A 72,089-nucleotide genomic window follows, 5' to 3' on the forward strand; every position below is an offset into this window, starting at 1 on the left:
TTTTATAATATTGCCCAGGCTGTTGCTGAGGTTACCAATGTCGGCAGGGCGCCCACGCGGCAGTAGTACAATGAAGTGATGTGAAGGATCTCGCTTCTCGGCCTGGAAAGCCGCCGTCCGCGGCTTTCCACCAGCCAGCTCAGCTACCATCAGGCCATCCCCACTGCCGAAGATGACGGCAGTTAAACCTAATTTACAGGTCCTCAAACCGCCTGCTCAGCGCTCGTCCCCACTTGCCTCCTGGTCGGATAGTGAGCCGTGCCATACCGTTAGCGGTAGCTCTCTCACGAAAGAGTCAACAACCCCTTGCACAGTCTCCTCGGAGACTGAACCCTCTGCGGGCTCTGTCTCTGTGGAGGTCGCTTCTGGAGCGGCCTCCTCCGAGACTGAGCCGCACGAGGATTCGAACCTTAATCAGACTAGTGTCGAACAGGTGCAACGACATAACAATGACTCACTTAGCCAATCAGTGTTCATGAATGATTCAAGACCAATAGTGGCTAGTGGGCGCTATGCCATAACCGAAGAAGGGATGGATAAACCCTCCACGTGCTTGGAAGGTCATTCGGGAATTCCTGACACAAAGGAATCATTGAAAACACCTCCTGATGATCGAAGTAAAATGAATAAGCCGAGGCACAGATCTCGTTCACATGGAAGAAACAAGGAAGGAGGGCATAGCCCGGATAGGAATAGCCCATTGTCTATTGACCATGACGCCTCCACCCAAATACGACGGCCTAAGGATGAGAACAGTAGTGATAGCGACGCAGTTCGCTGCATGAAATCCAAAAAGGCCCGTGAACACTCGCCTAAACTGCATGAGAGATCATCACTGAGTGATGGCGACATGCAGGAATAATACTTCTACAGAACTCCTCGCCCCTCATAATTTGCTTATACGTCTAATAACTAATAGTCATGTTTCTCGTTGCACTTTGCACTACTTGTACTGAGTGTGTGCCCTCTCGCTCCAGTTATACTTATATTAACAAGACCAGGCTCTCATGAGTGTCTTCAGATTCGCATCCTTTAATGATAGAGGATTCAGGGACAGGCACAAACAAAGTTGTCCTCAAATTGGCAAGAGAACTTGGTGTTGATGTCCTCTTCTTACAGGAGACAAACTTTCGAACCCCGCTTGAGGTGGCCTTATTTCAGCGGGAGCATAATGTCTCTGCCTACTTCTCACTAACTAACGCGAAATCATGTGGAGTGGGCACCATCTTCCTCACCAGAAAATTCCGGGAAAAAGCGCATTGCATATTTGGGGCGAGTGGACGCACACTCATTACTGATATGTACATAGACGGAAGGAAAATTAGATTTCTGAACATTTACGCGCCGGTTACTAGATCCTTAACCAACCAATTTTACAAAAACCTTTACCCGTTGCTTCTTGAACCAATCCCTCATGTCTTACTTGGAGACTTCAACTGTGTCGTTGATTGAACTAGAGACATCAGAGGCCCAGGGCAGGGTGGTTCGACTTATAATGCCAGGGAGCTCGTTAACATACTTCGACATCTCCTACTATCAGATGCGTGGATCTCTCTCCACCATGACCGCTTTGAAGCCACGAGATTCGGTTACCGCACTAAAAGTAGAATCGACCGGGTGTATTTACCTGATTCGTTACTACCCACGCTACTCGGGTGCGAGATAACATCCCTCCCTGTCACTCTTCAGCGCAAAACGGATCATTGCCCTGTAGCAGTGACGTTACGAGGTAGTGCCGGTCGCAACCAGTCACATGATAGATGGCGTTTAGATCCCGCAGTCCTCCAAGATGACGAATGTATCGAAAACATCACACCGCAGTAACAGCAAGCGTTCACAACCTCTCAACGATGTCCCCATCAAGTTGGGACCACTTGAAAGAAGTTTGGAAAAAAATCCTACAGGATGAGGGGAAGGCGAGACATAGAATAATTACTAAACAACTAAAGGAAATAACGCGCCGAATGCAAATAATTAAATGGGCAAATACATTAACGAGCTGTACAAAGGAGTACCTAGAAGTTTTGGAGACAAAACATGACCGACTTGTAAGGAAAAGATTCATTCTCGAGGGTGAAGAACAGGAATATGTGAGCACTAAGGGCACTGGCATCTCCGTTATAGGTAATGCAAGGGTGCGCATCTCTGAAATTGCACTGCCAGACGGATCTCTCACGACTGACCCATCCAAAATCGAGTCACGCATTCGTGTACATTTAGTAGATCCTTTTGGAATCGACGATTTCAGTGAACCTTCAGATATCACAACAAGAGTCCGTGATCTGTGTCGCCACATATCACCCCTTGAAGAAGAAGACCTCGCGTGTGTTACAGAAAACATGAACCTAGACACTATGAAACATGCCCTGGACGCCATGAGTACAGGAACAGCGCCCGGGTGTGATGAATTAACAACAAAATTTTATAAGACTTTCTTTGAAGCAATTGGTCATACGTTACTCCAAATGATTAAAATGGTGATCTAGGAGGGGAAGAAGCCCGCCTCCTTCAGTAGAGGACGCATTTCACTCATGCTGAAGGAAGGAGCTCCCCTGACTGACATTAAATCATGGCGTCCGATAACATTGCTAAACACTGATTATAAACTAGTTGCTACATTACTGCAAATGCGACTTGCAAAACTTCTGCCTTCGATAATCTCCCCATATCAATCTTGCGAGGTACCAGGACGATCCATTTACACGAATCTGATGATCACCCGCGACGTGTTCGAATTTGCCCAGGCTAAGGAAGTGCGTGGAGTGTTCATATCAGTGGACCAAGAAAAAGCTTTTGACCGAGTCAGACATAACTATATCTTTTTAATCCTAGAATTACTAAAACTACCCCCAAACTTCATACGCAGCATTAGGCTCTTGTACGAAAATATCACAAGTGAAATTTTAGTGAACGGAACAATTACATCTAGTTTTCCTCTTTATAGAGGGGTCCGGCAAGGTTGCCCACTTAGCCCTTCCCTTTTTATTCTTTCGCTGGATCCGTTACTCAGAAACATAATTACAACAAAACTAATTCGAGGCTTTCCTATGACTGGGCAAGAGGAAATTAGAGTCAGTGCGTATGCTGATGACATTTCTTTGTTTTTTAGAGATGAGCGGAGCCTTCGAGCATTCAAAGACATCTTTGCTGAGTATTCTGCATTATTTGGTGCCCGTATAAACGAAGAGAAAAGTAAAGCGTTGCTATTTGGTTCCTTCCCGCCCACTTCCCTACCTAACATTCCTATAATTGACTCAGTGAAAGCACTAGGAATTATTTTTTCTAACAAGGGAGTGGCAGACGCCTCATGGCAACTAGCGGTCCAAAGATCCAATCCCGCAATTAGCTCCCTAAACCATAGATGCCTGTCGTTCCGACTACAATCTCTAGCAATCAAAACGACTGTGTGTGCTTGTGCGAACTATGTAGCTAGAATTGGCGTTATGCCTAGGAAAATTGGCACGCAACTTAACAAACGAATATCAGCCTTTCTCTGGAATAACAAACCTCCGTCAGTTAAAAGGCATCTGCTGCAACTCCCGCTAAAATGAGGAGGGCTTGGATTACCACACATAATGAGTACTGGCAGGATTCTAGCATTAAAAACAGTCATGTCCCTATGCATGATCCCCGAATACATGGACAAAAATCTAATGGCGTATCTGGCCAGCACATGTCATATGGCATTTACAGGTAAACGAGGATCCGGCCCGCTGGCCGAAAACCCGTCCCCATATTATAGAGCCGCTCACAACACGCAAAAGATGATCCTAGCAGAATGCTCAAACACAAACATTGTCCAGGATAAGGTCACAAACATTATTCAAAAGATCACATACAGTTAAGCCCAGAAGAATTTCAGAAGACATCGGATAAAATATGGCATGATTGGCCCCGCTCTTGGTTACCTAACGACATTCTAGAGTATGACTGGAAACGCAGATGGCAAGTTCTGCCGACACGTGAGCGGCTCCATAAAATGGGGATTGTTCCCAATGCAGTTTGCCCGAATTGTAGCGCAAATGAATCGGTTCAGCATGCTTTATTTCAATGCCCACCAGCTAAAATTATCTGGAAACTGGTTAAGCGCACTTTTAGAATAGATGGCCTTAAAATACCAAGAAAGAAATACGGACCTTTCGAACACCTAAGAGTGATTTGCACAATGTTTGTAATTTGGAAGAGACGAAGTCTAGCAGAAGCCCGTAGGCGCCCAGTTAGAGCAGCCTACCCTGCGATGCAAAGAATAAGGCTTATAGTGTGGAAAACACTCGCAGAGGAATTGGAACTCAACGGAGAGGAAGCCTTCCTCCGAAGATGGCACACTCGATTCTTTCATGTAAAAAATGGCACGCTTCACTACCCGATTGTCCCCTATTAGGGGTGGATACTCCTAATTGCTATAGACTGTTGGTTAAATATGCTGGATGTGCTTGTAAATTCTCATATAAAAGTTTGTATCAAAAATTTGTATAGAGGATCTGTATAGAAATTGTATAAAGTTGTATAGAACTGTATAGGAATTGTATAGAGTTGTATAGAAATAGTTGTATAGAAATTGTATAAAGTAGTATAAAACTGTATCGGAATTGTATATAGTGGCGTACCTAAAACAACACGCTTGTTCTCGTAACCACCCCACACTTGTGCCTACACTTGTGTGAACTATAAAATGTATAAGGTACATGTACACTCAGTGGTTCATTACTCCTGTTCCTCAGTCCGATTTTGTTCAATAAATTCCCTTTGTGTAGTATCTGTTCTCATCAGCTTAATATCTGATACGGGTTCTATATGGACCCACGATATTAAACCTATTTTTGGAAGTTGGCGGAGTGCTTGAAGCCTGCTTCACCTCCGCCGCAGGTCGGGCCGGTATTGCACTACCTCCGGGATCGGTCCCCGCTCACTTAGGTGAGACTTCATTCAATCAAAATGAAGAGCACAAGCTCGAAGCGAGCACTGACTTGACACGCACCATTCCTATACTGTACGCAACGATGCCGGTTCGCGGACCACGAGAGTAATTAAACTGCCACTCCATCTGTGTGTAGCGTCGCACTTGTTGCGTCGCAAATGGGACAGCCGCTCCAGCAAATTTCTAGTTACGGGCTTCGAGAAAAATTAATGAAAGCAAAAGAAAGAACCAGAATTCCTATTTATCCGATGTCTCTGAACGATTGTCTCCTGTAAAGAGCCACTTGGGGGGATGGGGGTAAGATTAGCCGTGGGGTTTGCGATCAATATGAATCCCACTCAAAGCCAACACTGCATTTTGGAGTTCACTGTCGCTTGGATCCGTAAACCACCGCGCCCACGCAAGCTCGCCCTGCCGAAATCCGCTGCCCAAGTGGAAGAAAGATTCCCTATGAAAGAAAAATAGAGTGCCCGATTTCTGGCAACTACTGTGCAGCCTTTGTGTGCACGTTTTCGCAGCAGTGGGACCGAGCGCCTCGAAAACAAACTTGTCGTATGCCCAAGGGTGGCGAAATATATTCAAGGGTTCAAAGGTGCCTCATCTTTCTAACCTGTATGTTACGAAGACCTGTTGCTTCCTTTTCATCATCAACATCATCATCATCATCATCATCCTGGCCACGCCCACTGCAGGGCAAAGGCATCTCCCATTATCCTCCAAGAACCCCGGTCACGTGCTGATTGTCGCCATGTAGTCCCTAATCTAATCTGCCCTCCTAACTTTCTGCCACCCCCTGCTACGCTTCCCTCCTCTTGCAATTCAGTCTGTAACCAATAATGACCATCGGTTATCTTCCCCCCACATTGCATGCCCTGCGCATGCCCATTTGTTTTTCTTGGTTTAAACTTTGGTGTCATTAACTAGCGTTTGTTCTCACACCCCCCAATCTGCTCTATTCCGATCCCCCCGTGACGCTACACCCATCATCCTTCTCTCTAGAGCCCGTTGCGTCACCCTCAATTACCCTTCGGTAATCCTTAAAGCTTTTTGTTGGGGCACTCGTGGGATCTTTCTCGTTTAAGCAAGTCACATTTTTTTCAGTTTTGGGGGAAAACTCAATGAGCTAGGCGCGATTGTGTCCCCGGCGCCGCTCTCAAGAAGATGGCGGCGCCCAGGCTTTTTGCCTGGAGGTTCGGCCTCACGCAGAACACTCCTGCAGGGCAGCGAAGCCGCATTGAGGGGGCAAAGAGTAGTGCAGTGAAGCGCTTGCTCGGGCGAAAAACGCATATATTAGCCCAACATACAACCAAATCGCCAAATAGGAATTTCCATTATTGGAAATTCCAGTTCAGTTTGCGCATTGCGTTCGCCTAAGGTAAAGAACATAAATGCGAGTGCCACAGCAGTCAAGTCAAAGCTTAGGATTGCGTACCATATTTTTTTTTCTTGTCTTTTACTCCTGGCCTGCGTGGCCCTAGCGCGCATGCACACGAAAGTAATGAAATAGTGAAAACACGAAATAATGCGGTGCGGCTGTATGATATCTATTTTGTGCGCTTTGTTCTTTGTAGACTACAGCGGTGTGCGTCATGAGAAAGTTTCGGTGCCCTCCTACTGTGACCAGTGAAGCTATATTTAAAACCACATTGATTTGTACGGTTATTGCTACAAACTGCGTGTGGGTGTTTCTTTTTCGCCGCCAACGATGGGTTATCGCAACCGCGATCGGTTCTGCTGCTACGCTAGACGCGTGCTTGCCAACGGTTGGCTCTATACGCGACCCGCGACGCGTGGTCGGTACATTCAAGCAGTCAATTGCAATCCGTTCCAAGAAGAAGGATGTATGTATTCCACTTGCCACCGGGAGCGCTAGTTCGACGATTGTACTTTTTGACCCTCGAGGTCAAAATCAGTCAATCCTTCCAGTCCCGTCAGTCAATCCTTGCAAACCTGTACAGTCATCCTGACCACAACTAGCTTTTTGGAATGCTGTCATCAATAGTACGGCGCCGTGAGCATGTTCCTGGCGCCCAGTCTGCTTTAGATTTTTATCCACTCTGTTGTTGGGAAGGGAAGCAGTTTAAAGTCTTAGGGTCAATATAGCAGTGAATGTGCTCCGTTGAAAGCTTGCTTGATCGCTGCAGCGATGCATGACGCAATGATGGTGCATATTTAGCGCGTAGCTGGCATCAAGACAATGCGCTGCCGCCGAGGGAAGGAATATAACCAAAGTGAACACCTTCGTAGTTGCTCACGGAGCCATACCGGTGCTGACTGTGCCATCCTGCCGAAATCTAGGGCGGCGATATTGACGGCTGAGGCGTTCTTTTCTCTTCTGTTCTTTTTGTTTTGTTACAGCGAAGCGGTTAAGAGGAAACTTTAGCTCGGGCCCAACTCCAACGTGGCCTATTCGAATAGTTGCAAAACGCAGGAACACTTTTCTGAGATAACTGCTGGACCGCTTTTAATGAAATTTGTTGCATTTAAGAAACAAAAGTAAATTTTACTGACTGTTGAAAGCTGAATTTTGATTTAGGGCTTGAAGTTTGTTAAAAAAATTCCGAAAATTCGGAAAATGAGAACAAGAAATAGCACGAAGTTTACAAATTATTACTTCTGCATCACAAACAGATATCGCGGTTCTGTAAACGGCATCCATTGGATCATTCAAAGCGGACGAATTCGACATGCCAATTTATAGCTTAGGTGAATTTGTAACATTGTGTACAAGGGTTCGGCAAAAGCTGTATTTCCTGTTCAGTAATTTTTTTAAAATTGATGTGTAATATATAAATTTTCTCCAATTAGATGTACTGTTAGATGCAAGGCACATAACTGTGATATTATTTTTTATTGCTGAAAAACAGAGTTGTAAACTTGATAGTTTGGTTTTCTGAAAATTTGCGATTTCTTGCCAATTTCAACAAAAAGAAAGATTACGTAAATCAAGAATTTGTAACCAGCAGTCACTGAATTTAAAATTTTTATTTTATATGCAACAAACCTCTTCAAATTTGGTGCAGTAGTTTCCGAGAAAAACTAATGTTCCTTTTACATGTATTTAGTTAGGCCCATCCGTGCTAAAGCTTCCTCTTAAGGGCTACTTTCCCTACTATCGTGTCCGCCTGTAGAACAAAATCCCGAAGATAGTGCAATGCTGGGCCGACCCGCAGCGGAAGTGACGCAGGAGTCAAGAACTCCCCATACCTCGGCGGATCCCGAGGATAGTGATATGCCGGGCCGACCGGCGGTGGAGGTGCAGTTCACCATTAAGGGGCCCACATAGACAGCTTTGCTCATCATACTTCTTCACAGAGTGGAAGCGAACTGAGTTCTCTTTTGTTTTTTGCGTTGATCGCACTTTCAGAAAGAGATAATGCTATAAATGCAATGCAATTCGCTCTTGTCTCATCATCCTTTGCTGGTGAAGCAGCGCACTGACACGGACACAGAGAAGACGCACAAGACGACACTCACAGCACTCGCAACTAGTTTATTTCAAAACTCATACTTCATATTTATATACCTTCGCACCCTCAAACGTCAAAGAAAATCAAGGCAAGATTAAAGGCATTTTTTAAATATGATTTGCCCTCGCATACTCGGGCGTCAAACATATGGCACTTTTCTATCATGGTGTGCAATCCTATCGTATTTTTTGCACCCCTAACAAACACTTTTTAACGCAATCTTTTCCTTTAGTGTACTTCGAAAATGGCAACCTCACCATGGCTTAGATGTACAGATGGCTGACTGATACAACCCTCTCCTCTCTTGTGAATGTGAAAAGCTTCGATTATTTCCCTAGACAGCTGATCCTTATGGTGCGATAAAACTGTAGTGTCATTGTAAAGCGGCCATCACCCATGTTGTGAGCAGTGCCCTTTAATGTGGAAATGAGTGTTCCCCCCCCCCCCCCCGCCCCCCAGTGACTTTTTGTGTTCCAAAAGTCTGGTGTTTACACACCGACCCGTCCGTGTCAGTGCGCTTCTCCACCAGCAAGGTATGATGATGAATCACCAACTAGCCGAACTTACCACATTACTGAGCTCTAGTCTCTTATATTTAAATGTGGGTTTAAATAAACTCTGTATCCCATCCCCCCCCACAGGTGTAAGCGAGGAAATGCTCGCAAGCTCGCTCGCTCAAACGCACACACACACGCGCACGCACTTTCACGCACACTCACAGAAACGCACACACATAGAGATACGACACATGTTCGCCCACATTCACATTTACATGTGCCCGTGCTTGCACACAAGCACGCACACGGAACTGCACGCAAACACAAACATGCGTATGCTCGAACACGCTTACACGCACCCGTGTGCAAGCATATTCAAATACTAAGACACAACCAGTGCGCTCACGCGAATACAGGTAAACACGCATGCACGCTCAACGTGTGCACAGCCATGTACACTCCCTCTCCTGCCCTGTTGCCTGAAAAACCATGCGAGTGGAAACAGACCCCGGTTACGGTTCAAAACACCAGCTGGAATAAATCGCTTTACGATTGAAATTTCGCGCTTCTTAAACGCAGTGTGCCTTCTGCTGAGAGGGTGCAAAACCATCTACTCCTGTCGTGTGACATGACCGGCCATCCCCGACCAAAACACTGCTTTAACGCACCACCAATGTTCCAACTAAGTGCCATAAATGCATATGATGTTACAAGGGGCTAGTCTATTGCCGCAGACAGTTGAAACTTTTTGATACTCGGCTATTATACAGAAATAAAATTGTATAAAGTTTTGCGTCTTCAGTTACGCAGTTGGATTGCCGTGAAGTTCCACGGGATGGTGAAGGTGCAATGTCCCGAATTCCTCAGTACGTCCATGCTACAAGGCCCGACAGTGTATTTTTTTTACGTAACACAAAGGCATGCCCAAGCTTGTTATTTTTTCGAAGGACTACTATTTGATAATAAAAGCGATGACTTAATAAATAAGCAACAAATTGCTACGTTTTAGGAAGCGAAAATAAAAGAAATATAATATTTGAGGAGCTCCTCCTGAAAGAACAAATCTGGAACCAAATCTTAAGTATTATGTTCCGGCCATCTGGTGAAAGACTGTCGAGCTCAGTCCTGCGTGGCGTTAAAAAAAAAAAGGGAGGAAAGGCGTCACGCAGCACGGCGTCGAACCGCTGCCAGCAAGACACGGAAGGACGGGTCCGGGCGATTAAACCATTCGGCCACGGCTTGCAACAGTTCCGCGAGTGCTACGCTCGGGTTCTTGTAGATACCACCTACTCTAGGCGAGGATTGGCTTCGTTCTCGACTTAAAACGGCCAACTCTTAGAGGAACTCACCAGTGCGCGCCAACTAACTTTTTGTTGTTCCTTTAGCGCTGCGACCACTCAGAAGTACTGGACGTCCTACATGACGATCCAATTGCTAGACTTCTCGGATTCTTCCGAACACTATGTAGGATACAGGAAAATATTACTGGCCGGGCCTGACGGCTGACGTCGCTCATTACGCAAAGAGTTGCCGAGAGTGTCGGCGACGGAAGAAGCCACCGACAAGGCCAGCAGGATTCTACAGCCGATCGAGCCTCCTTGCCAACCATTTCAGCAGATCGCGATGCATTTGTTGTGACCATTTCCGACGTCAACATCTGAAAATTAATTGACCTTCGTGGCGACGGACTACCTCACACGCTTCACTGAAACGAAAACTCTGCCAAAAGGTAGCGCAGCCAAAGTGGCGAAATTCTTTATCGAGAACATCTGGCTGCGACATCAGCGACAGAGGAACGGCCTTTACAGCGCAACTCACCCGAGCAATTCTGCAATATAGTCAGACAAGCCACAGGAGGACAGCTGGCTACTACCCGCAGATGAATTGTCTTATGAAGCGCCTGAATAAGACCATCCCCGATATCCTAGCAATGTACGGCCATGTAGAACACAACACCTGGGTTGCCGTCCTACCTTACGTAACATTCGCTTACAATATGGCGGTGCAAGAAACAACACAGATACACAACACCGTTTTTTGATAAGTGTCCTTTTGTGCATCGCTCTCCTATTTTGTTTGTAACATAGGAACGATGCTTTTTGAGACGCGGGCATTGACACGTGGACTTGTTTATGTTTTTCAGGTGAGTGCTTTTCACCGTCTGGCAAATGTTATCGCATAGCGTGGGACGCGCCTTAATGTATCGGACATTTCTGGAATGTTATCGATAGTTCTATCCGTTGTCTGTTGTCACCGAACCTTGTGTAATGTGAAGGTTTGTATGCGCGGCGAGAGTGGTGTAGAACCATAGAGAGAGAAATTTCAACAAGAGTGGACATTCCCATAGAGCCCAGCGGCCGAATTGACTGTAACGCACCAAGCGAATTATATTAACATCTTCCGGTTTCGGTTTTAGCGCGCGTTTTGAACGCCAGTTGGTACATGCCACGCCGGCTCCCCTGAACGGTGGGGCATATATTTATTTTTTTATTTTCGCTTCCACTGCTAAACCACGCAAGGCCTTGGCGCGGAATCGTTTTATTATTTAGTAAAAATGATTGCGAACGATCCTTACAAGCCTCCACCGAATATGCGTTACGTGCAATTTCATAAAGAAAATGCAAGACGTCTTATTAAATGATGAAATATTTATTTTCCTCTATATAGATGGTCGTTCCGGGCTTCTTGTGCATTCATCCAAAGTTGTGACACCAGGTAAGCAGCAATCGTTGCCGTACGAAGCTCCACCGGATGCCATCAGCTGCAAAAGAGTAAATTCCCCATTGAAAATTTGCCCGTTGCTGGGCATGGTGGAATCCATCACCCATCATTATGGTGGATTATGGTGATGGATGGCATGCTGGGTGCCGGGCGGCACGGTGGGTGCTGGGCGGCACGGTGGGTGCTGGGCAGCACGGTGGGCACTGGGCGGCATGTTGGATATGATCATGGGCACAGCAGGTCAAAGGCAAGTTGTGCAACGAATTGAAGGAGCAGCCACTGCACTTGGGAAGCTCATGACGGGCTATCTTCATGTGATCTTGAGTCTTGCAAAGTGTATAGTGTGTACTTAATGTAGCCAAGTATATGCGGCCATTTTCATGCCATAAAGAATCAATGTAAAGCACCATACTGTGTGGCATATAATCACATTTTATTGAAAAAAGATTTCAGGTATTCACTTTCGCACTCGTTTTCCTTGGCGCCCTGCCTCTGTGAAGAAGCTGCGTAAGTGCTTCCGCACTGACGCTATGCGGTGCGCCGGAGGTGGTGCTGGTGGCCCCATTGGATGCTGGCTGATGTACTTCTCCAGGCAGTCTAAAGGACGAGTGTTATAAATATAGAAGTAAATTGTTTTTGCAATGACTTGTAGCAATAAGGGAATGAAGTAAATCTACTACAATCACTTCAAGCAAAAATCGATTCAACAATGTTTCCGATAATAAAATGCAGAAAATATTACAAACAAACATATGCTACACAGTGTTCAAGCCAGAGCAGCTTTATTTGTAGTGAGAATGCATACACTTGCATCACATTGTTTTGCAGATTTACATGGTTTTTTGCCAAAGCTACGCCTGTTCTCATCGGGAGGTCGGCATTACTGCAAGATTTAGTCGCATGGCAGCTGCACTCAAAGCCTGCACAAAGCATAATTTGTCTGCTCTACCACCACCCAAATTCCTGTCAGATTGAGAGGCCACAATTTGGCTACACTGTCTCCACGCATGCAGGAGAGCTGCAAGGTGCAAGCTGCCTGGTTTGTCCACTCCATCACCTGTTACCTTTACCTGTTGCTCGTGCAGTTGGGGGCAAGCGGGTAGTAACTTTAGCATTTGCCCTATATATAGACAAACAATTTTATGTAAAAGCTGTAGTCATGGCTGGTTTGCAAGCTTTATTTAGCTGCAAATGATGGCAATTATAATCAATGTTTGAAAGTGAAGCTTTCTCTGCCTCTTCTCCCAAATTTACGGGCGCTCCTGCTGCTGTGTTTCTTGCAACACCAACAGATGGCGCTCACCTCCGCACATCCTGGCCAGCGCTGCTGTGCTAGCATTTCAGTTAGCGCGTACTGCACGTGGTGTGCCTGTCTTTAATTCCTATGCGACAAACATGCAGCTGCTGGGCTAGTGATAGTGTAAACATTACAATCGTCCTTAGCCTGAAGAGAGCGCTTTGAGCTGGAGTCTCAACAGTGTGCTGGTCATGTATGTAGAAGAAGGCCGTAAACATGTGCCAGCAGGATGGCTCGAAGGCATGCACTCGGCGTCAAGGACACCCAGGCCCGAAAGAAGCGTCACACAGAAGAGGAGCGTCTTCGCTACACAGCAAAATGTGGTGCAGACCGCGAATGCTTGCATCAATGCATACATACAATTACAACAACTAATTCAAGTAGGCACAGCCCCATAATTCAATGAAAGTTTCATACTTGTGCCACAATTTGGTGCGCCATGTGAGACCATGACAATGCTCAATTCCCTCTCAGAGATTATGAACAATGACTTGCAACAACACCTCAAGTAAACATGTCTTCCTGTGGGTTCTGTGGACAATGCACACACAGCAGTGGTGCATGCAACGAAAACATTTTACATCATCACACCACTCTCGTATTGGACTACATGCTAAAGAAATTACACATTTGTCATTATTGTCAATCAAAGCACACAGCATACAAAGCTTCACTTACATCGGTTCTCACAGTTCATGGGATCCGCAAATTTCTTGTGTTCTAGTTTTCAATCTCCATATCGCTACTTTGCTAAGCTAACCTACATCTTAAATGGAAAAAAGCCTAAACAAGCATCTTAAAATAATACAGAACAATCTTTTATGCTCATTTGTTTTCAAAGCATTTTTTTAGGAAACGGAATTTGCGTCAGGTCTTTCGTGCCAGTACAAGAGTTACTGGTACTTTGATCCATAAAACAACTGAATCTGCCCAGAAAGAATGCCAGTTGCAGCCACACTATATAGTCGTCCATTCTAATCCAGGCTGGTGGCGAGTGCTGGAACTCTGCGTGATGCCCACCACCTCGCTTTCTTTGGCACCGGCGACAGACATGAAAGTTTATAGGATGCTTTGCGTAGGACAAAATCAGCTATCCATGTCACTGCGTACATGCGACTAATGTACGAGGTGCTTTCTTTGTGTAGCATTTCTTTTCTCATTCTTATATGCTCAAATAAAATGAGATCACTCAAAGTGCTGATAGGCCATATCTTACAAATTTCAATCATCAGAACAGTGTTTTGTTTTGCAATTGCATGGCTGTGAACGCTACAGATTGTAAAGTGGCAGACCAGGTGACCACAGTCAACACATTGGTAGGCAGTGGTTTAAAAAGCTTCTTTTCAGACAATAAAATTTGCCAAGCTGTGTCGGAACCCAATTTTCTTCAGAAGCATTTTTTCAAAAACAGTTAAATGAAAGCTGCAGCATGAAAAGCTACAACACATGCCAAGTCTACATTAGAATGGGGTGCTTAAATGCTCGCTTCTGTTATTAAGACAATAAGCAGCAGGTGAACGTAATTCAAGCTGCCAATTAAGGTCCTAACAAAATTAATGCCTCATGTACAATTTAAGGCACATGTAGCCACCTGACTTTTTTAATTGTTTTTCATTTAAACTAATTACGGGGGAAACATTGTGGACGGTTTTTGCCAGAAATGAATATCTCAAAATTATTTTCTGCTGCTTTTCATAACTGCAGATACATTTAAATTATATGCCGACACAGAGTGGATATACAGCAGAGGAAAAAGATAGTACACATAGGCACTTGCCTCATTCTTGCTTTGGCATTTCTTTGCGTCCTGCATATATCATGCAATATGTTAACTCATTCAGATAACTGTTACATATATACTGTCATGTTTCTTAAACGAGGTGACTGCTGACTTACTCTTTACAGCAGCCACTTTATCCGGTGTTGCTGGAAGTTTGCCGGATGCCTCAGACCTTGTACGGCGGGCCTGGCCAGTCAGGCTTCTTTCGGCTGCTTCTGATGGCGTCCACAAATGTCGTGCAACATTTGTCGTGCACTTCGCATCACATGTGGATTTTAATATGTAATGCCACTTGCTCAGTGGCATTACATACCCCACACCAATCTGCACCTGCAATAGATATGAAGTGATTTTTTTTCCTGAGCAGCACTCTTAACGCTAAAACACGTCTGTATAAAACAATATTATAAAGGTTAGCTCCTTCGATTTCTGATACAACCCCATAATTTCCAATTTCTGCACCTCAAACAAGTTTTATAAAAACGGGATGAAACCCAACCACACCAAGAAAATTACTTTTTTGTAAAGGATTAAACTTATAAAATTTTCCCACCTTAAGGGTAGCAAACATTCATATTTCACAGTCTAACCTTGAAATTATGAAATCGATAGAGAAAGCAAAACAATTGTTTCAAATAGGTGCAGCGCCACGCAGAGAACAGTGCAAGAATGAGTGCCGTCAAGGTTGCAAGCAGTGTCACATGGAGAACAGTGCAGTGCATGTGAGAGAGAGCTACGCGTGCCAGTCTCCAAAGACCACCGCCATCATACACTACATGGCATTGTTCTGAAACCCACAGGAGACATGCCTTGAAAGTGTGATTACCCTTGCATGGTTGAAAACGAGTGAATTCCCTTGTGGCTTCTGAAATCCACACTTGGCAGCTATATTTTCATCATGATTAAACTGCAGCAGAGGATGCGCCAAGTTCCGTCACAACTTCAAACTTCTGAACTTGGTAAGCGCCCTCCTTTTACCGCGGCCAGGTTTGAAATGTTTCTAAACAATGCATTGTTGTGCCAAAAGGAAAATAAAGACTTAGGAGGGAGAGTAAGAAATGACGGGTCAAGCGCTGAACTTTAACTTATTTTATTCTTATAGCAAAGCAGGGAGAATCAACAAATGCGCATACGCACATCAGTGTTGTCTAGAGCAATTACAGTGATGTTTTCAACAGCTGCATCTCGTCAAACAGAAAAACAGACATATCACTAATACAACTCATGCCTCTCTTTTATGTGATATGCCTCAATGCTACTACATTTGGTGTGCCAGTTTTCTCAGCACCACGCAAGTTGGCTGGACTGTGTCCGTGCATAAGTCGCGTTAACAAAAAAGTCAGGATGCCAGAAAAACCACACTAGACCATATGTGAAATGTGTCAATGACCAGGCCCAGGAGCATGAATTGTCTGTAATTAATAAAGGTAATGCGCGTAGCAGGCACGTGCCAGCCACTACATCAGATTAAAATACTTGGCAGAAGTGGCAATACATAAATAAGCATAAAAGAGAGAGGCACCAGTTGCATTAGTGATATGTCTGTTTTCCTCTTTGACAACGAGATGCAGCTGTTAAAAACATCACTGTAATCGCTCTAGACAATACTGATGTATGCATGCGTATTGTTGATTCTCCCTGCTCTGCTGTAAGAATAAAATCAGTTGAAGTTCAGTGCTTGACTTGTCGCTTCTTACTCTCCCTCCTAAGTCTTTAGTTTTCCTTTTGGTGCAACAGCGTATTCATTAGATTTCAACCAACTCGCCCAGCAACAAGTTCTACTTGAAATGTTCGTTGTAACAGCACAGCGCTACTGAATATGTTCATTATACGTGGACGCAGTTTCAACAAGCATGGTCAGAAAATCGTAAATTAAGCAATGAAATGTGGTGATTTGAACCAATAATTCGTTATATCTTGGATTGTTATTAGCGAGAGCTGTAGTGTACATGAATCTAAGCTGCGAGAATTTGTTTACCTATGGCGCTCCAGTAATAGCAAAAGTAAAGGCATTTGATAAACTGCTAATAAGCCATTACTGTTTCTCACTTCTTTGCCACACTACTCACACCCTTTTCCTGCACTACAAAGTGCAGCTAAAGCTAGGAGTTGCATTGCACGGCAGAAGAAAGCATCCTCCGTTCTCAGCCCCTAATCCCCCTCCCCATGAAGCTGGCTGAATGGAAGCTTCAGTGTTGCACAATGGGTGAGCCCTCCACCATTGTCGGAACACAAAATTATTGAAAATACCTAAACCAGGGTTTCTGCAGGTCTCCGAGAGAAAAATTAAAGGACATTCAAGGACTTTCCAGGCCCTGTGAAAGCTTTTTCAAGGGTGCAAGGTCCCATGCAAAAATAGGAGATAAGATCAGCATGCGGATCTTATCTCCTAATGTTAAAGTGTCTATACTGCTTAAATAAAAGGTCTGACGTTCAGTCGTTGTGCTCAGCAATATCTGTGCCTTACCGTATGCCCCTTTTTTGTGCTGATGACAAGTTTCCCAGTTCAAGCTAAACCATTATCGAGCTTTAACTGTCCTCCAAGTAACAAACGTGAGGCTGACTTCTCTTGGGGCCGAAGTGTGTTCGGAGTCAATAGTGCACAGTGAAACCTCGTTTCTATGAACACCACATTAACAAACTTTTCAGAAATCCCCTGCTGACTTCTTGCAGTTTCAATGTAAAAATATTTCAGTACTACGAACTTCAGAATACCAAACTTTTCAGAATAGTGATTGCTATTCAGTTTTCCTGTGATGTTAACACCTCAGTACTACAAACTAATATTCCGAAATGTGAGGATTCTTAGATTTCCGTGTATTCTTCACAGCAGTCGAAACAGTAGGCTAGCAGACAAGGCGCAGAGAGTGGACATCACGGCGCATGGGTTCCGAAAACCATGAGATGGGACCAGAGAAAAAAAGAATGTGGGCAGGTGGAACCGACGGCGCATAAGGTTTTGCAAGCACATGCTCCGACCAGAAAAATGTCGCCTAGCAACGGAGGCATGTCTCCCTTTTTTTCACCCTTCTTTCTGTGCACACCTTTCTTCCGTGCTTCTTTATGCGGTCGGATTAGCTATATGCACGGTGAAATGTAACCTCTGTACTCGTGGGGATGCCACACGGTCACAGTTTGCACTTTCCAGACAGTGTTGTTGACGCTTGCTTGCACTTTTGACATAGTTCAGATGTCCGCCTCGAGCGAGACACTTGTGGTGTCCACAGCAAGAAATGTGAAAAACAAACAAAAAGCAAGAAACATTGCGCTTTGGGGACATAGAGCTACATTTTTGTCGGTAATTTTCTCAGCGTCAGCGTCTTGTTTTGCACGCGTCACTCTTACTGTACGGTGCTTCATTGTGCATGGCAGCGGAATCTATGGAAATTAGCAGCAGCACGTGGTCAGAGCCAACAGCGATGTTATTGTGAATAGTTCATATGGTGAGAACTTGTGAACTGATAGGTTGATGGGCGGAATGGTTAATTTTGGGGCTTTCACTATAACGATCTTTCAGAGTAATCAACAATTTACCGTGGTCCCCTGAATTTCGTTATATTGAGATTTCCTGTATGAGTATTCACCTCACATTCCTTATTTGTGGCAATAATCGATGACACACGGACCTTTTTTTTTCCTGACATTCCATTGGAAATCATATCTATGAAGACCTAGTGATACAGAAATTTGGCCTCACCTCTCCATCAACAGTGGAAAAAAATTCACCTTGAGGGGATGACAGCCCTGGGTCCACCGCACTAGGCAAAGTAGCGCAGAGTGCAAGTGCACTCGCGGAAGTTGGGGCCTCTGCTACTGTACCTGGCAAGTTTGTGGCCGCCACTGCAAACAATGACAACATTGATTGAAACATATGGTGGTCATAGTAGGCTTTCAGGCAGAAATCATGGGAGCATGCGGACAAACATACACATAGGCAGACTGACATTTCTGAGTGATTCTGCATTGACGTGCAGTCGGCCCAGACTGCACAGCTTCTCAAGATGAAGCTGCACTGTCGCCCTTGCCCTAAAACCCTCTGTTTCCCTTATGCCAACCGGAACACTCTTGAAGTCCACGTCAACAATGTCCCTGCCAGCTTTAGTTGATATTGAGGTGCATGTCTCCGTTATAAATGCCAGTTTTCATTGTCGCAAGAAGATCCTTACAACCTCCCACAACTCGAAATGTATGTGCCACTGACAGTGCGATAGTCGTTGTTGTTGGTTACCGTTGCTGGTCACTAAGTGGTTATTCTTACGGGCCTTGCACAATGTCCTCATGCTTGGCCTTGATTTTCTTTCTGTCAATTCTGCTCTGACTGCTCCGCTGGTGTCCTCCACCTACTAATGCCTCCTTTCTGCAAATCCAATGACAAACCTCCGTCTTGCTTATACTGCAGCAACTTCGTTCGCCTACCATTCAACACTGCAACGTATGTCGAATTGTCATGTACGCCAGCTGTTCCAGATGGTGACTACTGCATGACACCTCTTACTGACGTCCTATTCATACACAATGTTGTTGCACCCTGCACAGTCCTGAGCATTACGGTTAGCAGAACCTGCGTTCCACTCGTGAATTTCTGCTTCAATTCCACATGGGATTTTCATGGCCCATCTTTGCCCCCTGCAAGACATTCACGTAGAAGCTTTTGCAAGATTGAGCAGTACAAATGCCATCGAAGCGTGCGCACCGGTGTGGTATGCAGGAAACACCATTCAAAAGGTTGCGCAGGCCGCGAGGCACACAAAGGTGGCTCCGAGAACGACAGCTCACGAATTTTCAGTGAAGAATGAGCTGGAGAGGGTGTGAACGCATTGCAATGTGATCAAGCATGTGCTCAAAGGGAAGAGGCACGGCAGACGTGTACTCATTTGCCCTCCCCCTTAGCATGCACGAGAACAATATTCTCTTCTGCCCGGACTGTGGCTACACATGGTTGTCCGCGCAGCAGAGCGCACACACAGGCCATGTGCTGTACTATGTGCACAGGTTTCCAGCACGTCTAGTAGGATGTCACTAGTCTATAGTTGACGAGGCAAGGTGTGAAGCATTTGGTACCCATTGGCAGAGCTCAGATTTTGAAAAGCGGATAGCTTTCGCACTCTTACGGCAGTTCTTGTGGTAGGTACAATGGTATATGTGCAAGGGAAGGAGAGGAACCACTCCGAGGAAAAGGGTCTGCATGACTTTGGGCAACCTACTATAGCCAAGAACAAGGGGGGAGGGGCGAAAAGCAAGGGGCAACTTTGCTCGTTGGCTTGTTCATTGCAGGCACGTGAGAGAGGGTGTGTGCTCTCAAGCAAGAGACCAAGAGAGGCCAGATAGAGGAGGAGAGGCTGTCGCTTGCTCGCTCATTAGGGGTAGGTGCCAGGGATAAGGGAATGTAATTCACTTGCTCATTCAAACTATTCGCTCACATTGATAACAATCAAATGGTTTGTGCATAATTTTTTATCAAGACGAATCTTTTTACAATATTGCTTTTATTTTATGAGCATCGTGAATCTGATGGCGGTCGCAGGCATTAAGCACAGTCAGCTATGGTGTCTAAGGTTTATGACAACACAAGACGTGCATACGCAAATTGTAGATGCAGTAAGCCACATTGATGCATGCTCTCAGGGTAAACTGCATCACACCTGCCATAATACCGACCCACAATCTTCGCATTTCGCGGGTTCGGTTGTGGCTTCGGTTCCCACCTGCGGCAAGTTGTTTTTTCATCCACATTAATTTCCATTAATTTCCCCTATGTTGTCCTTTGTGTCAGTGTTTGTTGGCTTCTCACGATATGACTAATAAAAATCGGGCCCCTCGGTTAACCCCCTTTCTTCTCGTTCATTACATAACGAGGGTCTCGAATCCGGCTACCTTGATGGCTTCAGGTAGCATTTGTGGGTTTATTGACCAGTTACCTTCACCCAAAAAGATAACATTCTCGTGACACCTGCGGCGAAAAGGACGTTCCACGTCCACCGCCATGGTCTGTGAGTGGTGGTGCTGGCTAACACTCCCAGGGTTCTACTAGGACACATGAATACCCAAGAAAGTGGATGGGGAAACAGCGCCGGGGTAGCTCAATTGGTAGAGCATCGCACTCGAAATGCGAAGGTTGTGGGTTCGGTTCCCACCTGCGGCAAGTTGTTTCTTCATCCACTTTAATTTCCATCAATTTATCGTTTCTTTATTTCATTGATTAAGCACAAATAATTTCCCCTATGTTGTCCTTGGTTTCAGTGTTTGTTGGCTCCTCATGATATGACTAATAAAAATCGGGCCCCTCGATTAACCCCCTTTCTTCTCGTGTCTTAAAGAAAGGTGGTTCAACGCTACACTACCGAGACGAACTGTATATATCTGCATTGCATTACACACGTCACGCAATGCATTCCCCGGCATCACCATGGGTAGGCCGTGGGTGCAGCGCACGGCAGAAGAAAAGGTTGCCGTACATGATCATCATCATCATCAGCCTGGTTACGCCCACTGCAGGGCAAAGGCCTCTCCCATACTTCTCCAACAACCCCGGTCATGTACTAATTGCGGCCATGCCGTCCCTGCAAACTTCTTAATCTCAACCGCCCACCTAACTTTCTGCCGCCCCCTGCTACGCTTCCCTTCCCTTGGGATCCAGTCCGTAACCCTTAATGACCATCGGTTATCTTCCCTCCTCATTACATGTCCTGCCCAAGCCCATTTCTTTTTCTTGATTTCAACTAAGATGTCATTAACTCGCGTTTGTTCCCTCACCCAATCTGCTCTTTTCTTATCCCTTAACGTTACACCTATCATTCTTCTTTCCATAGCTCGTTGCGTCGTCCTCAATTTGAGTAGAACCCTTTTCGTAAGCCTCCAGGTTTCTGCCCCGTAGGTGAGTACTGGTAAGACACAGCTATTATACACTTTTCTCTTGAGGGATAATGGCAACCTGCTGTTCATGATCTGAGAATGCCTGCCAAACGCACCCCAGCCCATTCTTATTCTTCTGATTATTTCCGTCTCATGATCCGGATCCGCCGTCACTACCTGCCCTAAGTAGATGTATTCCCTTACGACTTCCAGTGCCTCGCTGCCTATTGTAAATTGCTGTTCTCTTCCGAGACTGTTAAACATTACTTTAGTTTTCTGCAGATTAATTTTTAGACCCACTCTTCTGCTTTGCCTCTCCAGGTCAGTGAGCATGCATTGCAATTGGTCCCCTGAGTTACTAAGCAAGGCAATATCATCAGCGAATCGCAAGTTACTAAGGTATTCTCCATTAATTTTTATCCCCAATTCTTCCCAATCCAGGTCTCTGAATACCTCCTGTAAACACGCTGTGAATAGCATTGGAGAGATCGTATCTCCCTGCCTGACGCCTTTCTTTATTGGGATTTTGTTGCTTTCTTTATGGAGGACTACGGTGGCTGTGGAGCCGCTATAGATATTTTTCAGTATTTTTACATACGGCTCGTCTACACCCTGATTCCTTAATGCCTCCATGACTGCTGAGGTTTCGACAGAATCAAACGCTTTCTCATAATCAATGAAAGCTATATATAAGGGTTGGTTATATTCCGCACATTTCTCTATCACCTGATTGATAGTGTGAATATGATCTATTGTTGAGTAGCCTTTACGGAATCCTGCCTGGTCCTTTGCTTGACAGAAGTCTAAGGTGTTCCTGATTCTATTTGCGATTACCTTAGTAAATATTTTGTAGGCAACGGACAGTAAGCTGATCGGTCTATAATTTTTCAAGTCTTTGGCGTCCCCTTTCTTATGGATTAGGATTATGTTAGCGTTCTTCCAAGATTCTGGTACGCTCGACGTCATGAGGCATTGCGTATACAGGGTGGCCAGTTTCTCTAGAACAATCTGCCCACCATCCTTCAACAAATCTGCTGTTACCTGATCCTCCCCAGCTGCCTTCCCCCTTTGCATTTCTCCCAAGGCTTTCTTTACTTCTTCCGGCGTTACCTTTGGGACTTCGAATTCCTCTAGACTATTTTCTCTTCCATTATCGTCGTGGGTGCCACTGGTACTGTATAAATCTCTATAGAACTCCTCAGCCACTTGAACTATCTCATCCATATTAGTAATGATATTGCCGGCTTTGTCTCTTAACGCATACATCTGATTCTTGCCAATTCCTAGTTTCTTCTTCACTGTTTTTAGGCTTCCGCCGTTCCTGAGAGCTTGTTCAATTCTATCCATATTATACTTCCTTATGTCAGCTGTCTTACGCTTGTTGATTAACTTCGAAAGTTCTGCCAGTTCTATTCTAGCTGTAGGGTTAGAGGCTTTCATACATTGGCGTTTCTTGATCAGATCTTTCGTCGCCTGCGATAGTTTACTGGTATCCTGCCTAATCGAGTTACCACCGACTTCCATTGCACACTTCTTAATGATGCCCACAAGATTGTCGTTCATTGCTTCAACACTAAGGTCCTCTTCCTGAGTTAAAGCCGAATACCTGTTCTGTAGCTTGATCTGGAATTCCTCTATTTTCCCTCTTACCGCTAACTCATTGATCGGCTTCTTATGTACCAGTTTCTTCCGTTCCCTCCTCAGGTCTAGGCTAATTCGAGTTCTTACCATCCTGTGGTCACTGCAGCGCACCTTGCCGAGCACGTCCACATCTTGTATGATGCCAGGGTTAGCGCAGAGTATGAGGTCTATTTCATTTCTAGTCTCGCCGTTCGGGCTCCTCCACGTCCACTTTCGGCTATCCCGCTTGCGGAAGAAAGTATTCATTATCCTCATATTATTCTGTTCCGCAAACTCGACTAATAACTCCCCCCTGCTATTCCTAGTGCCTATGCCATATTCCCCCACTGCCTTGTCTCCAGCCTGCTTCTTGCCTACCTTGGCATTAAAGTCGCCCATTAGTATAGTGTATTTGGTTTTCACTCTACCCATCGCCGATTCCACGTCTTCATAGAAGCATTCGACTTCCTGGTCATCATGACTGGATGTAGGGGCGTAGACCTGTACAATCTTCATTTTGTCCCTCTTATTAAGTTTAACAACAAGACCTGCCACCCTCTCGTTAATGCTATAGAATTCCTGTATGTTACCAGCTATATTCTTATTAATCAGGAATCCGACTCCTAGTTCTCTTCTTTCCTCTAGGCCGCGGTAGCACAGGACGTGCCCGCTTTTTAGCACTGTATATGCTTCTTTTGGCCTCCTAACTTCACTGAGCCCTATTATATCCCATTTACTGCCCTCTAATTCCTCCAATAGCACTGCTAGACTCGCCTCACTAGATAACGTTCTAGCGTTAAACGTTGCCAGGTTCATATTCCAATGGCGGCCTGTCCGGAGCCAGTGATTCTTAGCACCCTCTGCAGCGTCGCACGTCTGACCGCCGCCGTGGTCAGTAGCTTCGCAGCTGCTGGGGACTGAGGGCCGGGGTTTGATTGTTGTGTTCATATAGGAGGTTGTGGCCAAGTACTGCACCAGGGTGGCCAATCCTGCTCTGGTGAGGGAGTGCGTTACCGGTTCTGGTCACCGGGATCAGGCCACACTCCAGGCCTGTTTGTGCAATTTTATCAACACGCGGATTTTTTTTTTTTTTTTAATCCGGTGGAAAATTGCCGGCACCGGGATTCGAACCACGGACCTCTTGCACGCGAGGCGGGTGTTCTACCTCTACGCCACCGCTGCACTGCCGTACATGAACTTAAGCGAAATTAAACGCGATCATGCCCTTAAGGCCAATCCGGTGTATCGGCAACAGCATGCAGAAGCTATGTAGGAGACACTTGTGCAGTCGAGATGTGTACTAGTCTTGTGATCAAAAGCATGTACAGGCTCGGCCACTCTTAGGGTGAACACGGCTCCCCGTGGCCGCGCTCCGCGGGGCGCCAGTGCGGCGGTGCATCGAAGGAAGCGAAGCGGCTCACTGCTCACCGTGGCCGTGCTCCACGGCGCGCCAATGCGTCCGGCACGGTGGCGCATCGAAGCGAAACGGCGCAGGTGCACACGGACCTGGGGGAGGCGCTTCGCGTCGTCTGCTACAGCGCTGGAGCGCGCCGCTCTGGCTTTGCTCTAAAGTAGACTTCACTAGACCCAGGTGACTGAGTGACCGAGGCGGTGTTAAGGGAAGGCGCAATTCACTAACTGGAGCATTTTCCAGCCGGTTCGGTCTACGACTATCAAGGGTCGCCTCTACGCCCCAGCCTAATAAAGAGCGCGAAAAAATGACTGCATTTTTACCCTCATCACTTATAAAAACATGCTAAGTGATTTATGTGGTGAGAAGCTTGTTTCTGTTAATGTATATTGATTAAGCAGGCTGTTCACAAGCTGTAGACTGAACCAGCTGGAAAATGCTCCAGTTAGTCAAGTGCACCTTCCCGCAACGCCGCCTCGGTCGCTCAGTGCACCTGGGTCTACCGAAGTGCACTTTACAGCAAAGCCAGAGCGGCGCGCTCCTGCACTGTAGCAGACGACGCAAAGCACCTCCCCCAGGTCCGTGTGCACCTGCGCCGCTTCGCTTCGATGCGCCACCGCGCCGGACGCATTGGCGCCCCGTGGAGCACGGCCACGGTGAGCAGTGCTCACCCTAAGAGTGGACGAGCCTGTACATTAGACCGAACACATCTCGTTGCGACTCGGAAACATTTATCGCAGAAACAATAAAGGCCTGAAAGTCCCACAGTACGCTGATCCTTGTGTGCAAGTACCTTTTAACATCGATGTGGCAAAAAAGCATGACAAATGTATTGAGTTTAATGCTAGATCACTACACGTTGAAACTGAAGATGCTACAGAGACCCATGACACAACACTGTTCCAGCGCTGATCTCACATTTGCAAGCAGGCTGTGTCATGTTACGATGGCAGAGACTGTAATCACTGGTCTACCCCAGCGATTACAATGCAATACTATGCAAGTGCGTGTGTGCACGTAATCAATGGCTACACGATCTAAAATAAAGGCTGTGGAACTTAACGAAATGTGTCTTCATTCAACTTCAACACTAAAAAAATGCAATCCTAAACAAGATCAAATCACATATGCGTACCATCCGGTCGCTCAGCACTTAATGGTTTCCTTGCGTGGTCGTTGGCTTTGGACATTGATTCAGTTTGCATTGGGGAAAGCGTCACATTCAACCATCTTTCTTTCAGAAAGGGGCTTTTTTTAACCTGATTAACACTGCACTGGCCCAGAAAGAAAGGCCAGTCGGCAATCCAAAACCAGATAGCCACACAGAAATAACAGTACCTTCATTCAGAGATGCTGGTGTGTCGGTCACTTGGCCTGCAGTTTGTTGAGGCAGACCTGAAGCCTCTGTTGGCTGCCGGTAGCCCACAGACAAGTTACTCTGTGCATAATCCCTTCTGGCCTGGGCACTGGCTTCGGCCTCCTCCACTTGGGCTTTCCCCCGAGCAACCTCTGCATTTAAATTCATTAATGCACTGTTCAGGTAAACTGCCAATGAATGACTGCTGTACACCTAAATCTGCAGAAAAAGTTTATTACTGCCTGCCACTGCTTCAGCAACATGAAGAGGTCACAAATTGAGTACACAAAGTCAGTGTACACCTTCTTCATCACCCCAGCACGAAGAACATGCCATCATGCAAGGGTAGCGATGTAGGCTTGTTCGTAAATCTTGACAAAAGGGAGTTAGAAACACCATGACAAAGGAAGGCATGGTGAAATCCACAGGCGCTATATCACTAACGGTGCTTATTTCCTTGACCAAGCTGAACTGAGGTACCATCAGTACGAAATGTCGCTGACATGATCAATCTGCTCAGATTCAGTTTGTTAGGCCAGTGGCTTCAGCATTTCCACCCACAATTACTTTGATAATAAGCTTAAACCAGTAAACTCCAAGAAAAATTTGGGAATGTCGCCAGGTATGAATAGGGAATGTCAGCAGTGACCATAATAACAAACAACTTGGCATCAAGCAAGGGTTATCCTGGATATAAGTATGAATAGCAATTTTTATGAACGTGAACTGTGTGTGAAAAATGCACAAAGAAGCAGCTGGCAATTTTACAATCGTTTTACATGCTGCAGATCATCTAACAAACTATTAAAATAATTAAATTCTGGAGTTTTACGTATCAACCATGACATGATTACAAGGCACACCATAGTGGGGGGGACTCCAGATTAATTTTGACCACCTGCAGCTCTTTAATGCACACTACTACCCAAAACATGAGCGTTCTTGCATTTTGCCCCCACCGAAATGGGGCCACCGTGGTCGAGATTTCATACTGCACCATCAAGCTTAGCAGCGCAATGCGAAAGCGACAACGCCACCATGGTGGGCTGTCTAGCAAAACATAATGACTAAGTGAAATTATAAAAAACCAACAAATTATAGTCAAGGAAAGCATAGGGAGCATTTCGGTGTACATTTAATTTAAATGTAAAAAGAATAAACTAAAAAAAATGTAAGTGGATGAAAAAACAACTTGCGACTGGTGGGAGTCAAACCCACGATCTTTGCATAACGCGTGCATTTACTGCATGTTGTAGGCTCAGTCCCCACGAGCAGCAAGTTGCTTTCCATCCCTTACATTTCGCTTTGCTTTACCATTCCTACACTTCAATTAAAACTACAAATAATTTCCCCTATGCTTTCATTAACATAATTATCTGTTGGCTTCTTATGGTTATGATACACAAAAAATTACCGACGATTACGTTACTTCCTAATGCGAAATTTGAGCGCAGCAAATAAGCTGTTTCACCTTTTCGATAGATTGAGGCAAAGAAATCGAGCAACACATGTATGCGCTATCACAGAGTTTTTTTTTTATTTTTCACACGTATTCCTTTAACAAAGACTCCACTAACAGTTCTTGACAGTCATGAAGGAAGCTTTGTGGTTGGAGAAATAGACTGATATATGTTCGACTTGGTACACCAATGCTTGATTCTCAAAGACGAGATCTATACAAGTGCCTCGCGAGGTTGTCACAGCCGTGGGACGCGTTACGAGCGAGAGGAACGGGATGTTCTCCCGCATAAGTGTTAGGAAATTGCTGTTTGTCTTTATGTCAAGCCGCCACCGATCTGGCTCTCTGATTGCCACCGCACAGGGCGAAGGGCAGCGGCAATTTCGGCTCGGGCGGTGCACATATACAGATCCGCCGCCACCGATCTGGCTCTCTGATTGCCACCGCACAGGGGTTGCATTGGAGGAGGAGCGAAGAAAGGAATTAAGTTCGAGCCGGCGCTTTGACAACCGGAGACTCGCAGGAAGAGGGGGGAGGGGGGCGGCGTGTACACGCAGCGGCAAACGATGGGGGCAGAAGCGCGCGCAGCAAGCGGACAACACGATAAAGGGAGGAGGGAAGAGATAGCAGCGACTGACTGATGCCGCTGACGCCGATAGTGAGTCAACCCCAGCTGCGGAGTTGGTTTCAGGGACAACGCCGCCGATGCCGACACAAACAATATGATACCCTCGCTTCCGCAGCGCTAAGAAGCAGGTCTAGCCGTGGGAAGGTGGTCACGTATTCGTCGACGTGCCGGGGCCTACGTGAAATAACCGGCGCGTCGGCAACTGAAGAGCACCCTATCCGCCACACAAGAACAGGGGGGGGGGACCCTTTCCTCCTCTTTCTGCATGGCGGCGACGGTGTTCTATGCAGTCACGTTATCTTGACTCTAGCGGCGTCAGCGGCATCCAGCGGTATCAGTCGGTCGCTGCTAGCGCTGGGGGGATGAAAGGGGGGCGGAGCTGGTTACGAGGCCGACGACAACGCCGACGACGACGCGAAACCCAGGAACGGACGCCAAAGAGCTGCGCTCTAAAATAAGGCCCCTCGGCTCCTCTTCTTCTCATTCAAGTCCAATATTGTGATTTCTGCAAAGGGAGCACAGAGTAAATAGATCTATAAAATCATTGTTATTTCGTCCCTTATGCAGATGCAGACGTTTCTATGGCAGCGTTGCACGTAGCTGGCATGATGAAACAATAGCTCGTTATCCACACAATTCTTTTGAATATCTAACAGGAGCATATTCTTATTCATTGCAAAGAAGTACCAGCAGCAAGAGGCCATAAGAAAGTGCATGTGCTCTCCAGCACTCATGGTAAAATTACAAGCCAATGAGCACCAATTTGTATAAGCAAGCAAAGCCCCTGCAATTTGTTAATGTGCCTCCTAGCAGAAATTTGATCATGGTGGTCACTATTTCCTGTTGCAGGGTGATAGGCTACCTGAGAAGTGCATAACGTACTCACCAATCTTTTCCAGCAACGCATTGGTAAGCTTCTTATTTAGCTCTCCGGCTTCCTTGAGCTCAAGCTTAACTTTCTTGAGCTCCTTCGCCTGCTTCTCAATTGTGGCTTTGAGCTCAGCCACCAGCTCTTCCGTTTGCGATTCAGTGGAGTGAAAATTGAAGCAGTGCAAAAAAATATGGATCACTATAAAATGCTGAGTACTGTGCTTCTGGCCATTTTGCCACATAATATGGTTCCAAAATAGTCCTCAATGTTTTGTTCCTACCTCATGCTGGTGCAAGATCCTCTCGTGCAGAGCCTCTGTGGCTGCCAGCCGCTGCTTTTTAGCATCTCTTGATGTTGGCTCCTACACAGGCAGGATCAGAGTAGGAATGAAATGTTACCTCAAGGTCAAGTACGTATAATCCTATAAGCATATTACATAATGAAGCATTCTTTGTCTCATTCTTTACAATTCGTAGTAGGTAGATGCGCAGGTTCTTGTCTCGCCTCGCTTTAAAAATAAGAAAATGTGGCCCAATGGTGGAATCACACCTCTACCGTTGTTGAGCACAGCAGCTTGGTGCTTCAACCACTAGGTTACAGTCACACGCATGCTTCTCTTGTTCTAAAGCCAGCCAGCTCTTTGAAACACCCGGTGCATGTACCACACGCCTTTTCCTTGTCTTCTTTCTCTTTCTCTATGACCGCTCGTTCTTTAGGTGCCTTGTCGTACTTTCCTTGGGACCGGCCCACTTTTCCCAGTACTCTTTTCATAGCAGTTTACGCAATGTAGTAACTGAACTTCGTGACTACCAGGCTAATCATATTTATCTCTTCTCTGTAGTACAAATTCCACTATTTTCACTCTTCACTGGAGTACAAGTTCCATCATTTTCACATACCCTGCATGACATAGCCCTAAGCCTCAACAATTATGACAGTCACCGATGACATCACAATCAGTGTCTCTCCTTAGTTTGCCCACTACCGCAGAACCCAATAATTGCCATATACTAAGGATGTGACAAACAGCCAGCAATGGCAATGGCCGATCATGCCATTGCTGCCTTATGATCCTTTGCAACATGGTCATCGTTACGCTGCTGTCCTCGCACATGCATACACTCACTACCCACACACAACTACTCAATTTACAAAAACTCACTCATCCACTTGGTTTTGCTCAGTTGAAATGCTCAATAGGCAGGTAGGTGCAAAATGCTTTGCATAACATCCGATTTTCACACTGAATGGTATCAGCACAACTTTTTAGTAGCTGATAATGCAATCATTATCTCACTGATATCTTGCTAAAGCTTCGAATGACACATAAATAGCATGCAAAGTCCTGGTGGTATCAAGATATAGTGGGAAAGCAATGACTAGACCTTCAAATTACTAGTTCTCAGAAATACTCACCCTTTGCTTGCGAGGTCGCGACTGATCTTCAACCTTAATTATTCTGGGAAAAGGTTCCCTCAATTTTTTTTTAATTTGGCGTTCAGGGCTTCCAGAGTGTCTAAAACCAAAAGAGCACCACAGTTCACTGGTCACATTTAACTGCAGTCAACAGCCAACAACATCAAATGCATGCAGCTACACATAGATGTACAACCTAAATGAAAATTTAAATATCGCACTGCAATCAGCTGGCCACAATTATATTTATGACAATTTCCTTGAACTACCTTTCTTTCACCCATATTCCATGATTAGCCAAATGGTTGCAGCGAGTACCGGCCACTGTGCTTTTCAACTCTTTTTTGCAGACTGTAATGTATAATCAAGGTAAAATGAAATTGAAAAAACAAAATGTGTGGCCGAAGCGTACCTGTAGGGAAAGAGCATGCCGCTGGCCAGTCATTGTGCATGGCTGCTTACACTACTGCTTTGTTCAATGCTCGTTTTACATTTCCCAGTTCAGCAATGCCATTTTCACTTGCCAATATAGTTAGAGTGCATACAACTGTCACCACTCGTGCTGCGTGATATGGCTCGCACATGACCTGTTTCCTAACCTGCATCACTGCTTTTGCTCCCACAATCAAAGAGCTCCAAGTTTCATAGCACCCGGAATACATTCGCACTGCAAGAGCAGCAATGATGCAGGAGGAACAATGAATCTTAACTATGCTTGTGCCACATGACCCCACTGTTCGCATTTTCCTCACTCTAAATAGTATCAATTAAGTTGTTGTAGTTGTTTGTAAATTATTAGGATAACAAAAGAAAGAGAACAAAATTACTGCTGACTGCCTCGTAACTCTCCAGTACAGTCTCCTGAACTTCAAGAGAAGTCAGTAGTCTGCAAAGCAGCAATCTATTTTCAGTGTTCATACAGATCACCAAAGATCTGTCAACAAATTAGCCTGAATTGTGCTTATTCATAAACAGCACAAAGCAGGAAAAGCACGCCGGCGTTCGTGTTGTCCTTCTCTTCTCGTCCGTGTTTAATTGTTCACTGGAACCATGTTTCAAATGCCAATCACAACCAACTGGCCCAGCTGTCCATACTTAGGAAAAATTGTACATCTTACCCGGCCTTGACCCGCTTAGCAGTTACCAGCATTACCTCGGACAATCATGACAAAGAATGATCAGGCAGAGAAAGATCCCAAGGCTAAAGAATGCAAAACAATGAAATATGAAAGATAAATAGAAAAAGTTTTGTTGAAAACATATCCTGAGACCTGTTTGCAACAACCTTAACGTTCAGGAATAAGGCACTGACGCGGAAGTCCTGGACATGCAGAATGAAATTCCTCTGACAGTCGTTTCGCCCAACTGTCCACATATGCATGACCACATGAGAAAGCTGCGATTTCATGAAAAGCAGACATAGGCTGGGCATGTCCATCTGTTGAGGTTACGCGACATTGCGCGACGTCGGCGCAAGCACACAATACCGCAGTGCATAGGTAATACGTCAATGTCTTCTGGTACGATGCTAACACCTCCCTTGCACGTCAGGCGCTCCTTAATCCCATAAGAATGAGGTACTACACTGCCGCTTTCGAACAAAATTTCTACTGGGCCCCTTTACTAATACCTGCGGTGGTTCTCGCAAGCTTCGCAAGTTTTGGTAAAGATAACAGCCCTGCCTTGTGGACCAAAAAAGCTAAATATGGGCAGCCGAGTATCAATGGAAACTTCATAAGCCCAAAAAACTGCGCAATGTTATAATATAAACATCTGCAAGCAAGGCTTACTCACCTGCGAGGGCATGAACAAAGGCAGGGTAATACCCTTCTGTGCTCCCATCTTCACTGCACCAGTGGGCTTGAAGTTCGTTGGTTTTGGAGAAATCTCGCTCATCTTCCGGCTCAAAAGATTTGATGAGCCGCACAGGTAATATAGCTCGATAATTGTCGCGATATTTCACATATGCAAGCATTGTAGATTCCGCACGCTACACCACAACCAGACGAGACAGCAACACACACCCTACACGGCTTCGGCTACAACTTTGTCTTCACCCGTCTACGACGCCACATGCATGGACACCCTTCGACCCAACGTTGCTTAACCCTGCCTTGGTGTACGGGGTCCTGAATATTTCGCTGCATGCGTTCTCAAAAAGATTTTGCGCTCACCGCTGTACTGTACATGGTAAAATTTTGCAGGGCGATCGCATTTTGGTGTCGACTTCGTTTAGTATAACACTTGATACAGTTAATTCACTAGTTTTTCAGAAAACTGTACAAATTTGCCTGCGCGTATGAAAATACAAGAGGCAGCCGGGACGCGACAAGCATAAACTTGTTTCGCCGCCTGCCGTCAGTTGCAGAAAGCAGCGTTTCACGGAGGGCAGTCACCTGTTCCAGGAGCGGGAAACACGTGGCAGCCCCTCCGGAAACGCTGCTTTCTGCAGCTGACGGCAGGTGGCGAAACAAGTTTATGCTTGCGTGTCGCCGGCAGCAGCTTGCATCCCCATAAACGCAGGCAATTTTGCATATTTTTTTGTACAAACCAGGCAATTAACTGTGCCAAGTGTTATACTAAACGAAGTTGATGCAAAAATGCGATCGCTCTGCAATATTTGAGCAAGAACAGTGCAGCGGTGAGCGTAAAACCTTTTTTAGAACGCGAAGCGAGATATATTCTGGACCCTGTACGTTTCTGTACCCTTGCCCTTACCCCTCGCTTACAAAACATCAAAAGAAATAGTGACAACATTTACTATGGCACCTGCAAGGTCTTCCTTGTTGTACAATGCACTGAGGACTCATCACATACTTGCTTATTGATTAGAGTGGTTTACGTATTGCATTTATGGGTTAATCATTTATGTAATAACCTCTCAAATTTGCCACAGCCCGCATCGCCATATTTCGGAGGATATGTTTAAACGCTTTTTCTTCGTTACGTAAAACCATAGAGTTTCATACAATACTAATGCTAGGACACTCTCTGCGTGCGTTTTGACACAGGCACACATGTGCATGTCGGTAAGGACATTGAGCATTCGACAAGTGCTTCGAAAGAATAACACTATTAAATACGTAGTTCACTTCTCGCTTGCTCATTGCCCGTGCACCTCATTGTCATCATGCGCATATATTTTCGCTCTTGTGTATGATTTTGGCTGTCCAGTTAGCTAGTTATAACGCCGCATATGCATAAAACCGCGCTATTTTTCTTCCCCTGCGCTTTCTGTAAAGCTATGCCGCCTCCGAATGTACGACGATTGCGTTTCGCTGTTCAATATCTTCTTCCCTTCCTGCACCTTGTAAATCATTTTCCTGACTACCGACTACAGGGTGGCAAACCGAACTTCTTTCTGGTTATCATATGCCTGCCATTTCCTTTTGTTCAAGAATACAATAAATTCATATCAACCAACAAGCTTGACGTCTCATCTACATCTCCTCAGCCCCCTTATAACACATGCACTCTTATTGAACGGTACGTGTCATATCGTTGAAGCCAAACACCTGTACGGTATATATATATATATATATATATATATATATATATATATATATATATATATATATATATATATATATATATATATATATATACATACACAGGGTGTCCAAACTATCACGCACCAAACTTGACAAATATGCAAACGCCACATAGCTGGACAGAACCAAGGTAATGTTATGTGCCGTCGCTTGGAGATACTCAGATTTTCTGCATTCCGCCTGATTCCATACTTAGTCTGAATTAATCAACGTCTCATATATTATGATTCGAATTAAACGTGTCAATGACAAAATTGTAGAGGAACGCTGAAAAATCCCGATACAGCTTTCTGTAGCTAACTTCGTGCTACATGAAAGTTTTTTCCGAGCGTGAGCGAAGCCTGCGAATAGACCCTAGATTGCCGCGCGACTGACCGCTCGAGGCACTTTGCGTGTATTCGCAGGCTTCTGTCACCCTCGGAAAAAAACTTTCATGTAGCACGTACTGAGCAACAGAATGCTGTATCGGGAGTTTTCCATGTCTCTACAATTTTCGCATTGACACTTTTAATTGGATTATAATGTTTTAGAAGTTGATTAATTAATTCAGATCTAATTATGTAATTAGGTGGAATGCAGAAAATAATCTCAGTATCTCCTAGCGACGGCAAACAACATTATCTTGGCTCTGTACAGCCACGTTACATTTGCATATCTTTATATCTTGGTGCATGATAGTTGGGGCACCCTGTATAACCTGGTATAACCAACCAACTTAGTTTCACAAGTAGTGCGAGGCTTCTATCGTACATGGGCATAAAGCCCCCTCGGTGACAAGGCAAACGCCGCAGACAGAAAATAATGTTGCTGCGGACTGGCGTGTTAATGACAATTTTAGATTGTCAGCGTCCGACGTAGGTTATCGTCGTCTTACATACGCCACGTTACAAATTTTGCTGAGATGACAAAAATTGAACGACCATGACCCAAGCTCAATGCCTATATATCTGCACATGACGGAGACATCACATTTGTAGTAATGCAAACGTCACAGAACATTTTATCGCTGATAAATTACAATTTCGCAAAAATTGGGTTCATTGCATGAGTATCATGCAGCCGTGGCATATATATAGGCCTTGCCGCCTGTAGAATGTGCATTTCCTGGCTTATCGTCGAAACGTGACACATGCCGTTACTTCGTGAAACTTAATAGGCTCCTGTCTGAAAACAATAGACCGTTCGGAATAGGCACTGAGGTCATTTTGCTTAAGATTTACCACAAAGGAAAGGCTCATTAATATGCGTATAGCGATTTGGTGGCGCCAAATATATATTGTGGGGAAATTAATTCTTGTCAGGTTCGACAAAACACGAATCGCGGCTAAGTAGAAGGTAAAAATACAATTCTTCGTGGCACTCGCCGCCCCTCTGTTTCACAGAGGACACTCGTAATATCTATCTACAGTCGCCGTTCTTGGTCGTCTAGTTGGTCTAGTGGTCTTAGTAACCACTTTGGTAACCTTATTGAGACATATAGTAAAAAAGAGCATCGCGCAACGCAATTGAAGCCAAATTTGTCGGCCCAGCACGTGATAGCACGTCAAACTGAGCAGTTGGTTTTAGTGTTCTCGCTCTTTAAGCAGATCCACAGTAGGGCAGCTGAATAAGCGTGCACCAAATAAAAACTATTGGCATAGCTACTGGCCACCAAGCGTCTCCGCAAAACTCGATTCTTGCTCCGTGATCTCGACTAACGAGGTCACGTGCTGGGCCACTACTGAGTAAATGTATGGGCTTCACGGAGGGTTTGCTTGCCAAGGCTGGCTGCATGACGTAAAGCTCCCTCCTAACTTTTTTCTTCTCCATGAGTAACGCGACCCTACATGACCCGGCTGCTTTCCGCGTTTTTTGTTGTGTGCTGGCGATCACTGCTTGCTCGTTTAGTGTGCTTTCTCAGCTTAGCGTGTCCTAAAAGAAAGCGATGACCGAGACTTCCGCTAAAAAGCGGCGCAAGGTATACTTAGACGGGGATAGCTACTTCGATGTGCCGGACTCTACTTTGCAGAGGCATGAAAAGGCGCACGCTGTGGCTACGGCCGCCGCATCGGCAGCCCTACGAGCACAATCTACGAGCGTCGGCCCCGGTGCTCAGTCCCAAAGCGCGACACAGGCTTCGTCAACACATCGCAAGGTGGGTCGAATGACGGGGACGACAGTGAAATTTATTCGGACCACAACGGTAGCGACAGCTTCAGACGTGATAATGGTGAACCCGACAGCGATGAAGAATCCGACGATATGAACAGCGCAAGAAGTGCAAGTGACACTTGCGAAAGTGCGGACAGCTTTGACGGTAGTGACGAATACGATGCCAGCAGTTTCTCTGATGATAGCACGTTGCCGTCTTGGTTTGCGCAGCACGGCGGCGAGAGATTGCCTAACTCAAATGTAACGAAGGCGGCCGCAATAGCAGCGGTAGTCGTTTGCGGTTTCTCATGGGTTGACGTGGACAGCACTTGGCGACCTAGCGAAGCTGATAAACTTTATCGTGGGCACAAATGCATTGCCTCAGAGCAAATTCGATTTTCGGAAGCTCTGGGCAACGGACATGCATGATGTTGTGCAGCATCACTTTTATTGTGAGGCATGCAAACGCGTCATGACAACGAATGGCAATTCCTCTGAGTGCAGCAGCTGTCACAGTGTGAGAGCTACCCAGTCATTGAAAAAGGAAGGTAGCTTTTTCTTCATTCTTAACCTGGCAACGCAACTCAGCCATATGATCGAACGGACCAAAGCGGAACTGCATGAAAGCCTTGAAGCACTTAAACAGCCGTCATCAACAATCACTGATATTACGAAAGGCCACTGCTACAGCAGACTGAGGGAAGAACAGAACCTTTGCCCTGATGATTTGACACTGACAATAAATACTGATGGCAGCCCTGTATGGAAATCTTCGAAGAAATCAGTGTGGCCCCTGCAATTTATTGTTAATGAACTGCCACCACACTTGCGATTTGGGCACCCGGCTCTCGCTGGGCTGTGGTTCGGTAGAAAACATCCAGAAATGCAACTGTTCCTTCAGCAGTTTGTGAATGAAGTGAACAGCACAGCGGTAGTGAAGTGGGCTCACAAAGGCGACATTCATGTGTCAAAGCCTTATGTATTGTGCGTCTCCGTTGATGCACCTGCAAGGGCATCAGTGCAGAACATGGTCACTTTCGATGGATATTTTGGTTGCACATGGTGCCTGTGTCCAGGAGAGCACCGGGAAGGTAAGGAAAATATATTTTTATTAGTCTCTAAAAATTCCCGTATGATGCATATTTTCTTAAAATTCAAAGCTAGGTTTTTCTTGCTGTATATAATGCATGGTGTATGTTATATACACATATATACAGATTGTAAAATATTAATATTTCATATAGATATGCGCAATGTATGGTATAACGTAAACAACAAAATTTAAGTAACAAAATTTTACCTTGTTATTTTCACTAATGTTATTGTCGCACTCTTTTATATGCATAGGGAGCATGCGCTACACATTGGTGTCACCGATTGAACAGAGAACTTCAAACCGTGGCAAGAGTGAGATGCATCTGGCAAGCAGGATTAAAGACACCATCAATGGCTTAAAGGGACCGTCGGCCTTGATGAACCTGAAAGGTAAGTAAGAAGCATTTGTGCCATAATGCTTTTCCCAATGGCAGTAGTTATATTATCCGAGTCACATGGACACAAAGACCGTTGTGTCGGAGGTAATTGAAAGTGTCGAACTCTATCAAACTTCAAGGAGTTGTGTTACTGCAACACAGCACTTCTCTACGGCTATTGAGAGTTTCATTGTCATGTCACAAACGAGTGCCGCGTTGGTTGCCACACTAAAGTTGCACAGAAAGCAAGAAAAAGAAAAGTTTACCATTTGCAGCACTATCAGCACATACATAAATTATTTTTAATTAGGCGCTTGCAATTTTCCCTCAGCTTCTAGATAATGTTTTCATAGCAGGTATTTCTTTTTGATGTTGATTCTAAAATGCTACTATGATGGCACGACTGCCATTGCAAGGCCTTAGAGATTTTGAGGATGTTCCAATAAACTGTGTTGGCTCGTTGTCTATCAAATCTGCCCGTGTAGCAGCACCCAAATTGCCTTTATGACCTAATACTGTCGGTTCAAGAACCTTAAAAGTGCATATGGATACTAATATAGATTCCTGGCTTCACAGCTTTGCTGCTTCTATGCCTGTATGCAGTGTAAATAACTCACTGCTGTACATGTGTCCATAGCATAAACCACGTGCTTTAGTGATGATTGTCTTCAATGAAGAAATGTATGATTTGAGACAAATTGATAAATTTTGTCTGCAAACAATTCATGTTGGTAGCAGACATCACATCTTGTGTGATGCCTGAGTCAATATTTATGTATAACTTGATTTCGCCAATTCACTTTCTATGTAGCAATATTAGGGGCCATGTATTGGGTTTTCTCAGCTGCATGGCAGAAGACCTGTGTGCACAGAATATGTATTTGTTAAAAGGTGTTCGCAAGGGCCTTCACATGACACCAGTTCTGAGGAAAGCAGACTCGGAAGTCGACGTTTAAACTAGTGCGACATGCACCGGGCAAAATTAAGCCACAGACACCACGAGTGCTATACTTTACAATTGAAGTTAAAAGGAAGCCCTCCACCCCTGGTTTACAGCAATGCATGCCCAAACACAACCCCAATCACTAAAATTTGGATGGTACAAGCTGATGAAACACAAGCTTAATGTGACATGAAAGAAGGACGAGGTATCTAAACTTGGAAAGAACCACGAACATGGCCCAAAAATCTTTTTCTTTTTTCGAACAAGAAAGGCTGCCACCAGCTGAGCAAAAACAATTCCTTCTCAATTATTGACACAGATAGCATACTAACAGTTGTGTCGGGCCCCTGCCTACTCATCAGCGCTACCACAATTTCATTACACGAACATCCTACATCACACAAAGAAATCGTCTCCACTGCACAATTTTATCATGCAAACGTTGTACAACATGCCAAGAAAAGGAGGCAGCATGAGGTCTTTGAGTGGCCCCTTTTCGTGAGGAAACAAATGAAAAGGAAATGTGTAACCAAAATATGCATCTTGTATCTTGTATGTCACAGCAAAGTTGTCTACTTGATCAGATGGGCATGTATAAAAGGCTATCTTAACGAGCATTCAAATTTCTTAAAGCGATAGATTGCCAATGATTGTAGCAAGTGCAAGTGCCATCCTGAAGATGTATTCTTGGACGATAACTTTCAGCGATTCTATCCCTTTATGTGATAGAATCAGACGTAGTATCAGACGTAGTACATGGCAAGTTTGATGACTCGAGCAGTTTTACTCCAACCAGCCAAATAGTGTATACTCTGGAATATCTCCGGAAATGACCGTCCAATGATATGTCCTCAGATTTTGACTGGTTCCTTGACTGTACAAAAACATTGTGAGCAGAGCTCCTGGAAAATATTTGATGCATTTTGGTACACAAAAAGGCTTCATTGTAGTGCACATAATCTTGGTCTCACAAACACAATCTGAAAAGGTGACGGCCTTCTTTTGTATGGTAAAATATTACAGATAAGAAACAGTGAGTTAGCTTTGACGTTCACATTGCGAGCTGATGCAGAAAGAAAGAAAGGGCAAATGTAGGCATAGAATGGTAATGGAGACTCCTGTGTGACGACTCGCCGAGGGGCAATAAACCAAACATTCAGTTTTGGGGTGACCGCAGTCTTTATTTCAAGAAACATGAATGATACACAGCTCGCACAAAAGGTGGCTGCCAGTCTGTTCTGATTTTCATGAGACAGCTTCCTTCAAGCCTGGGAGAGACGGCCAGAGCAGGCACTAAGGTGTTATGTTCGAAAAAAAAACTAGCGGAGCCCTCTCAGTTTAAGCTGAGAGCATGGTGCCCATTGGCATCACTATCCAACCTGGGAGAGTGCCTTGCCACGTGACCATGCGTTAAAGTTCATAGTAAGCATGATAGTAAAATTTCGTATTTATGTATGCTGACGCAAAATTCTGTTTGTTCAGGTCTGGACCTTGTGAACGGATACAGCGTTGAATATATGCACTGCGTACTACAAGGTGTTGCAAAGCAGCTGACGGAAACAATTCTATCAAGTTCGAACTCTGATCAGCGTTTCTATTCTGGTAAAGTAACCCCTTCCATTCCCATTTATTTTCTATTATATGGCTTACAAGGTGAAAATACAAGATGCTTGACTTGTAGAATACGGTGGATTCACACAGCAGACAAAATCAATTGGAATTGTCTGAAAATGCATCATGGGACTTAGCATCATCAATTTGATACTTCTGCATCTAGTTCACAATTGGCATAAATACTTAGGTGTGTTTTCACTGGATAATTTTCATCATCATCATTTATTTACCCTTAAGGGATGATAACCATGGGTCACAAAGATAAAACACATTAATACAGACTGCAAGAACTGGTAAACACAGTAAACACGTGAAAATGAAAAAGCCGATAAAAGGGCTTACTACTGGGGCTGTGGACAAAACTGGTGTATTAATAACAGTTTAAATTCTACAGAACTTGTTTCACTGACGATAGCGTCAGGAAGTACATTCCAATCCGATATGGCAGTCGGCAGAAATGATTTATTGAAAGCGTTAGTTGAACCATGAATGCGCTGAACACTGTGACAATTAAACAGACGTGGTGCATAATAGTGCCCTAGTGTTGGCTACAAGCATTTCTTTGACATTCAAAAAAGTGCATTGCTGTCTTCATTGCCTTTGCATGCATCTGTTGATATGCACACCTGACAACTCTCCCTATTTGCCGAGGAGACTCCTGAATTCCGAGCAATCCCCCTGATTATACGGGCACACCTATAAATCTCCCCAAAAATTGTTCCCAACCTCACTGCAAAAGAAAAAATGCATCATGCAGCGCAGCCACAACGCAATTACAATGATATGCTAGGTAGCTAGCCAACATTATATTTAAATACAAGCCGTTTGTGTGTAGGCAGTGTAGGCTTAACTACCCTAATATTCCGAGCAAGCGCCACCCCCCCCCCCTCAGCAAGTCGAAATCACTGGCAAAGTAGGGGGGCGCGCTATCCCGGAACGGTGCCGAAATTCAGTATGGCGGCAACATTTTCCCGCAAGAAAAAAAAAGCACAGTGCACATGCATTTAACATTTTGTTTACTTCTAGGAACATGAACTTCAATTGAGCGAAAGATTCATGATTGCTATGTCAATCACTTTCAAAACCATCGAAAGACTCCTCCGAGTCAGTCGCAAAAAAAAGTTCACAGCATTCCGCTTCAAGTCCACCCTGGTCTTCTGGTGCCACGGCTCCAACATCTGGCAGTCCGCCATGCAGGTCGCCGTCCTCCGAGCCATTGAGTGCGTTAGTAACGCTGCATCCCTTGAAGGAGCATGCCACAGTCTCCTTGGGTACAGCAGCCCACACTTCGGCAATAAACTCGAGAGCATGCGGGCACGACGGCTTCTTCAGGTTTCCTTTGGTCGACCTGTCTTCTTCGTGCATATATTCTTCCCACAAACGTAGGGTGGACTTGAAAGGCTTGTTCCAGTAGACGTCAGCCGGCTGCAGGATGCTTGTGCACCGAGCAGGCACATAGAGCACATCGGTATCGGGCTCCTCGAAAGCATTTTTGGCAGCTTACGCTTTATGGATGGGCGCCTGGTCCAGTACCAGTAAACGCCACATGTGGTCGATGTTTGGGCCCCAGATCCTTGACAGCCACTCCTGCATCTCTTCCGACGTCACCCAGCCCGTTTTTGTGGCGTTGAGATGAACATTTGCTACGAGTGAAAGAAAAAAAGTCAGCGTTTTGATAGAACGAACTTAGTGACAACGTGTGATTCCTCACCCCATTGAAAAAAAAAAAAAAACATTCTCACCTGGTATGCGAAGGCTCGCGAAGACCCTGGCTGGAATTTTCCCAGTTCCTTGAAAATAACGAATCCTGGGAGCTTGTGGCCGGTGGCACGTTCGGCTAGGCGAACCGTGAAGCCTCTTCGGGCACATCGTGTTTGCGATCTATATGGTGCTTTCGCCGACCATGTTGTTTGTCCTGTTGGCTGGGTTGTCTATTCGGACCATCATCTGGTGCATATTGGCGATGTTGTACAACGTGTAGTCGTTGCGCCGTTGCAGGGAGTTTGGGGCAGACTGAAAGGCACTTGCTGCCTCCGAAAACTCTTCGGGTGTCTTCTGGCTCTCGTTCGTAGAACGGCGCATTGACATGCCGAACTGCTGCTTCCATCAACTTATGTAATGGCTGGAAGCTACAAAGTTTCCTAACTGCATGTTGTTGGCTATTCTGACAGCCTCTTCAGAGAGAAGCCGTTACTAACGGCACATCCTGCCGTTCTTTCCTGGTCGCAAGAACTCAAAGAGCACATCGTCCACGCATTCACTGAAAACTGGGGCGCCATTACTCAGCTTTCTTCGAAGTTTTGCTCTCCCATAGTTTTGCTGAAGCAATTTGTCGAAATTACTGTCCCATTCCCGTATCCATTTGCGGTCGAGCTCGAAATGTCGGAATGTTTGGTGCACGTTTCTTCCGTTTTCTCTATGCCATTGTACGACCTCAACTTTCTTCGCCCCTGTGTACAAATGCATCGGCATCGTGAACTTCACAACGCCAAAACAAGGCGACAAATGGTGCATGCGAATGAGCATGCAAATGGCTTGAAAGGAAGGATTGGATTAGCTTTGTGGACTTGATAGGGCGGACCAGTGTTTCTAAGGCGCAGCGCATGATAAGGGCGCGGGCGGGGGAGGGGGCGCTTTCCCGGAACGGTGCGGAGATATGAAATTGACAGTAAAGTTAGGGGGGGGGGGGTGGGGGGGGGGGGGGGCTTGCACGGGTGGGGCCGCTTGTTCAGAATTTTAAGGTGGTCTAACTGGATTCACTTCATATCAAGAAATGCATTGAGGATTGCGCATGTGGCAATGGTGGAATACGTGTTGCATTATAGCCGCGTTTTCTAAAGTCAGTGTTGCCGCTGTATATGAGTGTTATGTGAAGGCACAGAAGCAAAATATTGCAGGGAAGCATATCAAGAGGGGAAAGGCTCCACTGTTGCAGAACATGGCCAGTGCTCCTTAATGTGCATGCACATATGCACTGTTTTCAGTCACAGTATGAGTGCTGAAACTTCTAATAACTGTACTGCCAGTCATTCAGGCGAGTCTGTGACGTTACTGTAGCCCTGGAAAAAAATTTGACTTCACTACTCTTGTTGTCGTCGTTACTCCCCCCCCCCCCCCCCCCCCCCCCCCCCACACACACATTTCCCCTAGGTGAATCTCTCGAATTTTGAGGTCCATAGGTTGACAGGTATGAATATGCGTGCCGTGTTTATGAGCCATACCATTAGCAGCACTGCCCACTCAAGCTGTGGTGTAGATGAGCTTTCATTTCACAGTAATTTATTCCTAATTAAGTCACTTTCCAAGGACTTTTGCACTTGTCCGGATTCACACAAAAGTGGCAATTGTTAGTGTCATAACATGTGTGCGACGCTACCTTGTGAAATATCCAATGAACCTGGGCTGCCGTATTTGTTTGTACTTGCAACTCTTTCGGAAAACTGAAATGAATAAAGCAACTTAAAAGGTCATCATTGCAATCGCTTAGCTTGAGGGGTGTAGCCAGAGGGTGGCGCACTGCCAACGCCCCTGGTTAATACGGGGCCTGATCCTTGATCAAGTTGGGGCCCTCCCTCCCTGTCCCCCCCGCATAAAAAAAAAGTCTGGCTACACCACTGCTTAGCTTCATTTACCATCCACACTAGCACTGCTGCAATCAATTACTTTTCTTTTATAGTTTTTCATCTATGTTTTCCACCAATTCACTTTCAACCCCAGAAACAAATATACACACATATATATATATATATATATATATATATATATATATATATATATATATATATATATATATATATATATAACATACAAAATATCTCTTAACTGAGCCCTAGCTAGTTTTAATGTTTTAATATGTCCTCAGAATCAAATATTAGACCTCCTTATGACATTTTTTGGGCACGTAATGCTGTTTATTTTGATCTGTTTTGAGCACTTGTTGACCCACATTTGTTGTGACACTGATGAAATTAACTTTCATGGCATTGCCTTTTATAGGTGCACCATCAGCACTTTCCCGAATAGATCTGCGGCTGCTGTCCATCAAGCCACCTCACTGCATCACACGACTGCCACGGTCCATTCAAGAGAGAAGCCATTGGAAGGCATCTGAATGGAGGCACTGGCTCCTTTTCTATGCTTTGCCTTGCCTTGATGAGATTCTTCCTCAAGAATACTGGAGGCACCTCTCCAAGCTTTGCGAGGCTATATATATGCTGCATCAAGAGGAACTTACCAGTTTCGAAATTGACAAAGCTGCTAAGGCCCAAAAGCAAGTGCCAGTGCATGCATACAAGCCAAGTTGGAACTCAAAAGCCAATATGTGAGAACATCTTGTAGGCGCAGTGAAAGACGACAAAGACAGAAGGCAGGAAGAACAGGACAGAGCTGAACTCGCAACTTTATTAGAAAGTCTACACATGCTTAAGTACAACCTATACCCATGTGCTCTCCCATCGATGGCATCATTATCAGTGCACAGGCAAACAGAAAAAGCCTGTAATCTAACGCTAGACCATGAAGCGGATTAAAAATGCAAATTCACTGTCATGCAAATTTAATGAACGCATGCTTACACAATGTGATCCTTTTTTCCCGATGTGGTAGGCCTCAATAGTCTTCGTCATAGTTTGATTGCTATGTTCGGAAAGAGTCATGGTGTTTTCATAGATTCAAGTCATAGATCTATACTCAGAAAATAATTTCACAGCAGTAGACCTGGAGCCTGCTAAAGTTAAAGAATGCGCACTGTCGCTGCTCCAGTCACAACCTTGGGCAGCTAGCTAGCTTCATTAGTATAAAAAGGGAAAAGGCTTAACTTGGATATTTTCTTCGCTGCAAAGACTCCCAAACTTGACATTCCATTTCAAATATAGTCACAGGAAGGGATATGTGGCAGCCGATTGTGTAGGCCTATTTACAAAGGCATCTGCAATCATTAGTGATCAGAGACCCTTTTGTGGTCTCATTAGCTATGATCTCGTTAGCTTCATCATTCAATCTAATCCTGGTGATTGCACATTCTTAGCATCAATGTTCAAGACCTATACTATAACATACCACATGATGATTAAGTGTTGAGCTGTGTATCACCGAGGACAACAATGAGCTCAAGTTTTCTAGCGGCAGTGGTAACTCGAGATTCTGTCTTTTTACTTAGCTTCAACTTTTCTTGAATGGAAAGAAAGTTTATACCAACAAAAATCTGGCATTTGCATTGGCTGCAAAGGTGCTCTGGTGCTAACATTTTTCTAGGCAGGATTGATACAAGTATAAAAGTTAATCTAAATGACCAAACGATCAAAGTGCTAAGATATGTTGATGATTTTCTGGTCTTTGTGAAGAATTCTAATTTCCAACAAACGGTTGATAACGTAGCTCCAAGTGTTCCAGAAATGTGGCTCAGGGTTAGAATTGACACATGAATTGCCAGCTAAGAACTAGCTACAATTTTTATATACGAGGCTTAAACTAACTGATAAGCATGTGTGCTGGATGTATTGCCCAAAGTCAGAAAAACCGATTTTATATTTTAACTCCGCACATTCAAAGATGGTAAAAAATTGCATTGCATTTTCGGTCCTACTTTCCGCACTTTTGCAATCTTTCCACCAGAGCTCTGAGAGTTCTTTAAAACTACCTGAACGTTTGATAGCAGCAGTTTTCAGTAGCACTCCACCCGCGTGACCGTGCAGAAGCTTGTTAAGGTGTAAAATTAGGAGCGTCCACAAAAATGATTAATTCAGAGCCTTCCAAAAAAGTAGAAACAGTAATTGGAATTCCACATATAGAAAAACTATCGTACAGCCTCATGAATGTAGCAGGAAGGTTTGATGCAAAGGTTCTTTTTTCTGCTGCTAACAAGATGAGAAAAATTTGCAGTAAGATAGGTAGTTGGCACAGACTGCCTCCACTGTTGCTAGGAAAGGCTGCACTGTTAGCACACGTCCCCGCCTGGACACTGTGAATGGAATGCACAATGTTCATTACCAGCTTCTGTTTTCCGAACAAATTGATGCCTGAACATTAGAATGTCGGAACATAGGTGCTCGCTAGCGGGTGATGCCTACTTACATGTCGCGCAGCATTGCTCTGAGTATGGGTGTGCTCCAATCTGTGAACCACCACACTTGTTTCCACACATAGCAATAAGACTAAGAGGGAGAAAATTGAGGCCTACCATATCAGGAAAAAAAGATTGCGTTGTGTTATCATGCCTTCATTAAATGTGCATGACAGTGAATTTGCATTTTTAAACTGCTTCATAGTATAGCATTAGATTAGAGGGTCTTTCTGTTTGCCTATGCACTGATAATGGCGCCATCGATGGGAGAGCATGTGGATATAGGTTGTACTCAAGCATGTGTATGCGCTCTAATAAAATTCGTTGCGGGTTCAGCGCTGTCTTGTGTGTTTCCTGCCTTCTGTGTTTGTTATCTTGTGCTGCCCATTCAAGAAGTTCAAACAGTACCAACTTGCCCAAGTGTCGATTCTTCTACGGCCTATGTGAGCTTATGGTACTGCCTGCAGGTACTCCATGCTGTACATAGACTATCAACCTACTTATTGTACTGCTATGAGCTAACCTGCTAACTTTTTTAGCTCTTTAATGACCAAAACCATGTGCATCATAATCACTGCTTTATTCAAAGTTAGCATAGTGAACATATACACGCGTCTGATGTGAGAAATCTTCTTACACATAAGAAATACACATTAAAATTTAATTATATGACATGCATAATGCCGGAGAATTCTTTTTCTGCAAGGTGGCAAAGAAATCGAAAGGTCTCTAATGCAGCCAGTGGCCTTCTTTGTTGTAAGGTGCACCTTTACAAGTTCCCTGAATTGTCATAGTTCCACTGTTCGTTAGCATCTTGATTTCTCAGGAGTGTGACTGTAAGCTGGCAGACCGGAAGCGTGTTTTGTAAATGTGTACCCCCATTATTCCTGATAAACAGAATGTTCTCCCGTGCACAAACTCAGTGGCCAGGATATTTAGGATATTCTCGGCAACTTCCGCACTCACCTTCATGTGAAAGTTAGTTGTGTGTTTAAAAATGATTGGAATTACTTTTTCTGTTCGTATGTCAGAGTAAGTTCTGTTAATACATACGTAAGAACTTTGTAAGACCTTGTCTGTGTCAGCACAAAGGTTGAGAACTTGCACTGCCTGCGCATGATAAGAAATGAACTGTAAAATAGTGTAAAACTGGGCGAGTTGGTTTATCTTCATGGTAAAAGCAGCACAACATTAACGGATACACAAGGCAGAGAAATGCACAGGACAGTCTGTAGTTCAGCGCCTGTGCTGTGTATTTCTCTGTGTTGTGTTGCCGTTATGCTTGCGCTGCTTTTACCATAATAAGAAAGTATGACGCAAGATAGAAGCCATGCAAGAACTGGTGCAACCAATGCCATTGTAAAAACATTTTTGTTAAGGTGATAAAAGTCAACTCAAGGTTCTAAAGAGCTCATATCATTGACAGACATACCAGCTGAATGCTGTAACAGAACTGCTTCATTCTTGGCCATGCAATCCTTGACTGTGGTACAAAGTAAGCATTAAAATTAAATTTAAATTAAAGTAAAAAAAATTAACTTCAATAAAATAAATGAATTGAAATTAAAGAAAGCATCAACGTCACCCAACAAAATACATTGAATATGGTAGCCATCCGTAAGAACCTGATCAAGTCACTAGATATATTGTAAAAGGATCTACCTTTAGGGTGCTGTTTCTGGAAAAATAAACTAGCAAGGTGTTACCAAGAATTATTTTCGCTAACTGTGGCAGAAAAAAGCAATCCTTTGTACATCTTGATTGTGAAGGCAATGTTTAAAGCAAAGCTTTTCTAAACTTCCATATATTTAGCTAGTCTAACCAGCTCAAGCCAGTTGCAATCACCCCTGCTTTGCTCCTGACAGTAGCATTTGTTCCTACTGCAATGAAGTTTTCTGTGATGTTAGGGGGAGGGATATCGTAGGCACCAAAACACCATGAAACCACTGTCCTCAATAGCTTATGGAATAGCGGGAAATTGCTCCTGAAGCAGTGCACAGTAGTCGTAGTGTCTGTGTATCATAAAAGTTTATTACGAGCACTCTGCACCTACTTTTTAATGTGCTTGTATGCGCTCCACAGCCAACTCTGACTAGAGCACTCATTTTGTCTATTGTGCCCATATTTGTTGTATCACTTATTCATTTTTCTTTAGAGACTATACACCAGCTAGCCCAGTATTGCAGAGCAAGTTCTTGTTAAAGGTTCAAAGTTCTTGTTGATTGCCATAAAATGCTCCTACTTCAGATTATAACCCAACTTTATATGAAAATAAAAGCCATGGTTGGATGTGGTGAGGCGTCTGAGACTACGTTTCAAAATTTGTAAAGGCGCTGTATTCCTCCTAATTATCACTGTGTTCTGTGCACAAGCCCTGTATGCCTGTTTTTACATTGGGCAGTGTGACAGTACTTGTGTAAGCCTTTATGCATTGTTTAACCAAAAGTATTAAAAAAAATAAAAATATTGGGTCATTGAATGCTATTTTACTTTTCAGAGTCTCTTCTGAGGAACTTCGTGTCGAGGTGCGAGGCATTATATGGTGTGACATTCATGACGTATAATGTCCATGCACTCCTCCACCTTGGAAACTGCGCCCGCTCCCTTGGGCCCCTTTGGGCACATTCTGCCTTCGTGTTTGAAGGGGGAAATGGATACATCGTGCGGCAGATTTCTGCAGCAAAGGGCCTTCCAGACCAAATTATAGAGCGAATCATCATGTTTCAGCAGCTAAAGTGTGTACTTCAAAGCCCACTTCTACTTTCTGAAGAAAAAAGGTTGTGCAATGGTTTCCTTGGATATGCACCGGTAAAAAATTTTTGCCGTGTTGATGGCCTATCGCTCTTGGGCTAGGTAAAAACACAGTGCTAAGTGCTGAAGAGCAAGATGCAGTGTATTATCGGTGTGAAGTGGCTGTGTCCTCTGCTGTGGAATATGAGCGGTTTGTACAAAATAAGCAAGTTTTCCACAGCACTAGATTCAGAAGACCATCAAAATCGGATACAACCTTTGTGCGTACAGACGCTGGGTGCTATGCACGAATTGAGAAGATAGTTGTGCTTGAAGAGACAGGCCGCTGCGTTGTCATCTGCAGACCTGTGATCATAGCAGACATTCGTGCCATTCCTCCTCACATAAAGGAGTGCTTCCTTTCATGTGATGGAACACGCAATGCGTTCTTCCCTGAAGAAATTGTTGACAGCTGTTTGTGCATAGACTTTGTGCAAGAAGATAAGATGTTCATTTGTGACCTCCCAAACAAGATCGAAAGGGATTAAGGGGACACTAAAGCGAAAAATGAATTAAGCTGTGTTAGTAAAATAACCATTCCTCATTACCCAACTGAAGTGTCTAAAGCTACGGCAAAATGGCAGATCCATAAGGCGCACGCTCTTAATGCAACTGCGTTCCGCAAAGCTCCTCACTGCTTATCACACACGTATACCACCCCTTTATCACATATGCGAGGTAGGATCCTGCACAAATAAGAGCAAGCAGTACGTACTGCAGTGAACTTCGATGCCAATTAGTGCTAGCGAAGAGGAGGGCTTGCTATTGTAACGAAAGGGGCATTTACAAGTAGCTCTGGCTGGTAAACACGTCATAAATAAAAGGCCAGGAAAGAATATGCGTAAAGTGCACAGAAATGTGCCTTCAAAATACCGAACAGCTTTAGGTAGCAGTTAATATTACAACTGGAGATGCAGCTCATGAAACTTCAGCGGTATCGTAGCAGTAGTATCTCGAATTCTCAGCTGCTGTCTAGGGTTCGATTTTTCGTCGCACATTATTTTTACGGTTTATTTTTTCCTTTTTTTCTTGCTTTCCTTTCTTTAAATATATTTTAGCTGTGAAAGCACGCATCAATGCTATGGAAGCAGATGTAGCAGATGTTACTGCAATGTCGAGCACATCAACCTATGTGGGCTGCGCTGAAACAGGCATATATGTAATGTTGTACTTTAATGTGCAGAATAACTGTTAACACGAGACAAGCATCTATTTAGCTGTTCAGCATACTTGTGCTTGATGTATCCTAACAATAAACAAGGCATAATCACTAAGAAATGTCACATGTACTTCTAAAATAGTGCCGGATTTGTCTAACACACCTGTCAAGGAATTGGTGGGAGACGCAGGATGTACATTTAGTCACAACTTACCAAGAAGGCACTCATGCATCAGAACATGCTATATGTGCCTGGAAAGATGTAAAGTGGCGATGTTGTCTTAAGTTTTTCGCACCAGCTTGCCACAACGTTATAGAATTCGACGTCTGCTCGAGCCTAATGGATATTTCTGTAAATATACATGCATTAATTGTTTTCTGAAAGCCGATGACAGAATTCATGAAATTTCAAGACTGCTGAATTACAATGGCTGTAATACAAACAAATCCTTCGCAATCTGTGATGTCACACTGATGTCTGGACATGGTGTTTCATTGTAAAATTGAAAAAGGAAACGGATCATCATTTTTTCTTCTGATGATCACCCTAGCTGTCACTGCAAAATCAATGAAACTAGTCTTTTCAAGACACTTTATCATCCTAAGCTGATTCAGTATATCTCTGTAGTGTTGCTTTAATGTCCCATGGTAGGCCATGCATCTGTCATGCAAGTTTATGTATAAGGCCGTTTTTCTGGAAACACATTTTGTTCTTTTATATAATACCAAGCGTCTTAATGTTTGTCATTTTATTCATCTTTCAGGTTCTTGTTCCTATTTTTTTAAAGCAAAGATAGTGCTGTTGGAAAATTTGGTCATCCTATGAATCTTTCAAAGCCAACTTTTTTTCAGTTGTATGGTATACATATGCTTCTAGTAGAAAAGTTAATATGTACATATATAGTTGGAGGTCTCTGAGCCAGCAGCAAAGATTTTCCAGTGATTACAAGACATGTTCCTAGCTTCTCTAGCTCTACTTTTTTCTGTTCCCCTGCTTCATGTTCTACTTTGCACCAGCAACAATATGTGTAGCACAAACTTGCCCAAGAACAAGTTCTTTTGGAGTACTTTCCAGTGACCTCGCGTCCATCGGCCACACTGTCTCTGTAGCCACCAAAGACAGCATCTACCGAATTCTGCCAAGGCGGATGCTCAAACAGTGTGTCTGAAAGTAACGAGGGTACTGGTTTGGGCGAGTTAGTAGTATTCCATAATAAATAGTTGTTGCGCGCAAACTGAATGACGAAGGACAGGAATTTGACGAGCACAAGCACAATTTCATATTGGCTTTCACACTGGCTTTCACATTGAGCTTGGACTTCCCAGAATAGAAATTGCCACTTAGGAGGCAGTCCACACCTTCCGACATACGCCGACTTTTCTCCTCATGGCTGCTTTGTATTGATAAGGCTACTTATTCTTTATGAAACATCTCACCTAATTGCAATAAAATATGTACTAAAATATGAATACTACAATTGCTGCTACAGAAGCTGTGGCACATCATATGCACATCTCTGCAATCACTCAGTATTTAGGTGGCAGTTAACATTAAAAAGTAGCCTTTGAACAAATGCACCAAGTGTAATTCTTTATAACTCTTGCCCCCATTCAATGAATACAAAATTCTCATTAGAATGTCTCGATAGGTGTGTACAGTGCTAGAGCCTTGACCATCAAGTATCAAGGTTTGCCTTTCATCAGACACTTCGCCTTTCAAAAAAGCATTTTTGCAATAGTGCAGCCCTTCAGAATTAGCTTGACAAAAGGGCACATCATTCGATGTGTAGGACAACTGGTGACCTATTGCAATATAGGAAATGGGCATGTCATAGAATGCATAGGACGGACTATTTGTGGTCCATTGCAATAACAGAATTTGATTTTCAAAAAGATGGAAATTCAGTCAATGGTGACAGCATTGCACAGAATTGTGTTATGAGATTGTGGTATAAGAAAATTAGTGGCCATTGGGTAGGTTGGGATTATGCATGAAATTGGATGTTGCAGAGGCCTCTATGCACTATAGTGGATTCTGCCTAACCAAGATGTGTAGAAGAATGTTAACAAAATGCATAGACTAATTTGGGCTTTGTTGGAAATACATATGATGGTATGTCTAGCACATTTAATAATGGAAAAAGAAGCAAGAAAACAAATACAATTATCCTATAGCCGGGAAAAATTACCTTCTAAAAGTAAGTCTATATTCCCTAAATATGTTGCACTTCAAGAATAATTAATATCCTGTTGCATATACAGCTACTTGTTATTGCCAATTAAGCTTTGCAAAAACTATAGATTTTAATTTAACGATATTTCTACTAATCTTGCTATTAAATGGCATGCATTTAACAAAATATAGGATATGTGCTAAGCTTGCTCTACAAGGCCAATTTATCACTACATGTTCTCTCGTAAAGTCTGCATGGTTCCATATTTAGCGTACTGCACAAAACAAGGTGCTGGATTTGCTTTAATGTGTACCTTCATAAAGATTTATTTTTTCTGGTGGGTTCTACTTTTTTTTTCTTAATTGGAGCAATCCACTACAACTACATTGTAATGTAGTGCTTAGTGGAACAGCATACGCCTAATCTCTGAAACCAATGCCTTAATTCATGATTGGAGTGTAATGCTTTGTCTTCTATAATGTATGTTTTATAGCTTGTTGATTGACAGTTACATTCCTGCTATGTACATAGGAAAAGCTACTGCAATATCTGGGCCCTCCTCCATTGCATCGACGAGCAAGATTCATTCGTGTGAAATGTAGCATATTTGAATTGTGTATCATTAATTACTGTACAAAATAAAGCACTAAAGAGCTTCAATACTTGACATTATTTGTTCGAAGTTAAACATCCTTGTTAGCACTTCGTTCTTTTGGCACCTTGAAACTATACATGTAGAGGCCCAGACCGTGCATTGAAAGAAAGCATATTGCAGCCAACCTAATTTATGTAATTTTGCTGATCTACAGCCTGCAGGACGATTTGACAACACGCTTTTTACAAATGGCTGCCCTAGAGGACATTGTGCTTCAACTGTTTGATAATTTTAGTTGGTCACTATATGTACTACCCGTCTGAAAACTTCAATATCGCATGTTTTATATGGCACACATGTATGATAGTCATTTGTACCCATTAGACATAAGTTATGTAAGAATTAAGTTTCAGTCTGCCATGAGGATTCCATGCTTGCTATTGGTCTCCCAACACTGAGAAAGTGCTTCCCACTATGCTGATGGATATATGCAATTTACCATAGCCAGTACAGTATAGTACGTAGCACAGACATGTCATGGTTTACCATCACCATCAATGTTCAAGTTGAATTAAACTCAATGTAGGTCTCTTTAAACACAAATTATTAACATAATTAAAAAATAAGCAGTAAATACTAGACACAAAGTAAGCAGCTAGGGTACAATAGTTAATAATTAGGAATGCATCATGAAATAATATGCTGGAACACCATAACAAATGTTATATAGAAAAGTATACATGTGCATGCATGTTTATATAAGTAAAAAATGGGACTACATGCAGTGCTACCATTTGGCAAATCAGACAACCCAACACGCCCACCATTGAGACAAGTCACCCAGTATGTATCCCACCAATACATCCCACCATGTACCACTGTACCCACCATCCACCCACTATACCCATGATGAATTCCATCATACCCACCATGTTTTCCACCACACCCAGCACATTTTACATCATGCCCAGCATAAAATTCATGATGGGCATTGATGGGAATTTCAATAGGGTTACAAGCATGTATCATTTCACGACCTAAGGGGAATACTACGTGTAGAGGTGAAACGTGCGTAAGTGCTGAATGAGCGGCATTACAGATAAATTCGCTTTACATACATTTCGTAGCAAACACTCTTCCCAAACTATGCCACAAAACCTGCAAACAATCGATTTTCAAGCATCTCTCCGTTCCCGGGCATTAATTCCTGCACTTTAAGAGCACAAATACACCAGTGACTGAGCGTTTCCAAAACGACTCGGCCTCAGTCGACGAGATAGTACGCTAAGTACACAGAGGTAGTACATACAACACAGGCTCTCACCCAGACCATGTTAAATGCTCGCAGACTGTCTTCCTATTCGCCCTCAAGACGGATTCCTGGGTGCGAAGCCCGTTTTCAGTCGCTCAGAAGACAGAAATGTCAAGTTATTGAGCTCCTCGGTGTTATCTGTTACGCGTCCTGCCGGCGCAAGCAACACACTCTCGTGTTATCACTCTCGGCAATCGCTCGTCGCGTTTTCGACAAGCGTTAGTACCAACATAAGGTATATGGTCCCTTGGCAGCATGGACAGCGGCGTGAGCGCATAGTCAAACTTCTTTTCTTGAGGCGTGCACGGTGCGGAACCGGCAGTTGCTACAATGAACGATTCTGGTGGCCAGCTGCTTGTGATAAGACTGCTCTCCCTGGGATGCATTCTCTCTTCATCTGGACCATGTGGCCTCTTTCCTACTGCTTCGACAGGATAAAAGGGCGCTCGAGCGGCTATGCTGGTCCCTTAGCAGCGTGGACAACGGCGTGAGCGCATCGTCAAATTTCTTTTCTTGAGGCGTTCATCCTCCGGAACCGGCGGTTGCTGCAAGGAACGACTCTGGTGCGCAGCTGTTGTGATAAGACTGCTCTCCCTGGGATGCATTCGCCTTTAATTTTGACCATCTGGCCTCTTTCCTGGTGCTTTCACAGTATGAAAGGGCGCCCGGACGGCTATGCTGGTCCCTTGGTAGCGTGGACAGCAGCGTGAGTGCATAGTCAAACTTCTTTTCTTCAGGCGTGCACGTTGCGGAACCGGCGGTTGCTGCAAGGAACGACTGTGGTGCCCAGCTGCTTGTGATAAGACTGCTCCCCCTGCGATGCATGCTCCCTTCATCTGGACCATGCGGCCTCTTTCCTGGTGCTTCCTCAGGATAAAAGGGCGCTCGGACGGCTATGCTCGTCCGGTGGCAGCGTGGACAGCGGTGTGAGAGCTTAGGCAAACTTTTTTCTTCAGGCGTACACGGTGCGGAACAAGCGGTTGCTGCAATGAACAACTCTGGTGCCCAGCTGCTTGTGATAAGACTGCTCTCCCTGGGATGTATGCGCCCTTCATCTGGACCATGTGGCCTCTTTTCTAGTGCTTTCACAGTATGAAAGGGCGCTCGAACAGTCATGCTGGTTCCTTCGCAGCGTGGACAACGGCGTGAGCGCATCGTCAAACTTCTTCAGGCTTGCACCGTGCGGAACCGGCGGTTCCTGCAAGGAACGACTTTGGTGCGCAGCTGCTTGAGATAAGACTGCTCTCCCTGGGATGCATGCTCCCTTCATCTGGACCGTGTGGCCTCATTCATTGTGCTTTAACAATATAAAAGGGCGCTGGGATGGCTACGCTGGTCACTTCGCAGCGTGGACAGCGGCGTGAGCGCATAGTGAAACTTTTTTCTTCAGGCGTATACGGTGCCGAACTGGCGGTTGCTGCAATAAGCGACTGTGGTGCCCAGCTGCTAGTGATAAGACAGCTCTCCCTGGGATGAATGCTCCCTTCATATGGATGATTTGGCCTATTTCCAGGTGCTTCCTCAGGATAAAATGGCGCTGGGACGGCCACGCTGGTCCCTTGGCAGCATGGACAGCGGCGTGAGCGCATAGTCAAACTTCTTTTCTTGAGGCGTGCACGGTGCGCAACCGGCGGTTACTGCAAGGAACGACTCTGGTGTGCAGCTGCTTGTGATAAGACTGCTCTCCCTGGGATGCATGCGCCCTTCATCTGGACCATGTGGCCTCTTTACTGGTGTTTTTACAGTATGAAAGGGCGCCCGGACGGCTATGCGGGTTCCATTGTAGCGTAGAGAGCGGCGTGAGCGCATAGTCAACCTTCTTTTCTTCAGGCGTGCACCGCGCGGAACCGACGGTTGCTGCAAGGAACGACTCTGGTGCGCAGCTGCTTGAGATAAGGCTGCTCTTTGTGGGATGAATTCGCCCTTAATTTGGACCATGTGGCCTCTTTCCTGGCGCTTTTACAATATGAAAGGGCGCGCGGATGGCTATGCTGGTCCCTTGGCAGCGTGGACAGTGGCGTGAGAGCATTGTCAAACTTCTTTTCTTCAGGCGTGTGCGGTGCGGAACCGGCATTTGCTGCAATGAACGATTCTGGTGCCCAGCTGCTTGAGATAAGACTGCTCTACCTGGGATGCATGCTCCATTCATCTGGACCGTGTGGCCTCATTCTTTGTGCTTTCACAATATAAAAGGGCGCTCGGACGGCTACGCTCGTCCCTTGGCAGCGTGGACGGCGGCGTGACCGCATTGTCAAACTTCTTTTCTTCAGGCGTGCATGGTGCGGAACAGGCGGTTGCTGCAAGGAACGAGTCTTATGGCCAGCTCGTTGTGATCAGACTGCCTGCTCTCCCTGGGATGCATGCGCCCTGCATCTGGACCATGTGGGATCTTTTCTGCTGCTTTCAGAGTATAAAAGGGCGCCCGGACGGCTATGCTGGTCACTTGGTAGCGTGGACAGCAGCGTGAGCGCATAGTCAAACTTCTTTTCTTCAGGCGTGCGCGGTGCGGAACCGGCATTTGCTGCAATGAACAATTCTGGTGCCCAGCTGCTTGAGATAAGACTGCTCTCCCTGGGATGCATGCTCCCTTCATCTGGACCATGTGGCCTATTTCCAGGTGTTTCCACAGGATAAAAGGGCGCTCGTAGGGCTACACTGGGCACTTGGCAGTGTGGACAGCGGCGTGAGCGCATAGGCAGGTTGCGAACGTAGTTCCCGCGCCTACTAGGGCGCCCCTCGCGGCGGCGAGCGCAGAACCGGCAGGATACGACCGGCCCGCTTGCGTTCGGAAAGCCTGTATGTGCACTGTTTCGCGCGTAGCTGTTGCCTTTTCTGAGCAATGCCGAAGTGCAACCCGAGCTGTTGAGTAGTGGGCTGCAACAGCACGTACACCAACTCACGAGGAACAAAGTTTTACAGGTTTCCAAGCCGACCGTATGAAGCAGAACGGCGTCAACACTGGATAGCGCTCGTCCGACGGCATAAGCTGTTTTATGTTCCGGCGTTATGCCAAGTGCGTTATAACGCTGAATTCTTTGCTTTTACAGCAATGATGGCAGCAACGGGACACCTACAGTAAGTGGCGTAGCTAGGTCGTCTGGCACCCGGGGCCCATAGATCTTCTGTCCCCCCCCCTCCCCCGGGTTTATTGGAGGAAGGCGAGGATATCAACAATTTCTTTGTCTCCAGACGTATATGACCCCCCCCCCCCCCTTGCTACGCCACTGCCTGCAGTGCGTACCACGATATGCATCAAACAAAGTAGTTTGTTCCTACAATGTACGGCAGTAAAGCCGTGGAACTCTTTCCCAATCCTCTCCCATTCAAACAGCGCTAGGGCTTGCTGAGAGATTTGAGGAGGGGTTGCAGCCGGCTGAGCTGGCATACACTCTACTGCGCCCATGGCAGCATATCAACGAAGGTGCAGATGAGATCACCAAAATTTTTGACAACGTGGTTTATTGGAACCTCCTTTGCACGCACTGAAAAATCGCAACATAAAAGTATCGCACTTCCAGTAACTTGGGCGAAAATATTTTCCCAGCGTAGTCTAACACAACTGGTAAGTTCATCCCCTTTTTTTGTGTTTGGGGAGAGCAACGTTAGAATACCTCTGGTAGGTCTTACGAGTCGTTCATACACCCCACGTTCTTGGATGAGATGTTTTGGATTCGTATTTGCCGTCATGTATGTACAGGGAAACTACCGCGGCGTCCTTGCACTTCCTTGCGATGCCAGCACGGCCATCACAGCTCCCCGCTAGGATTTGTCTGCTGTCGCCGATCTTCAAGAATCAATTTCGCCTACAATTTCATGCGTCCACACCGTAGATAACGAAGTAAATTACGCTGAGCTTCGTGCATCTCGCTGGTGCATTATTTTTCGTTTGCGGAATAAACCTAGCAGTCACTTCCGATCAGCGCGAGTTCAACACTTCCCTCACGTCGTAGACGTGCCCCACTTCAAATAGACGACTTCCTTTCCCTAAATTCCTTTCACGAAAAAAAGCTATGAAGATCTTGTAATTCCCCGAAACCCGGTTAAAATTAATATCGGCACGCTGTTTCGCGCCATCGCTATCGTTTGACACGACGCCAAACACGCAGTGCAGGCTGCTGACGCCGTGAGTAATCCTACCACATTCGCGCAACTATTCGTCAGATGGCGCTGGGGGTCGGAAAGACGGGGCGCCGCCTAGCACTTGCAACCTGCTCATAGTGAAACTTCCTTTCTTCAGGCGTGCACAGTGCGGAACCGGCGGTTGCTGCAAGGAGTGACTCTTGTGCCCAGCTGCTTGTGATAAGACTCCTCTCCCTGGGATGCATGTGCCCTTCATCTTGACCATGTGGCCTCTTTCCTGGTGCTTTCACCGTATGAAAGGGCGCTCGGATGGTTATGCTGGTTCCTTGGCAGCGTGGACAGCGGCGTGAGCGCATAGTCAAAATTCTTTTCTGCAGGCGTACACGCTGCAGAACCGGCAGTTGCTGCAATGAACGATTCTGGTGCACAGCTGCTTGAGATAAGACTTCTCTCTGTGGGATGCATGCTGCATTCATCTGGACCATGTGGCCACTCTCCTGGTGCTTCCGCAGGGTAAAACGACGCTCGGACGGCTACGCTGGTCCTTTGGCAGCGCGCACAGCGGTGTCACCGCATAGTCAATCTTCTTTTCTTCAGCCGTGCACGGTGCGGAACCGGCGGTTGCTGCAAGGAACGACTCTGGTGTCCAGCTGCTTGTGATAAGACTGCTCTCCCTGGGATGCATGCGCCCTTCATCTGGTCAATGTGGGATCTTCCGTGGTGCTTTCAGAGTATAAACGGGCGCTGGGACGGCTACGCTTGTCACTTGGCAGCGTGGACAGTGGCGTGAGCGCATAGTCAAACTTCTTTTCTTCAGGCGTGCACGGTGCGCAAGCAGCGGTTTCTGCAAGGAATGACTCTTGTGCCCAGCTGCTTGTTATAAGACTCCTCTCCCTGGGATGCATGTGCCCTTCATCTTGACCATGTGGCCTCTTTCCTGGTGCTTTCACCGTATGAAAGGGCGCTCGGATGGTTATGCTGGTTCCTTGGCAGCGTGGACAGCGGCGTGAGCGCATAGTCAAAATTCTTTTCTGCAGGCGTACACGCTGCAGAACCGGCAGTTGCTGCAATGAACGATTCTGGTGCACAGCTGCTTGAGATAAGACTTCTCTCTCTGGGATGCATGCTGCATTCATCTGGACCATGTGGCCGCTCTCCTGGTGCTTCCGCAGGGAAAACGACGCTCGGACGGCTACGCTGGTCCTTTGGCAGCGCGCACAGCGGTGTCACCGCATAGTCAAACTTGTTTTCTTCAGCCGTGCACGGTGCGGAACCGGCGGTTGCTGCAAGGAACGACTCTGGTGTCCAGCTGCTTGTGATAAGACTGCTCTCCGTGGTAGGTATGCGCCATTCATCTGGACCATGTGGCCTCTTTCCTGGTGCTTGCACCACAGGATCGAATGGCGCTCGGAGGGCTACGCTGGTCACTACGCAGCGTGGACAGCGGCGTAAGCTAATAGTCAAACTTCTTTTCTTCGGGCGTCCGTGGTGCGGAACCGGCAGTGCTGCAGTGAAGGATTCTCGTGCCCAGCTGCTTGAGATAAGACTGCTCTCCCTGGGATGCATGCTCCCTTCATCTGGACCGTGTCCCCTCTTTCCTGGTGCTTTCATAGTATAAAAAGGCGCTGGGACGGCTACGGTGGTCACTTGACAGCGTGGACAGCGGCGTGAGCGTAAAGGCAAACTTCTTTTCTTCAGGCGTGCACGGTGCGGAACCGTCGGCTGCTGCAAGAAACGACTCTGGTGCCCGGCTGCTTGTGATAAGACTGCTCTCTCTGGGATTTATGCTCCACTCATCAGGACGATGTGGCCACTTTCCTGGTGCTTCCACAGGATAAAAGGGCGCTCGAACGGATAAGCAGGTCCCTTGGCAGCGTGGACAGCAGCCTGAGCGCATATGCAAACTTCTTTTCTTCAGGCGTGCACGTTGCGGAACCGGCAGTTGCTGCAATGAACGATTCTGGTGCCCAGCTGTTTGTGATGAGACTGCTCTCCCTGGGATGCATGCTCCCTTCATCTGGGCCATGTGGCCTCTTTCCCGGTGCTTTCACGGTATAAAAGGGCACTGGGACGGCTTCTCTAGTCCCATGGCAGCATGGACAGCGGCGGGAGCGCATAGTAAAACTTCTTTTCTTCATGCGTGCACGTTGCGGAACCGGCGGCTGCTGCAAGGAACGACTCTGGTGCCCAGTTGCTTGTGATAAGGCTGCTCTCCCTGGTATGTATGCGCCATTCATTTGGACCATGTGGCCTCTTTCCTGGTGCTTGCACAGGAACGAATGGTGCTCGCAGGGCTACGATGGCCACTTGGCAGCGTTTACAGCGGCGTAAGCGCATAGTTAAACTTCTTTTCTTCAGGCGTCCATGGTGCGGAACCTGCAGTTGCTGCACGGAACGACTCTGGTGCCAAGCTGCTTGTGTTAAGACTGCTCTCCCTGGGATGCATGTTCCCTTCATCTGGACCATGTGGCCTCTTTCCTGGTGCTTGCACAGGAACGAATGGCGCTCGCAGGGCTACGATGGCCACTTGGCAGCGTTTACAGCGGCGTAAGCGCATAGTCAAACTTCTTTTCTTCAGGCGTCCATGGTGCGGAACCTGCAGTTGCTGCACGGAACGACTCTGGTGCCAAGCTGCTTGTGTTAAGACTGCTCTCCCTGGGATGCATGTTCCCTTCATCTGGACCATGTGGCCTCTTTCCTGGTGCTTCCAGAGAATAAAACGGCACGCGGACGGTTACGCTGGTGCCATGGTAGCGTGGACAGTGGCGTGGGCGCATAGTCAAACTTCTTTTCTTTAGGTGTGCACGGTGCGGAAACGGCGGTTGCTGCAATGAACGATTCTGGTGCCCAGCTGCTTGAGATAAGACTGGTCTCCCTGGGATGCATGCTCCCTTCATCTGCACCGTGTGGCCTCTTTGCCGGTGCTTTCACAGTATAAAAGGGCGCTCGGACGGCTCTTCTGGTCTCTTGGCAGCGTGGACAGCGGCGTGAGCGCATAGTGAAACTTCCTTTCTTCAGGCGTGCACAGTGCGGAACCGGTGGTTGCTGCAAGGAATGACTCTTGTGCCCAGCTGCTTGTGATAAGACTCCTCTCCCTGGGATGCATGTGCCCTTCATCTTGACCATGTGGCCTCTTTCCTGGTGCTTTCACCGTATGAAAGGGCGCTCGGATGGTTATGCTGGTTCCTTGGCAGCGTGGACAGCGGCGTGAGCGCATAGTCAAAATTCTTTTCTGCAGGCGTACACGCTGCAGAACCGGCAGTTGCTGCAATGAACGATTCTGGTGCACAGCTGCTTGAGATAAGACTTCTCTCTCTGGGATGCATGCTGCATTCATCTGGACCATGTGGCCACTCTCCTGGTGCTTCCGCAGGGTAAAACGACGCTCGGACGGCTACGCTGGTCCTTTGGCAGCGCGCCCAGCGGTGTCACCGCATAGTCAATCTTGTTTTCTTCAGGCGTGCACAGTGCGGAACCGGCGGTTGCTGCAAGGAGTGACTCTTGTGCCCAGCTGCTTGTGATAAGACTCCTCTCCCTGGGATGCATGTGCCCTTCATCTTGACCATGTGGCCTCTTTCCTGGTGCTTTCACCGTATGAAAGGGCGCTCGGATGGTTATGCTGGTTCCTTGGCAGCGTGGACAGCGGCGTGAGCGCATAGTCAAAATTCTTTTCTGCAGGCGTACACGCTGCAGAACCGGCAGTTGCTGCAATGAACGATTCTGGTGCACAGCTGCTTGAGATAAGACTTCTCTCTGTGGGATGCATGCTGCATTCATCTGGACCATGTGGCCACTCTCCTGGTGCTTCCGCAGGGTAAAACGACGCTCGGACGGCTACGCTGGTCCTTTGGCAGCGCGCACAGCGGTGTCACCGCATAGTCAATCTTCTTTTCTTCAGCCGTGCACGGTGCGGAACCGGCGGTTGCTGCAAGGAACGACTCTGGTGTCCAGCTGCTTGTGATAAGACTGCTCTCCCTGGGATGCATGCGCCCTTCATCTGGTCAATGTGGGATCTTCCGTGGTGCTTTCAGAGTATAAACGGGCGCTGGGACGGCTACGCTTGTCACTTGGCAGCGTGGACAGTGGCGTGAGCGCATAGTCAAACTTCTTTTCTTCAGGCGTGCACGGTGCGCAAGCAGCGGTTTCTGCAAGGAATGACTCTTGTGCCCAGCTGCTTGTTATAAGACTCCTCTCCCTGGGATGCATGTGCCCTTCATCTTGACCATGTGGCCTCTTTCCTGGTGCTTTCACCGTATGAAAGGGCGCTCGGATGGTTATGCTGGTTCCTTGGCAGCGTGGACAGCGGCGTGAGCGCATAGTCAAAATTCTTTTCTGCAGGCGTACACGCTGCAGAACCGGCAGTTGCTGCAATGAACGATTCTGGTGCACAGCTGCTTGAGATAAGACTTCTCTCTCTGGGATGCATGCTGCATTCATCTGGACCATGTGGCCGCTCTCCTGGTGCTTCCGCAGGGAAAACGACGCTCGGACGGCTACGCTGGTCCTTTGGCAGCGCGCACAGCGGTGTCACCGCATAGTCAAACTTGTTTTCTTCAGCCGTGCACGGTGCGGAACCGGCGGTTGCTGCAAGGAACGACTCTGGTGTCCAGCTGCTTGTGATAAGACTGCTCTCCGTGGTAGGTATGCGCCATTCATCTGGACCATGTGGCCTCTTTCCTGGTGCTTGCACCACAGGATCGAATGGCGCTCGGAGGGCTACGCTGGTCACTACGCAGCGTGGACAGCGGCGTAAGCTAATAGTCAAACTTCTTTTCTTCGGGCGTCCGTGGTGCGGAACCGGCAGTGCTGCAGTGAAGGATTCTCGTGCCCAGCTGCTTGAGATAAGACTGCTCTCCCTGGGATGCATGCTCCCTTCATCTGGACCGTGTCCCCTCTTTCCTGGTGCTTTCATAGTATAAAAAGGCGCTGGGACGGCTACGGTGGTCACTTGACAGCGTGGACAGCGGCGTGAGCGTAAAGGCAAACTTCTTTTCTTCAGGCGTGCACGGTGCGGAACCGTCGGCTGCTGCAAGAAACGACTCTGGTGCCCGGCTGCTTGTGATAAGACTGCTCTCTCTGGGATTTATGCTCCACTCATCAGGACGATGTGGCCACTTTCCTGGTGCTTCCACAGGATAAAAGGGCGCTCGAACGGATAAGCAGGTCCCTTGGCAGCGTGGACAGCAGCCTGAGCGCATATGCAAACTTCTTTTCTTCAGGCGTGCACGTTGCGGAACCGGCAGTTGCTGCAATGAACGATTCTGGTGCCCAGCTGTTTGTGATGAGACTGCTCTCCCTGGGATGCATGCTCCCTTCATCTGGGCCATGTGGCCTCTTTCCCGGTGCTTTCACGGTATAAAAGGGCACTGGGACGGCTTCTCTAGTCCCATGGCAGCATGGACAGCGGCGGGAGCGCATAGTAAAACTTCTTTTCTTCATGCGTGCACGTTGCGGAACCGGCGGCTGCTGCAAGGAACGACTCTGGTGCCCAGTTGCTTGTGATAAGGCTGCTCTCCCTGGTATGTATGCGCCATTCATTTGGACCATGTGGCCTCTTTCCTGGTGCTTGCACAGGAACGAATGGTGCTCGCAGGGCTACGATGGCCACTTGGCAGCGTTTACAGAGGCGTAAGCGCATAGTTAAACTTCTTTTCTTCAGGCGTCCATGGTGCGGAACCTGCAGTTGCTGCACGGAACGACTCTGGTGCCAAGCTGCTTGTGTTAAGACTGCTCTCCCTGGGATGCATGTTCCCTTCATCTGGACCATGTGGCCTCTTTCCTGGTGCTTGCACAGGAACGAATGGCGCTCGCAGGGCTACGATGGCCACTTGGCAGCGTTTACAGCGGCGTAAGCGCATAGTCAAACTTCTTTTCTTCAGGCGTCCATGGTGCGGAACCTGCAGTTGCTGCACGGAACGACTCTGGTGCCAAGCTGCTTGTGTTAAGACTGCTCTCCCTGGGATGCATGTTCCCTTCATCTGGACCATGTGGCCTCTTTCCTGGTGCTTCCAGAGAATAAAACGGCACGCGGACGGTTACGCTGGTGCCATGGTAGCGTGGACAGTGGCGTGGGCGCATAGTCAAACTTCTTTTCTTTAGGTGTGCACGGTGCGGAAACGGCGGTTGCTGCAATGAACGATTCTGGTGCCCAGCTGCTTGAGATAAGACTGGTCTCCCTGGGATGCATGCTCCCTTCATCTGCACCGTGTGGCCTCTTTGCCGGTGCTTTCACAGTATAAAAGGGCGCTCGGACGGCTCTTCTGGTCTCTTGGCAGCGTGGACAGCGGCGTGAGCGCATAGTGAAACTTCCTTTCTTCAGGCGTGCACAGTGCGGAACCGGTGGTTGCTGCAAGGAATGACTCTTGTGCCCAGCTGCTTGTGATAAGACTCCTCTCCCTGGGATGCATGTGCCCTTCATCTTGACCATGTGGCCTCTTTCCTGGTGCTTTCACCGTATGAAAGGGCGCTCGGATGGTTATGCTGGTTCCTTGGCAGCGTGGACAGCGGCGTGAGCGCATAGTCAAAATTCTTTTCTGCAGGCGTACACGCTGCAGAACCGGCAGTTGCTGCAATGAACGATTCTGGTGCACAGCTGCTTGAGATAAGACTTCTCTCTCTGGGATGCATGCTGCATTCATCTGGACCATGTGGCCACTCTCCTGGTGCTTCCGCAGGGTAAAACGACGCTCGGACGGCTACGCTGGTCCTTTGGCAGCGCGCCCAGCGGTGTCACCGCATAGTCAATCTTGTTTTCTTCAGGCGTGCACAGTGCGGAACCGGCGGTTGCTGCAAGGAGTGACTCTTGTGCCCAGCTGCTTGTGATAAGACTCCTCTCCCTGGGATGCATGTGCCCTTCATCTTGACCATGTGGCCTCTTTCCTGGTGCTTTCACCGTATGAAAGGGCGCTCGGATGGTTATGCTGGTTCCTTGGCAGCGTGGACAGCGGCGTGAGCGCATAGTCAAAATTCTTTTCTGCAGGCGTACACGCTGCAGAACCGGCAGTTGCTGCAATGAACGATTCTGGTGCACAGCTGCTTGAGATAAGACTTCTCTCTGTGGGATGCATGCTGCATTCATCTGGACCATGTGGCCACTCTCCTGGTGCTTCCGCAGGGTAAAACGACGCTCGGACGGCTACGCTGGTCCTTTGGCAGCGCGCACAGCGGTGTCACCGCATAGTCAATCTTCTTTTCTTCAGCCGTGCACGGTGCGGAACCGGCGGTTGCTGCAAGGAACGACTCTGGTGTCCAGCTGCTTGTGATAAGACTGCTCTCCCTGGGATGCATGCGCCCTTCATCTGGTCAATGTGGGATCTTCCGTGGTGCTTTCAGAGTATAAACGGGCGCTGGGACGGCTACGCTTGTCACTTGGCAGCGTGGACAGTGGCGTGAGCGCATAGTCAAACTTCTTTTCTTCAGGCGTGCACGGTGCGCAAGCAGCGGTTTCTGCAAGGAATGACTCTTGTGCCCAGCTGCTTGTTATAAGACTCCTCTCCCTGGGATGCATGTGCCCTTCATCTTGACCATGTGGCCTCTTTCCTGGTGCTTTCACCGTATGAAAGGGCGCTCGGATGGTTATGCTGGTTCCTTGGCAGCGTGGACAGCGGCGTGAGCGCATAGTCAAAATTCTTTTCTGCAGGCGTACACGCTGCAGAACCGGCAGTTGCTGCAATGAACGATTCTGGTGCACAGCTGCTTGAGATAAGACTTCTCTCTCTGGGATGCATGCTGCATTCATCTGGACCATGTGGCCGCTCTCCTGGTGCTTCCGCAGGGAAAACGACGCTCGGACGGCTACGCTGGTCCTTTGGCAGCGCGCACAGCGGTGTCACCGCATAGTCAAACTTGTTTTCTTCAGCCGTGCACGGTGCGGAACCGGCGGTTGCTGCAAGGAACGACTCTGGTGTCCAGCTGCTTGTGATAAGACTGCTCTCCGTGGTAGGTATGCGCCATTCATCTGGACCATGTGGCCTCTTTCCTGGTGCTTGCACCACAGGATCGAATGGCGCTCGGAGGGCTACGCTGGTCACTACGCAGCGTGGACAGCGGCGTAAGCTAATAGTCAAACTTCTTTTCTTCGGGCGTCCGTGGTGCGGAACCGGCAGTGCTGCAGTGAAGGATTCTCGTGCCCAGCTGCTTGAGATAAGACTGCTCTCCCTGGGATGCATGCTCCCTTCATCTGGACCGTGTCCCCTCTTTCCTGGTGCTTTCATAGTATAAAAAGGCGCTGGGACGGCTACGGTGGTCACTTGACAGCGTGGACAGCGGCGTGAGCGTAAAGGCAAACTTCTTTTCTTCAGGCGTGCACGGTGCGGAACCGTCGGCTGCTGCAAGAAACGACTCTGGTGCCCGGCTGCTTGTGATAAGACTGCTCTCTCTGGGATTTATGCTCCACTCATCAGGACGATGTGGCCACTTTCCTGGTGCTTCCACAGGATAAAAGGGCGCTCGAACGGATAAGCAGGTCCCTTGGCAGCGTGGACAGCAGCCTGAGCGCATATGCAAACATCTTTTCTTCAGGCGTGCACGTTGCGGAACCGGCAGTTACTGCAATGAACGATTCTGGTGCCCAGCTGTTTGTGATGAGACTGCTCTCCCTGGGATGCATGCTCCCTTCATCTGGGCCATGTGGCCTCTTTCCCGGTGCTTTCACGGTATAAAAGGGCACTGGGACGGCTTCTCTAGTCCCATGGCAGCATGGACAGCGGCGGGAGCGCATAGTAAAACTTCTTTTCTTCATGCGTGCACGTTGCGGAACCGGCGGCTGCTGCAAGGAACGACTCTGGTGCCCAGTTGCTTGTGATAAGGCTGCTCTCCCTGGTATGTATGCGCCATTCATTTGGACCATGTGGCCTCTTTCCTGGTGCTTGCACAGGAACGAATGGTGCTCGCAGGGCTACGATGGCCACTTGGCAGCGTTTACAGCGGCGTAAGCGCATAGTTAAACTTCTTTTCTTCAGGCGTCCATGGTGCGGAACCTGCAGTTGCTGCACGGAACGACTCTGGTGCCAAGCTGCTTGTGTTAAGACTGCTCTCTCCCTGGGATGCATGTTCCCTTCATCTGGACCATGTGGCCTCTTTCCTGGTGCTTGCACAGGAACGGATGGCGCTCGCAGGGCTACGATGGCCACTTGGCAGCGTTTACAGCGGCGTAACCGCATAGTCAAACTTCTTTTCTTCAGGCGTCCATGGTGCGGAACCTGCAGTTGCTGCACGGAACGACTCTGGTGCCAAGCTGCTTGTGTTAAGACTGCTCTCCCTGGGATGCATGTTCCCTTCATCTGGACCATGTGGCCTCTTTCCTGGTGCTTCCAGAGAATAAAACGGCACGCGGACGGTTACGCTGGTGCCATGGTAGCGTGGACAGTGGCGTGGGCGCATAGTCAAACTTCTTTTCTTTAGGTGTGCACGGTGCGGAAACGGCGGTTGCTGCAATGAACGATTCTGGTGCCCAGCTGCTTGAGATAAGACTGGTCTCCCTGGGATGCATGCTCCCTTCATCTGCACCGTGTGGCCTCTTTGCCGGTGCTTTCACAGTATAAAAGGGCGCTCGGACGGCTCTTCTGGTCTCTTGGCAGCGTGGACAGCGGCGTGAGCGCATAGTGAAACTTCCTTTCTTCAGGCGTGCACAGTGCGGAACCGGTGGTTGCTGCAAGGAATGACTCTTGTGCCCAGCTGCTTGTGATAAGACTCCTCTCCCTGGGATGCATGTGCCCTTCATCTTGACCATGTGGCCTCTTTCCTGGTGCTTTCACCGTATGAAAGGGCGCTCGGATGGTTATGCTGGTTCCTTGGCAGCGTGGACAGCGGCGTGAGCGCATAGTCAAAATTCTTTTCTGCAGGCGTACACGCTGCAGAACCGGCAGTTGCTGCAATGAACGATTCTGGTGCACAGCTGCTTGAGATAAGACTTCTCTCTCTGGGATGCATGCTGCATTCATCTGGACCATGTGGCCACTCTCCTGGTGCTTCCGCAGGGTAAAACGACGCTCGGACGGCTACGCTGGTCCTTTGGCAGCGCGCCCAGCGGTGTCACCGCATAGTCAATCTTGTTTCCTTCAGGCGTGCACAGTGCGGAACCGGCGGTTGCTGCAAGGAGTGACTCTTGTGCCCAGCTGCTTGTGATAAGACTCCTCTCCCTGGGATGCATGTGCCCTTCATCTTGACCATGTGGCCTCTTTCCTGGTGCTTTCACCGTATGAAAGGGCGCTCGGATGGTTATGCTGGTTCCTTGGCAGCGTGGACAGCGGCGTGAGCGCATAGTCAAAATTCTTTTCTGCAGGCGTACACGCTGCAGAACCGGCAGTTGCTGCAATGAACGATTCTGGTGCACAGCTGCTTGAGATAAGACTTCTCTCTGTGGGATGCATGCTGCATTCATCTGGACCATGTGGCCACTCTCCTGGTGCTTCCGCAGGGTAAAACGACGCTCGGACGGCTACGCTGGTCCTTTGGCAGCGCGCACAGCGGTGTCACCGCATAGTCAATCTTCTTTTCTTCAGCCGTGCACGGTGCGGAACCGGCGGTTGCTGCAAGGAACGACTCTGGTGTCCAGCTGCTTGTGATAAGACTGCTCTCCCTGGGATGCATGCGCCCTTCATCTGGTCAATGTGGGATCTTCCGTGGTGCTTTCAGAGTATAAACGGGCGCTGGGACGGCTACGCTTGTCACTTGGCAGCGTGGACAGTGGCGTGAGCGCATAGTCAAACTTCTTTTCTTCAGGCGTGCACGGTGCGCAAGCAGCGGTTTCTGCAAGGAATGACTCTTGTGCCCAGCTGCTTGTTATAAGACTCCTCTCCCTGGGATGCATGTGCCCTTCATCTTGACCATGTGGCCTCTTTCCTGGTGCTTTCACCGTATGAAAGGGCGCTCGGATGGTTATGCTGGTTCCTTGGCAGCGTGGACAGCGGCGTGAGCGCATAGTCAAAATTCTTTTCTGCAGGCGTACACGCTGCAGAACCGGCAGTTGCTGCAATGAACGATTCTGGTGCACAGCTGCTTGAGATAAGACTTCTCTCTCTGGGATGCATGCTGCATTCATCTGGACCATGTGGCCGCTCTCCTGGTGCTTCCGCAGGGAAAACGACGCTCGGACGGCTACGCTGGTCCTTTGGCAGCGCGCCCAGCGGTGTCACCGCATAGTCAATCTTGTTTTCTTCAGCCGTGCACGGTGCGGAACCGGCGGTTGCTGCAAGGAACGACTCTGGTGTCCAGCTGCTTGTGATAAGACTGCTCTCCGTGGTATGTATGCGCCATTCATCTGGACCATGTGGCCTCTTTCCTGGTGCTTGCACCACAGGATCGAATGGCGCTCGGAGGGCTACGCTGGTCACTATGCAGCGTGGACAGCGGCGTAAGCTAATAGTCAAACTTCTTTTCTTCGGGCGTCCGTGGTGCGGAACCGGCAGTGCTGCAGTGAAGGATTCTCGTGCCCAGCTGCTTGAGATAAGACTGCTCTCCCTGGGATGCATGCTCCCTTCATCTGGACCGTGTCCCCTCTTTCCTGGTGCTTTCATAGTATAAAAAGGCGCTGGGACGGCTACGGTGGTCACTTGACAGCGTGGACAGCGGCGTGAGCGTAAAGGCAAACTTCTTTTCTTCAGGCGTGCACGGTGCGGAACCGTCGGCTGCTGCAAGAAACGACTCTGGTGCCCAGCTGCTTGTGATAAGACTGCTCTCTCTGGGATTTATGCTCCACTCATCAGGACGATGTGGCCACTTTCCTGGTGCTTCCACAGGATAAAAGGGCGCTCGAACGGATAAGCAGGTCCCTTGGCAGCGTGGACAGCAGCCTGAGCGCATATGCAAACTTCTTTTCTTCAGGCGTGCACGTTGCGGATCCGGCAGTTGCTGCAATGAACGATTCTGGTGCCCAGCTGCTTGTGATGAGACTGCTCCCCTTGGATGCATGCTCCCTTCATCTGGGCCATGTGGCCTCTTTCCCGGTGCTTTCACGGTATAAAAGGGCACTGGGACGGCTTCTCTAGTCCCATGGCAGCGTTGACAGCGGCGTGGGCGCATAGTCAAGGTTCTTTTCGCCAGGAGTGCACGGTCCGGAAGCGGCGGTTGCTGCAAGGAACGACTCTGGTGCCCAACTGCTTGTGATAAGACAGCTCTCCGTTGGATGCATGCTTCCTTCATCTGGAACATGTGGCCTCTGTCCAGGTGCTTTCACCGTATGAAAGGGCGCTCGGATGGTTATGCTGGTCCCTTGGCAGCATGGACAGCGGCGTGAGCGCATAGTAAAACTTCTTTTCTTCATGCGTGCACGTTGCGGAACCGGCGGCTGCTGCAAGGAACGACTCTGGTGCCCAGTTGCTTGTGATAAGGCTGCTCTCCCTGGTATGTATGCGCCATTCATTTGGACCATGTGGCCTCTTTCCTGGTGCTTGCACAGGAACGAATGGTGCTCGCAGGGCTACGATGGCCACTTGGCAGCGTTTACAGCGGCGTAAGCGCATAGTTAAACTTCTTTTCTTCAGGCGTCCATGGTGCGGAACCTGCAGTTGCTGCACGGAACGACTCTGGTGCCAAGCTGCTTGTGTTAAGACTGCTCTCCCTGGGATGCATGTTCCCTTCATCTGGACCATGTGGCCTCTTTCCTGGTGCTTGCACAGGAACGAATGGCGCTCGCAGGGCTACGATGGCCACTTGGCAGCGTTTACAGCGGCGTAAGCGCATAGTCAAACTTCTTTTCTTCAGGCGTCCATGGTGCGGAACCTGCAGTTGCTGCACGGAACGACTCTGGTGCCAAGCTGCTTGTGTTAAGACTGCTCTCCCTGGGATGCATGTTCCCTTCATCTGGACCATGTGGCCTCTTTCCTGGTGCTTCCAGAGAATAAAACGGCACGCGGACGGTTACGCTGGTGCCATGGTAGCGTGGACAGTGGCGTGGGCGCATAGTCAAACTTCTTTTCTTTAGGTGTGCACGGTGCGGAAACGGCGGTTGCTGCAATGAACGATTCTGGTGCCCAGCTGCTTGAGATAAGACTGGTCTCCCTGGGATGCATGCTCCCTTCATCTGCACCGTGTGGCCTCTTTGCCGGTGCTTTCACAGTATAAAAGGGCGCTCGGACGGCTCTTCTGGTCTCTTGGCAGCGTGGACAGCGGCGTGAGCGCATAGTGAAACTTCCTTTCTTCAGGCGTGCACAGTGCGGAACCGGTGGTTGCTGCAAGGAATGACTCTTGTGCCCAGCTGCTTGTGATAAGACTCCTCTCCCTGGGATGCATGTGCCCTTCATCTTGACCATGTGGCCTCTTTCCTGGTGCTTTCACCGTATGAAAGGGCGCTCGGATGGTTATGCTGGTTCCTTGGCAGCGTGGACAGCGGCGTGAGCGCATAGTCAAAATTCTTTTCTGCAGGCGTACACGCTGCAGAACCGGCAGTTGCTGCAATGAACGATTCTGGTGCACAGCTGCTTGAGATAAGACTTCTCTCTCTGGGATGCATGCTGCATTCATCTGGACCATGTGGCCACTCTCCTGGTGCTTCCGCAGGGTAAAACGACGCTCGGACGGCTACGCTGGTCCTTTGGCAGCGCGCCCAGCGGTGTCACCGCATAGTCAATCTTGTTTTCTTCAGGCGTGCACAGTGCGGAACCGGCGGTTGCTGCAAGGAGTGACTCTTGTGCCCAGCTGCTTGTGATAAGACTCCTCTCCCTGGGATGCATGTGCCCTTCATCTTGACCATGTGGCCTCTTTCCTGGTGCTTTCACCGTATGAAAGGGCGCTCGGATGGTTATGCTGGTTCCTTGGCAGCGTGGACAGCGGCGTGAGCGCATAGTCAAAATTCTTTTCTGCAGGCGTACACGCTGCAGAACCGGCAGTTGCTGCAATGAACGATTCTGGTGCACAGCTGCTTGAGATAAGACTTCTCTCTGTGGGATGCATGCTGCATTCATCTGGACCATG

The 72,089-nt window shown here is 47.0% G+C and overlaps 1 protein-coding gene and 2 non-coding genes across 3 annotated transcripts; all 3 read left to right on the forward strand.

Annotated features, from left to right (window-relative positions):
• Positions 1 to 4,719: 4,719 nt before the first annotated feature.
• Positions 4,720 to 4,909, forward strand: LOC126519395 (U2 spliceosomal RNA). Its single transcript, XR_007596599.1, has one exon. It is a non-coding gene; the product is annotated as a U2 spliceosomal RNA (small nuclear RNA).
• Positions 4,910 to 20,752: 15,843 nt separating this feature from the next.
• On the forward strand, positions 20,753 to 20,825 carry TRNAS-CGA (transfer RNA serine (anticodon CGA)). The gene has a single exon. It is a non-coding gene; the product is annotated as a tRNA-Ser (tRNA).
• Positions 20,826 to 36,861: 16,036 nt separating this feature from the next.
• LOC140213420 (uncharacterized) lies at positions 36,862 to 56,793 on the forward strand. Its single transcript, XM_072284637.1, has 7 exons — positions 36,862 to 37,069; positions 37,326 to 37,463; positions 39,876 to 39,995; positions 44,004 to 44,269; positions 48,568 to 48,876; positions 55,612 to 55,677; positions 56,716 to 56,793. The coding sequence occupies exons 1-7, from the start codon at positions 36,862 to 36,864 to the stop codon at positions 56,791 to 56,793; spliced, it is 1,185 nt and encodes a 394-aa protein (XP_072140738.1).
• Positions 56,794 to 72,089: the final 15,296 nt, after the last annotated feature.

This window comes from Dermacentor andersoni, chromosome 10 (genome assembly GCF_023375885.2).
Source record: "Dermacentor andersoni chromosome 10, qqDerAnde1_hic_scaffold, whole genome shotgun sequence".
Classification (NCBI taxonomy): Eukaryota; Metazoa; Arthropoda; class Arachnida; order Ixodida; family Ixodidae; genus Dermacentor; species Dermacentor andersoni.

Bases quoted from the DNA above. Each gene is read 5' to 3' on its own strand.
- LOC140213420 (XM_072284637.1), top strand. From the start codon at position 36,862: ATGCAACTGTTCCTTCAGCAGTTTGTGAATGAAGTGAACAGCACAGCG. The intron at 37,464-39,875 runs GTAAGTAAGAAG...CTGTTTGTTCAG, and splicing joins GGCCTTGATGAACCTGAAAG to GTCTGGACCTTGTGAACGGA. The intron at 55,678-56,715 runs GTGAGCGCATAG...GCCTATTTCCAG, and splicing joins TTGGCAGCATGGACAGCGGC to GTGTTTCCACAGGATAAAAG.